At 36.2% G+C, this 72089-nt stretch overlaps 3 protein-coding genes and 2 long non-coding RNA genes across 9 annotated transcripts; all 5 read right to left on the reverse strand.

Annotated features, from left to right (window-relative positions):
* Positions 1–5612: 5612 nt before the first annotated feature.
* On the reverse strand, positions 5613–8804 carry LOC145213442 (uncharacterized). The gene is made up of 7 exons (XR_013856831.1): positions 8611–8804; positions 8425–8547; positions 8017–8176; positions 7270–7391; positions 6767–6925; positions 6121–6243; positions 5613–5803 (listed from the first exon to the last, which is right to left on the reverse strand). It is a non-coding gene; the product is annotated as an uncharacterized LOC145213442 (long non-coding RNA).
* A 4627-nt stretch (positions 8805–13431) lies between these two features.
* LOC145213444 (uncharacterized) lies at positions 13432–14404 on the reverse strand. The gene is made up of 2 exons (XR_013856833.1): positions 14086–14404; positions 13432–13601 (listed from the first exon to the last, which is right to left on the reverse strand). It is a non-coding gene; the product is annotated as an uncharacterized LOC145213444 (long non-coding RNA).
* A 9467-nt stretch (positions 14405–23871) lies between these two features.
* Positions 23872–30501, reverse strand: LOC145213439 (uncharacterized). The gene is made up of 8 exons (XM_080081718.1): positions 30442–30501; positions 29874–30055; positions 29462–29647; positions 28648–28794; positions 27430–27515; positions 25433–25670; positions 24772–24904; positions 23872–24354 (listed from the first exon to the last, which is right to left on the reverse strand). Coding segments are annotated over exons 1-8 (978 nt in total). The 5' UTR covers positions 30444–30501; the 3' UTR covers positions 23872–24350.
* A 3003-nt stretch (positions 30502–33504) lies between these two features.
* On the reverse strand, positions 33505–34614 carry LOC145213441 (uncharacterized). Its single transcript, XM_080081724.1, has 3 exons — positions 34132–34614; positions 33795–33963; positions 33505–33685 (listed from the first exon to the last, which is right to left on the reverse strand). Exons 1-3 carry the CDS (start codon positions 34203–34205, stop codon positions 33533–33535), a joined length of 396 nt encoding a protein of 131 aa, XP_079937850.1. The 5' UTR covers positions 34206–34614; the 3' UTR covers positions 33505–33532.
* A 3117-nt stretch (positions 34615–37731) lies between these two features.
* Positions 37732–51223, reverse strand: LOC145213440 (uncharacterized). Of its 5 annotated transcripts, none has more exons than XM_080081722.1 (9): positions 50258–51223; positions 49391–49578; positions 45261–49319; positions 44771–44987; positions 44087–44197; positions 43903–44012; positions 43302–43628; positions 42805–42943; positions 37732–40399 (listed from the first exon to the last, which is right to left on the reverse strand). In XM_080081722.1, the coding sequence occupies exons 5-8, from the start codon at positions 44107–44109 to the stop codon at positions 42828–42830; spliced, it is 576 nt and encodes a 191-aa protein (XP_079937848.1). In that variant the 5' UTR covers positions 44110–44197; positions 44771–44987; positions 45261–49319; positions 49391–49578; positions 50258–51223; the 3' UTR covers positions 37732–40399; positions 42805–42827. The 5 variants fall into 5 exon arrangements, with proteins under 5 accessions (XP_079937848.1, XP_079937845.1, XP_079937846.1 ...); XM_080081719.1 differs by having other exon boundaries at positions 37732–42514; XM_080081720.1 differs by having other exon boundaries at positions 37732–42514; positions 45261–49334.
* Between the last annotated feature and the right edge of the window lie 20866 nt (positions 51224–72089).

A 72089-nucleotide genomic window follows, 5' to 3' on the forward strand; every position in this document is an offset into this window, starting at 1 on the left:
GCCGGCACATTTGAAAAGGATCATCAAGATGCAACAATAAAACCTCACCCTCGTGGTCCACCAACGACTACCGAGAATTGGTATGTAATTGCAGAAACTATAAAACAAGGTTTCAATTTACCGAAACTGCCTTTAATGAAATACGACGGCGATCCTCTTGACTATCACAAGTTTATGAACGACTTCGATCGTCAGATAAATAAGGCGTATTTGTCTGATGCCGAGAAGCTGGGATATCTCTGTGAATTTTGCACTGAAGATGCTCTGACCAACATTTTGGAATGCAAAAGCATGCCTCCCGAATTAGGATACAGGGAGGCATTGGATATACTCCACAGGAGACATGGAAGATTAGACCTTGTGAGAGCACACATGGACCGATTGACACAACGCCCGCAATTGAAGGATAGCGACTTCAGGGGCTTGCGACAATTTCGTGCACAAGCTGCAGAAAGTTACAAGCTGTTTAGTCAGTGGGATTGTAAATACACGCTTGATCTGCCTCAAAATGTTGAGGCTGTTGTACAGCGCTTGCCGCATACTGCAATCAGACGATTCATCACTAAATCCTCGGAACTTCGTTTGCGAAATCAACCAGTGACCTTTCAAGCGTTGTTGGATCTTTTGGAATTGTTGGTAGAGGACACTCTATCGCCATTGATGAGGTTTATTTCCGACGAGGAATGCAAGTCGCAAGGACAAGTTACCAACAAAGGCAAGTTCCCAGATCGAGTCACAACTACATACTCGGTAGTGTCAGATGAAGAGTCTTTTGTGAATTACGACTCACCAGGACGGACGCCTACATGCCCCGAATGCGGGTCGTCACATTTTTTGTGGAAATGTGAGGCCTTTAGGAGCCGACCAGTAAAAGAACGTTTTGAGCTAGTGCGTCGTAACAAACTGTGCTTCAATTGTTTTCGTCCCGAGCATTGTGCGGACAAATGTTTGTCCAAATATGTATGCCGTGTAGACTCCTGCGGGAAAAGGCATCACACGCTATTGCATTGGGCGCACCCTTCGCGCTTATCTGTACAATCTTCTAGCGATCCAACGGAAGTTGACGGGGCCGGTTTGCCAGGAATATCCGCTGCGACACTGCAGACTCATTCTGTGCGACTTAAGGTCGTGCCAGTTACTGTTTTGGATAGGAATTGTAAACCCCATTTCACGCATGCCTTTCTTGACGACGGATCAGACACGTCATTGTGCTCTGCAGCATTGGCCAAGAAACTAGGGCTAAGCGGTGTGGAAGACAACTTGACAATTACTACCGTAAACGGAACACAAACATTGCGCAGTCGCAAAGTTTCGCTGTCCGTACAAGGCCTGAACGATGGCGCTTGTTTTATGTTGAAAAGTTTAAGGGTCGTCCCCAAGTTACCCAACCTACAAGGCAGCATTCCTACTGTTGATGATATTAAGCGGTATCCGCATATTCGAAATCTCAAATTCTCTGTAATAAACTGTCCAGATGTGGACTTGCTCATAGCAGCCGATGTTTACGAGGCTCACGAGCAACACGAGGCTGTACGTGGCTCTCGTGGCGACCCTGTTGCTATTCGCACTGGTTTGGGCTGGTGTTTGTTCGGCCCCGAAAGAAAACATGACATCAGAAATACGAGTGTAAATTACATACACGCTAACACAAAACTACCTGATCAGTTGGATCAGTTATACAGTATTGACTTTCAAGATAGAGGTTCAAGTGACCTTGGACTTTCACTTAAACACAAACGAGTTCTTTCAAATACAGAAAACAGTGTCACTAGAGTGAACGGACATTACCAGATTTTGCCTTGGAAATTGCCCGTCCCGGTTCTGTCCTATGACAGTAGCTTGGCAAAACGACGCCTGTCACACTTAAAGCGTCGCTTCCACAAGTATAGCGAACCGCTTGGAAAGTACTGGGAAAAGATACAGGATTACTTGAGACAGGGATTTGCTCCAGGAATCCTTTCAGGTAGTTTGAAATGTACAAAACAAACACGGAATATACCACACCACGCGACGGGTGGCAAATTTCGAATTCTTTTCGATTGTTCCGCTTCCTACGATGGAACATTATTAAACGACAAGTTGCTACAAGGGTCTTACCGTACCAAAGGACTTGTCGTAGTGTTTTCGATGATTAGTAAGGTCTCCGACCCGCTTGGATTTATCCAGCCATTTCTGCTTTCTATAAAACAGCTAATGCATAGTCTGTGCAACCAGCAACTGGATTGGGACAACCTACTTTCCGAAAGTGCGATCGAGCATTGGAATCTTTTGACACTGCGTTGTTACAAACCTCCCAACGTAGTCTTCGTTTCAACACACCTGCTCTGTTTTTGCAGTGCTTGCAAGACCGGGTTCGGTGCGGTGTGTTATCTTTGCTTTGTTGATTCAGTCAGGTATATTCTCTATTCATTGATGTTTGGAAAATCTGGTGAGGCCCATGTAAGGCCTGTCGCATTGCCGCATCTGGAAGGCGCTGCGGTAACAGTTGTTAAGATAAAGAGAATGATTGTTCCAGAACTGGACCGTTTCCTTACCCCGGACAAGTTCGCCACTGCTGACGACTACCGGGGAACGCTGCGTACGGTTGGGTGGCTGGCAGATACGTTTGGAAGAGGTAACTTCGCGACTACCTGCCAATTTTATGGGTACGACCAACGAAGAGCTTTGGGGCCGGTGACCTGGTTTGGTCGCGTACAAGATGAACCCCCCCCAGCTGCCTGACCAAAAGGCATTGAGGTGGTGGTGTGCCCTGATAGCGAAGGAGCTGTCAGAAGTGTTCGCGTTCGCACCGCGAGAGCTGTATATACGCGCGATATTCGCAAGCTGTGCTTACTTGAGGCAGCGTACTTTGTTGTGTTTCGTTTCTGTCCTCCTGTTGTTGTGTGTAAATAACTTTGTCTCCACGTTCGTTATTTAGGGGCCGGTATGTAACGGACAGTAACGCTCCCCTATAGCAAAGACTTTTCCCGCCGTTGTAACCCGTGACCTATACGTTCATTGTGACGACATAACTGCCAACTTTATGTGCGTCCTGCTTTCTCGGTTTCTTGTCTCTGCACGTGTAGCCCAGTCATTGTTTCAGCAGTATCTAAGTCTGTGGTGTTGTATTAAACTTTGCTGAGGTGGATAATTTTATGTTATGTAAGGTAATTGTTTGGACTGTTTGTAATTGTGACGTTTTGATTCTATTTAAATAAGGTGGTCAAAAATCCGTTTTAAATCACTGAAAATAAAGTGCATCTGAAACCGGCTATCTTATTCTGCCAGTCAAGAGACTGAAAGGTAGAATTAGCATGAGGCTTGAATTCTACAGTGTTCATACGAATCTTTTCGTTTTCGGGTAGACATTATCGAGTTCGGCTTCCCACAGGTTTCTGATATGCGTCGTTAGTAAATGGATGATGCTCGAGAAAATAGATTCTGTCGTGTCCTAGTGGGAAACATCGTACAGCGCTCTTACAGCTGAAAAGAAATAACAAAATGTCAACGGACTTGAAAGAAATAAGTCAATGAGAGACTTCTATCCACACACATGTAATACAACTGAACCCTAATTTGTGCGCAGTTAGGTGCCGCTAAGAATGCAATAACATGACTTGCAGATTAAATCGCTTGCAATCAAAGTATGCACACATGACGACAATTTGAAAATGTTAGACAAGAGTTAACTGTCATATCTTTACAATAATGTAAACAAAATGAATAGCATCAAAGTATTACTGACAATATCGCTGTACCACTCGTTAGTATGACAATCAACATATTGAACCTAACCTGATTGATTGTGCTTTGTGTTCTGGCTCCATTAGTTTGCACTCAACCATCGAACGATGTGTTTCTCTTTCCTAAGAAGCTCAGGTTGCTAACGCTGCCGATGATTGCTTGAAGCCTTCATAACCTAAACAAATGTCATCTATCAATAAATATTACGTAAAACAATGTTTTGAACATAACAGACAATCATTGTTGTCAGAACACTAGCTATCCCGATGCCACAACACCAAATTTCCTTTTTTTAATTACTCATTTAATTTTCCGCAATTTCCATAATTTTTCCGTATGTTCCGAAATGTCGTAAAACGTACAATTATGTGTGTATAAGTTACTCAAGCAGATGTCATTTATCCCAAACCTCTATCCCTTGACACTTTATAATTCCCCCCAGAATTATTTGCTTACAAAACCCTCGCAATCCCAAATTTCTGCTTAAAGAACTAAGTTTAAAGTAGTAACAAGATCGCCCAGTCTAGTTAAATATACAACTCTGCCCATTAAACCATCGCTTTGGACTATAACTTGGAAACGAGGTACAAGCGTTACGTAAACACGACCCACCCCAAAAAAATAAGATATTTCACAACCCCTGTTTGTCGAGATGGCTTTGTTTCATTAACACCAATTGTCACCATTATCTTTGACTTACTTTTTTATTTTTTTGTTCTGCACCATGTGTATTGCTTGATGTACGGTGTTCATTCGAATCTTTTCGTTTTCGGGTAGACATTATCGAGTTCGGCTTCCCACAGGTTTCAGATATGCGTCGTTAGTAAATGGATGATGTTCGACAAAACACATTCTGTCATGTCCTAGTGGGAAACATCGTACAGCGCTCTTACAGCTGAAAAGAAATAACAAAATGACAGCAGGCTTGAAAGAAATAAGTCAATGAGAGACTTGTATTAACACACATGTAATACAACTGAACCCAAATTTGTGGGCAGTTAGGTGCCGCTAAGAATGCAATAACATGACTTGCAGATTGAATGGTTTGCAACCAAAGTATGCACACACGACGGCAGTTTGAAAATGCTAGACAGGGGTTTACTGTCATACCATTGCAAGAATGTACACAAAATAAATAGCATCAATGTAGTACTGACAATATCGCTGTACCACTCGTCGGTATGGCAATCAACATATTGAACCTAACCTTATTTAATGTGCTTTGTGTTCGGCTCCATAGTTTGCATTCAACCGAAAAATAGTGTGTTTCTCTTTCCTAAGAAGCTCAGCTTGCTAACGCTGCCGATGATTGCTTGAAGCCTTCATAACCTAAACAAATTAAATTGTTAAATAAATGTTCCCTGAAACAATGTTTTGAACATACCAGACAATCATTGTTGTCAGAACACTAGCTATTCCGATGCCACAAGTTTAAATTTACATATTTTATAATTACTCCTTTAATTTTCAGCAATTTAGTACCTTTGTTTCCCTATTTTTCAAACTTCCGCAATTTCGATAAGTTTTCCGTATGTTCCGAAATGTCGTAAAACGTACAATTATGTGTGTATAAGTTACTCAGACAGATGTCATTTATCCCAAACCTCTATCCCTTGACCCTTTTCTAATTCCCCCAGAATTATTTACTTGCAAAACCCCTGCAATCCCAAACTTTTGCTTAAAAAAATAAACTTAAAATAGTAACAAGATCGCCCAGCTAAGTTATATATACAACTCTGCCCATTAAACCATCGCTTTGGCCCATAACTTGGAGACAAGCTGCTTAAGCACGAACCCCCCATAAAACTTAGATATTTCAAATCCCCTGTTTGTCGAGATGGCTTCGTTTCGTTAACACCAATTGTCACCAATATCTTTGACTCACTTTTTTATTTTTCTGTTCTGCACCATGTGTATTCCTTCAAGTGCGGTGTTCATTGGAATCTTTTCGTTTTCGGGTAGACATTATCGAGTTCGGCTTCCCACAGGTTTCTGATTTGCGCCGTTAGTAAATGGATGATGCTCGACATAACAGATTCTGTCGTTTCGTAGTGGGAAACATCGTACAGTGCTCTTACAGCTGAAAAGAAATAACAAAATGTCAACAGGCTTGAAAGTAATAAATCGATGAGAGACTTGTGTCAAAACACATGTATTACAACTGAACCTTAGTTTGTGCGCAATTAGGTGCCGCTAATAGTGTATTATAATAACATGACTTGCAGATTAAATGGTTTGCAATCAAAGTATGCACACACGACGACAGTTTGAAAATGCTAGACAAGAGTTTACTGTCATATCATTACAAGGATGTACACAAAATAAATAGCATCAAAATATTACTGACATTATCGCTGTACCACTCGTTAGTATGGCAATCAACATATTGAACCTAACCTGATTTATTGTGCTTTGTGTTCTGGCTCCATAGTTTGCACTCAACCGACAAATAGTGTGTTTCTCTTTCCTAAGAAGCTCAAGTTGCTAACGCTGCCGATAATTGCTTGAAGCCTTCATAACCTAAACAAATGTCATCTATCAATAAATATTACCTAAAACAATGTTTTTAAAATAACAGACAATCATTTTTGTCAGAACAATAGCTATTCCGATGCCACTAGAGCAAATTTACATGCTTTTTAATTACTCATTTAATTTTCCGCAATTTCGATAATTTTTCCGCATGTTCCGAAATATCTTAAAACGTACAATTATGTGTGTATAAGTTATTCAAGCAGATGTCATTTATCCCAAACCTCTATCCCTTGACACTTTATAATTCCCCCCAGAATTATTTGCTTACAAAACCCTCGCAATCCCAAATTTCTGCTTAAAGAACTAAGTTCAAAGTAGTAACAAGATCGCCCTGTCCGGTTAAATATACAACTCTGCCCATTAAACCATCGCTTTGGACTATAACTTGGAAACGAGGTACAAGCGTTACTTAAACACAACCCACCCCAAAAAAATAAGATATTTCACAACCCCTGTTTGTCGAGATGGCTTTGTTTCGTTAACACCAATTGTCACCATTATCTTTGACCTATTTTTTTGTTCTGCACCATGTGTATTGCTTGATGTACGGTGTTCATTCGAATCTTTTCGTTTTCGGGTAGACATTATCCAGTTCGGCTTCCCACAGGTTTCAGATATGCGTCGTTAGTAAATGGATGATGCTTGACAAACCAGATTCTGTCATGTCCTAGTGGGAAACATCGTACAGCGCTCTTACAGATGAAAAGAAATAACAAACTGACAACAGGCTTGAAAGAAATAAGTCAATGAGAGACTTGTATTAACACACATGTAATACAACTGAACCCTAATTTGTGCGCAGTTAGGTGCCGCTGATAATGTAATAACATGACTTGCAGATAAAATGGTTTGCAACCAAAGTATGCACACACGACGACAGTTTGAAAATGCTAGACAGGGGTCTACTGTCATACCATTACAAGGATGTACACAAAATAAATAGCATCAATGTAGTACTGACAATATCGCTGTACCACTCGTCAGTATGGCAATCAACATTTTGAACCTAACCTGATTTAATGTGCTTTGTATTCGGCTCCATAGTTTGCATTCAACCGACGAATAGTGTGTTTCTCTTTCCTAAGAAGCTCAGCTTGCTAACGCTGCCGATGATTGCTTGAAGCCTTCATCACCTAAATAAATTAAATTGATAAATAAGTTAAATGTTCCCTAAAACAATGTTTTGAACATAACAGACAATCATTGTTGTCAGAACACTAGCTATTCCGATGCCACAAGTTTAAATTTACATGTTTTATAATTACTCATTTAATTTTCCGCAATTTCGTACCTTTGTTTCCCTAAGCAGCTCAGGTTGGGTGTAGATTCACCTGAAACACCCACTAAAAGCCATTTTCTTTTTACTTCATTCCCTAATTCAATCGACTATTTCACAGACTATTTGTTTATGTTGAGGTTTATCACGATTACAGATTCTTGTTTAATCTATCCGACCTGTTTAAAGCTGAAATTTGTAACGAATTCCAACACGAGATTGCCATTTACATTTTTAAGGGGGCCACAGGTCCTACAGCTTTACTTGAAGGGGGCCACAAGGCCAAAAAGTTACCTTTAGGGGGCTGTGCACGGTCCACGGAAGGTTGAGAACCACTGCTTTAGACTATAACTTGGAAAAAATGTACGTGCGTTGCACACGAACCCCATCTCAACCCATAAAAAATATGATGTTTTAAACCTCTGTTTGGCGAGATGCTTTTGTTTCGTTTACGTCAGTTTTCACCTTTATCTTTTACTTACTTTTTTATTTTCCTGTTTGAAGTGTGCTTCCTTTTGTTCGGCATTCATGTAAATCTTTTCATTTTCCAGTTGACATTTCCGAGTTCCACTTCGTATGCGCCACTGGTAAATGAATGATGATCCACAAAGCAGATTCTGTCGTCGTACAGCGTTCTAACTGCTGGAACGAAATGACAAAATAACAACACGCTTTAAAGAAATGAGTCAGTGAAACACGTGCATCAACACGCAAAAAAATCAATTGGGATTGTTTACAAACAAAAGTGTGTACACACGACAGTTTGAAAGTTTAGGACAAGAGTTTACTGTCAAGCCATTGTAAGGACACCCACACAAAATAAATAGCATCAATGTTTTTCTAATAATATCGCTGTACCACTCTTCAGTATGTCAACATTTTCATCATACCTGGTACAATGTGTTTTGCGGTCTGGCTCCAAAGTTTGAATTCAATCGACAAACGGCGTGCTTCTCTTTCATAAGCCGCTCGGTTTGCAAACGCTGATGATGATTGCTTGAAACCTCCATAACCTAAAGAAATGCAATCGATAAATAAATGTTACCCATAACAATGTCTTCAACTCTTCATCATACCCGACAATGTCTTTTAGCTATTCCGATAGCACAAGACCAAATTTACATGTTTTTAATTATTCATCTAATTTTAGTAATTTTGCACTTTTGTTTCCTTAATTTCCATACTTCCGCAATTTTGATAATTTTTCAGCATATTCCTAAATGCATGAAAATTTGAAATTATATGTGTATAAGTCACTCATACCGTTCGCTTACACCACTAACCTTTTTCGCGCACCAAACCTCACCCCATAAAACAAAAGCTATGATGTTTTGAAACCTCTGTATTGCGAGTTGGTTTTGTTTCGTTTGCGTGATTGTCACCTTTGTTTTTAATACTTTTGTATTTTCCTGCTTAGCGCCCAGTGTGCTTCCTTTTGTGCGATGTCCATTTGAATCTTTTCATTTTCAAGTAGAAATTAACGAGTTCGACTTCTCTCAAGTTTCTCATATGCGTCATTGGAAAGTGGATGATGCTCCACAAAACGGTTTCCGTCGTGTTCTCGTGTGAAACATGGTACAGCGTTTTTACAGCTAAAAAGAAGAAATAAATAACAACGAAAAGAAATAAAAGAGTTAATGAAAGACGTGTATCGACACCCACATAATCCAACTAAACCCTATTTTGTGCGCAATTAGGAACCACCATTAGTGTTTCAACAAGACCAGATTACTCGGTTTACAAACAAAAGGATGTAGCCTACACACGACAGTTAAAAATACAAGACAAGAGTTTACTGTCAAACCATTACAAAGACGTACACAAAATTAATAGCATCAATGTATTACTGACAATCAGTGCGGGATTAAGGGTCTGCTGGCCTGTAGGCACATGTTATAAGTGACCCGAAAATCAGGGTTCCCAACTAAAAAAATAGAATTATCAGTGTTGCCAAATCAAAAAAGTGGCCTGGATTTTTGACCGGCCTGTAGGCACGTGCCTACTTTGCCTAATGGTTAATCCGGCACTGCTGACAATATCGCTATTACCACTCAATAGTAGTGCAATGATCATTTTCATCATACGTGAAACAATGTGTTTTGTGGCCTGGCTTCATATTTGGCATTCAATCGACAAACGGCGTGCTTCGCAACTGCTTAGTTTCAAAAGAAGTGTCTCGTTCTGTTTAGCAGCTCGGTGCTTAAAACGTCATTGTGCTCGATAAATAAATGTTACCTAAAACAATGTGTTGAACATAGCAGACAATTATTTTATTCTCAGTAATCCACCAGCTATACCGATATCACAAGACCAAATTTGAACCCCGCCATTTTGTTAATTTTTTCATATGTTACAAAATGTCTAAACGTGCAATATGTGTAGCCTATAAGTCACTCAAGACGGTTCGCTTAAACCTGTCTGTCATTGGTCAAACCTAATGTTGTTCTACGTTCAAAATTGAGGTTGTTTGCAGGCAATTTTTCCTCATATGGAATATTTGACATATATTTTAACAAAATTTAAAAGGTGTCTCGCAAAATGCGTTCTGCTGTAAACGCGCAAAGGGTGCGTCGTGGAGTTAACGGGACAGAAAAGAGTTAGCTCTTGGATCCAACATGGTACCCTGCTGGTTAAAAAAAAACTCTGCAACAGTTTTAAAAATAAAGTTGTTCTGCATTCAAAATTGAGGTTGTTTGAAGCTAATTTTTCCACATGAGAAAATTTTTACATACAAATTGAAAAAGGGACTTACTAAAAGCGTTCTGCTGTAAAAACGCGTAAAGGGTGTGTCGTAAAGTCAACGTGACAAAAAAAGTTCTAGGCTCAACATTGAATCCTTCTAGTAAAAAGCTTACCTCCTGGACAGTTGGTGATCACAACCGTTTTAGCCTAATTTTTGCGTGTTATAACGCTGACAGTTATGATTTCTGCTAATGATCAAAATATGTAAAACAAAAGATCTTACAGTAGGACAATACTCTGCATAGCATTTTTTGGCTAAATTTCATTTTTTTGGGCTAAATTTCATTAAAATGCTCTATACGTTATAATTAAATATTTTCAATTATTGTTTTGGAATTGTGTCTTGCATTAATTTGCAATTTTACATAGTAACTGAAATATCGTGGTAAAGCTTTTGTAATTGGGGGAAATTATTCCGCCAGAATGACACTGGTCATTTTTTCGCAAGTTTGTTTATAAACAGATGATTGATGGCGAAAGGATATATTTTCACAATGGTATAATTAAATTGTTTCGCTTACTATTTTCTGTGATCGAATATTAACTAAATTTTAGGTTTCACTGAGGCATAAAATTAGTTTTTTAAATCACTTTGGCAACAAAAGGTTGCATCATATTTTCATTCTTGTGCCAATGGAACGTTACTTTCATATCATGGTTTGAAAATTGGCAAAATGTTTAAAGCTAAACACTGATATCAGATTTGCCAAACTCATGAAATATTACGTCACATTAGTTAGATTCAGAAATCTTTACAAACAAATTTTCACACATATGTTCGAAACATAGGCGTCGATTTTTTAGCATAGATTTTCTTTTCTGGGGTGGCAAAATTTGGTCAGGTAGTTTCTTACGTAATCAAACCACACTACGATACACGTTAAGGTTTGTAGATGGCATTTCGCGGATATTGGCAGGGTATAAACACGTACATAACTCCGTACTCAATCTTGCTTAACTTGGGCGCAACTAAGAAAGTCATGTCATAAATCGTCCGTCTAGTTGTGTAGTTATGATTTCACAATGCGTAAGTGATGTAATCACAGCAGTGTACTGGTTAGTGGCGAGAAAAGTGTATCTCGTGCTGAGTAGCGTTATTTAACCGAAGTAGTGTGGTTCAGAAGGTAACACAACGCAGAAAACGCAACGTGGCATGTGACACACCAGCAGAGATCTGTAAATTTATCTTACATGTTCAATTTTGCAAAGGTTTTGAATTGGCACGAAAATTTGCGCACATGGATGGCCGCTGCAATTAAATTTTCCGTGCATGGAAATGGAACACTCTATGTAACAATATAATCCCCAACCGCTAATAAACATCCAAAACACATAAAAACGTGAAATTTTGCCATTGTTACGTCTTGTTCAGACTTGCTCTGGAGAAGCAAACTTGACGAAAATCACTGAAGCGAGTAGCGCAAAATGGGTTTTCCCCATGCGTTGTTCAAAAACAACAAGACATTTCATCATTTCACATAGCTTGCTTTGCACATGCTCGAAATATACCGACCATTCGAAAGAGCGCATGTAAATGAAATAAACGCATATCTTTAATGCACGTATATAAATTCGGCCAGGTAATTTCTGGGGTGGCAGCATAGCTATTTTATAATGGCTGCCACCCCAGAGATTTTTAGTGGGGTGGCCGCCACCCCTGCCACCCCGGGAATCGACGCCTATGGTTCGAAACTCTAAATATGGAATTATTGCCCAAGTTCATGCTGCATTTAAAAATAACAGATTTTTGTTGGTACCACTTTGCATGAATTTGTCATTTGAAGCGTGACCGAATTTCCAAACAAAATCGACAAAATTCACAATTAGGGTCTTGACAAATAAAACATTTTGTTAGCCATCAACATGTGTTTTACGGATTCGATTGATCTAATGTTGGAATCAATCTCTACCTGTCTTATCAAGTTAAAACGTAAACACACTTGAAACAAACAAACAACACAAAACAACACTGACCAAGGTAAAAAAAACATTATTCAAGACATGCAACTGATTTTGTGCACAAAACAAAACACACAAACAATTGTCCAGTGCAATATTCACTTGGAAATACCGGTATTGTCCAGTATATCTTCTTTGAGTGGCTGAAACTAAGAATGGAAATGAAAAATATTTTCCATTCTCAGTTATTTAAGAACATGAATAGTGAATGGTGATTGTCTGTTGAACAGGAACTGTTGAAGTGTCCAATAATGTTCAGTTCAAACACATGTCTTCTCTTCGTTCTGCAGAACACAACTTGTATTAACACTATTTTAGCAATATTACTGTCTGTCAAAAACACACAACAGATAGGTTTGAGAAATTTTAATGACTGAAGTTGCAGCTTACAAATGTAACTTGTCCAAACTATTTTATGCATACACTTGCTCATGAAGATTTGTTACCAGGTCAAACATAAACAACACAGTATTATATGCTAGTTGCAAGAAACAAAAAATGTGTACCCTTTAAGCACAATCAAAAATAATTGGAATAATTTCATGGCAAAAAAAAGTTGATTAACTCATTGTCATGAAGACGAATCAGTAAAAAAATTTTTTTATGGCAAAACGCTTTCAAGTTTAAGGTCCTAAGACAAAAACAAGCAGGTCATGTACCTTATCAGTCACAAGTAAAATAATTCATCAGAAATATCAATCGTCTAAAACCACGTCCCAAATCTGTTTCCTATGCTTCTTCAAATAGCTGTGAAAGTCATTATTTGGCCAATTAAGGCAAGATTTTGAATACTAAACGAGTAAACTACTGCAAACAATTGTTTGAAATTTCAGCGCATTAGGGCTTGTATTTCTGGCCTAACACCAAAAAAGATTATTTCGGGATTTAAGGGGTGACGATTACTTCGGGGTTAAAGGGGTAAATCCAATAAAAAATTAGAAAATTATTTAGAATACCTTACATTGCACCAACCAACAGAGCACATAACTCCTAGATGATGTACTTTAGTCAGTACAGCCGTTTTCAAAATTTTACATTTTGGGGGCTTGTGGGTGAACCGCTGGATCATTTGGGGTCAAACTTTAAGAGGATCAGGTTTTAAACAATAGCTAACATCTGTGTAAATTTGAATAAATTTAAAGCACTCTTTCTTGACCAAATGCGTTTGACAAACCAGCGTTAGACAGAAATGAATATTTCGGGGTTTAAGGGGTAAAAATGGGTAAATCCTGTTAAAAGTTAGAAAATTCTTTAGAAAACCTCACATTGCACCAACCAACAGAGCACATAACTCCTAGATCAGTGGTTCCCAAACTTTATCTGCTCGCGTACCATTTTTTGGGTTCATGCAGCGTTCTCGTACCACCTACAATAATTGTCAGAAAACTCCAGAATTCGCAAATAAAAAATGATGGACAAAATGTTTAATGAATAAAAATGTTACTAAACTTTACTAACTAACTTTACCTTAGTAACTTTAGCCTTTAGTAACCAAAGGCTCGTAAATATTAAACAAAAATTAGTCAAACTTTTACCGCCCTGGCTACAGTGCTGCTCTCAACACAACTAGTAGCTTATTACAAAAACTGACTTTAAGGATTTATTACGTCGTAATAACAGATTCATAACGTCATAATACACCTATTTCGTCACAAAGAAAGCCTGCTTTACAGTTCGATGCGTCAATCAATACACCAAGGAATTAGAATTTAGTAGGGATACACCAAGGAAATTTTATATAGTATGAAATTTCACGCTCTACGTAACTTGTGTAAATTAAAATAATTACGATAATCACTAGAAGATCATTTGCGATCGTTTGGTGTGAACTGAAAAAGTTGCTCGTGTACCACCTTGGAGACCTTCGCGTACCACTAGTGGTACGCGTACCATAGTTTGGGAACCACTGTCCTAGATGATGTACTTTAGTCAGTACAGCCGTTTTAAAAAATTTACATTATGGGGGCCTGCGGGTGAACCGCTGGGTCATTCGGGGTCAAACTTCAGGAGGATCAAAATTGGATTAATATGTAACATCTGTCCAAATTTTAATGAATTTGGAGCACTCTTTCTTGACCAAACGCGTTTAACAAACCAGCGTTAGACAGAAAAAAGAAAAAAAATCATAGAAGGGACCCATAATAAAAGGTCCTTCATAGAAGGGGACCCATAATAAAAGTTAACATAATATAACCTTGCATTTAAATACCTCATTAAAAGCTGCTGTGTTGTCTTCTGCAAAAAATAATGTCCAGCAGTTTAGATTTCTGATTGGAATTACAAGTGTCTCATCTGCGGGTCAGCCAATAACTTAAACCAGGGGTGGGGAACCTGCGGACTAAAGGTCGCATGTGGCCTTTTAGGGCACTAAGTGCGGCCTTCGATGTCAGAATACAATTTAGGATGTTGATAATACACACTGCTCCAGGCGCTAAAAACTAGACAGAAACGTTTTTTACCTTTATTCCACATTACTATTTGATTGGTTCTAGGGCAGCGGTTTTGAAACTGGAGCCAAATGTTTGCGTACTGGTACACAAAGCGATATCCGTAGAACTGACAAGAGACCAAGGTTCTACAATCTTACTTGTGTTGCAAAAGAACAATTGATTGCGCATAATCGAATGTTTTAAACTCGTCTGTGATGCCACAAGCTGCTCTTAGATTGATATTGACAAACAAGCGAGTTTCTACGTTAATAAAATCCTGCGTTGTAGTGAGGGTGGAAATGTAGTGACGAATTTTATTTAGCTTGGACCGTAAGTCCAATAGCACATCAACCATTCTGTAAGTCAAAAAGTTTGAATGCCACTGTCCTTGGTCTGAGAAATAGTCTATGTGGCCTGAACGAGTGTCGATAAACCGTTTAACGGCCTTCACAAACAAAAAGGTTCCCCACCCCTGACTTAAACCTAAAAGATAAATAGCAAATTATAATTATAATCAACTCATAGCACTCTATGCATTTGATCCTATATTTGTTTTGTGTACTTTATAGCATAAGATGACAAAATGTGTGTCACAACCCATTGTCAGGCTGTGGGAATAAGAAACAGAACATTAATGTTATTAGCTACACTTAACCATAGATGACAGCATTTATTGCCCATAAAATAACCCAATACATCTATGTCTGTGTCATTTTTGACTCATGAGTTGCAATAAATTCCCATGCACCAAACAATTGTAATTTTGAAATGCTTTCAGTGAATTCTTTAGGTTAAAATAATTGCACAGATTTTGCACGGAATTTCAACTTGACTGCGGCGCAGATTTGCATGACTTAATGAATTTTTGATTTACAAGTGGATTAAATGGTTCATGCAATTTGTATGTAATTCCTGCAAGACTATGACAAAAATAATGACAAAAACCACAACAAATCATCATCAGTTTTGCTATACCTCTTCATTGACTATTAATGAAATTAAGCTTGTTACAACCAAGCAGTTTATTGTTCTACATAAACATAAAGTTTCTCAGAAAATTTACTGGAGTTGTCTTAGGGAGCTGTTCAATATTGCAAGGACAGCATATTTGAATGGAGACAAGAAAAAATCCAAAATTGCACATGCCCCAGATTGGAAATTTTTTTTTTTGCGCGGAGGATATTTTTTTCGTCAAAATAATTGCGCAGATTTTTGCGCGGAATAAAAATGTTCTGCGCAGATTGATAGACTTTTGATTGACAGGTGGATTTAACGATTAGCGCACTTTGCATGTAGCGCTTGCAACACTATCTGACAAAAAGAACACATGATAAACACTACAAAACTTCAGTTTTGCTCTATTGCGCACGCAGCGTTTCGCTAAACTCTACAAATTATCATTTTCATAACGATTCAAACATTTTTGTGCTGTTACATTTCTTTCTTATGAAGTAATTTGAGAATGCAAAACTACCCTAAATTATTATTTGTCACACAGAAAACATTATTTTATGTAACTTGCCTAGCCGGCAGTCACTTTAATGTCATAACTACGTCCTAAAAATACTGATAAATGTACTTTTAAAGACTACGTTAGCGAATTATAAATGTTATTGCAAGTGTGACGATCGGTAAGTTACGATGTGCTTGACTGATTTACGTGGATTATTTGCGGTTTGTGACGACATAGAACTTCATTGTGCAACGTAAATCTAAAATTTTATCGAAAGTTTATTGAAGTTATCTATGGAAGCTGTGCTAAGCTGCGCGGACCACTTTTTTGCGCGGATTACACGTCAAAAGCCTAAATTTGCACGGATTACAAGGGAAAATCCAAAATATTGCGCGGAGGATTTATCCTTTAGGGCAGGGGTGGGGAACCTACTTAGAGTCGCGGGCCGCATGAATTGCACAACATTTTCGGGTGGGCCAAATACTTTTTTTAATTTCAAATTCCATGTAAAATACCCAAAGCACACAAGTGGTTTCACATTTCATCAATACAGATTTGATATCGTCTTTGCTGCTACATGTTCAAATAAAGGCATACAGGTTTATCACTTATTTTGACTAAAAAGTAAGTGTTTGACCATTCTTTCTTGAACACCCTAGCACGATTATCCTGATCTGTCATTTTTTCCGAGAGATATTTGAAATAACAATATAGGGATCCACACTAATAGCTCTAAAATGAATTTAAAACTAACATCACATGGCAAATAATTTGTTACTGAGAGGCAATCGAGTGACTGTTACGTCACAAATAGAGCAAGTGGTTGAATGTGTGGCAATTTTAATAAGTTTGGTGTCACAAAGTGGGAAGATTAGCAATAATGTCGAAGTCGTTTCAACGAAATATTTGTACATAAACATTTCATTGCTTTTTTATGCTGTTGTATACTGTTCTTGAACAAAATTGTGACCGGGGCCACACTAAACAGGCAAGCGGGCCGCATGTGGCCCGCGGGCCGCAGGTTCCCCACCCCTGCTTCAGGCCATTCTTTCCAATCTGGCACATGCCATTTCTAACTAGACACAAATTGGATATATAATTCATCTGTGTGGTACTGTTCCAAGGCTAACAGCTAAAGCAGCAGAAAACTTCTGCACACAGACCTACCTTTCAGATGCTGAATGTTGTTTCAAAGCCTTGAATGAAAAAGAAAAACTGCCTGAGCCTTTTAAGCCCATCACTTCCATCTAGAGTGATATGAGGTAGGTGACAGGCAAAAGAAAAATAGCACCCAGTCTTGTCATAATTTGAGCTGGAGTAGAAGACATGTTTTGGATTTCATTCTCTCTGTTGCAATTCAGATCTTGGCAATGAATTGAATATTAATCCTCTAGAAACCTGACAAAACATAAGGTACAAGTTAAAATTCGTACAAGGCGGGAAAGTTTCTTAGTAAACTGTAAAACTGGGTCATCGAAAGACAACGTTTCGAACTTAAATTAAAACTCAAACTTTTGGACTATTATTTCAAAACCAAGTTACCAAACGATTTTGTCTTTAAGCTTCATAAATCTGCGACAAAACGACCAAAAACAGTCTCAATCAACTTTGAAGATAAAAAATTTCGCCATGTCTGTTTACAAACTGCTGATTAATGACGCATTGTTTATTTTCACAGTTGTTCAATAAATATGTTTTGTGCTCAATAATTTTCGAAAATAAATGCACATTAACGAACTCCTTAACTGTGGGTTCCATCGAGGCGAAAAAGTATAACTTTTAATTCAATTTTGTATCAAAAAGACGCATCCTACTATCGTTCTTGGGCCAAGGAAACGTTACTTCTCTATTTGAGTTTGCATTCGGCAAACGGTCATCGCGCGGTCAATTTCTAATAAAAATAGTTTATTACCAATTGATTGGCCTAAAACAAAACCGGAGATAGCCAGCAATAGCTCAATTTCGGCACTGGAAACTTCTGGAAAAATGTTACGTCATATCTAAACACTGAAATCATATTTGCCAAACTTATGAATTATTGCGTCACGTTAATTAGATTCTATAAACTCTACAAAAAAAGTTTTAACAACTGCGTTCAATTAAAACACGAAATATTATTATTACTCCTAAAATGCAATTTTTGCCCTAGTTCAAGCCACATTTAATAACAAGAGCTTTTTTTAATGGTATCACTTTTCATGACATTGTCATTAATGCGTGACCAAATTTCCACAAAAAGCTTGTAAACAAACATTTTTGACAAATCTCAACGTTTACATGTGAATTTATGGACTCCTTTTGTTCTATGTTCAAATCAATATCTGTCAGCCTTCTCAGGTAACAACGCAAACATAATCAAGAGATACTTTACAAAATGCAAAACAACACGGACCAATCTAGAAGAAAACTTTCTTTACGTCAAAAACATGCAACAGATTTTGAACACAAGCGAAAATATACAAAATAGGATCAACTAAAATAAGACTGGAAGCATGCCTACAACAAAACACATCTTCTATCAAAACTATTTCAGCAACCTTACTGTCTGTGGCGATGGAATGTCAAATATTTTCAAGCAGGCAGGTTTGTGAAATCAAGGGACACACTAATGAACATATACAGCAATTAGGCTACAAATACAAAGTAGAAACAACAATCGGTGCTGAAAGGATAGGGGTTTGTATCACCATAAGTTAGCCTGTTTGAATCAAAACATAAAATGGCAGCTTGAATTTAAGTGTAACATGTCTTATCAAATGTTAACTTCTGGGACCATCACATTAACCCAGAAATGAAAAACAGAAAGACACAATCCCAGTACTATACACATATGTGGCTTAAAGAGTGTAAATTTGTAAAGTATATTTTATGATGGGCTTCAATCAAACAGGTTGCACAAAGAAAATAATCCATTAGTAAATACAAGCTATGACTCAAATGTTGGTATGAATATGTCTTTCTGCTACTTTGCAAGCCTGAAATAAGAATACAAAAAGACATTCAGAAATGAAATCAAAGTTCAAAATGTATATGTGACTTTGCCAAGCATATACTGGTCAAAAATATTTAAGGGTCAGAAAAACACTTGTCCATGAAAATTTGTTACCAGATCAAACATAAACAGCACAGCAATGTGGGCTAGTCATAGCAACAAATTATGTATGCCATTCTAGTCTATCCTCCCTGGTTCCAAACATTTCATGATGACAAAAACTCACTATCATGGTAATTAATCAATTGCAAAAAAGTTAAAACCAAAAACATTGCTTTTTTAATGACCTTATAGACCAAAGTAAATACTAGGGATTGGCCGCGCTGAGCCAGAACCAGAGTACTTGGTACCAAGAACTGTTTATTTTGGTGCTTGGTGCCAGGCCAAGCAGTTGCACAAACTCAACCGAGCATTAAATTTGCATATATATACCAATGTATATAAAACGTGTTCGAAAGCATATCCAAGTTCAAAAATCAATGTTTTATTAAATGTTTATATGGTGGAAAAACGCGTATTTCTGGGGCCTGTGCAGCTTAATACAAGCAGGTGACAAAAGGACCTTGGAAACTCACAAAACTAGTGTGGAATTAAAAATGTTTGTGACAACACAAAGCACCGAGCGGGCTCGCTGAGCACCGAGCATTAAACATGCCAAAGACAAGCCAAAAAGTCAACCAGTAGTATCATGTCTGATTTAAACAGCTGTGTATTAAAAAAGAGCATGCTACTACCAGCTATGTAGTGTATACATTAAAATCACAAAAAATAAAAGTTAACATATAACCTTGCATTTAAATACCTCATTAAAAGCTGCTGTGTTGTCTTCAGCAAAAAATAATGTCCAGCAGTTTAGATTTCTGATTGGAATTACAAGTGTCTCATCTGCAGGTCAGCCAATAACTTAAACCTAAAAGATAAATAGCAAATTATAATCAAATCATAGCACTCTATGCATTTGATCCTATATTTGTTTTGTGTACTTTATAGCATAAGATGACAAAATGTGTGCCACAACCCATTGTCAGGCTGTGGGAATAAAAAACAGAACATGACTGTTATTTACTACACTTAGCCATAGATGACAGCATTTATTGCCTATGAAATAACCCAATACATCTATGTCTGTGTCATTTTTGACTCATGAGTGGCAATAAATTCCCTTGCACCAAACAACTGTAATTTTGAAATGCTTTCAGTGAATTCTTTAGGTTAAAATAATTGCACAGATTTTGCACGGAATTTCAACTTGACTGCGGCGCAGATTTGCATGACTTAATGAATTTTTGATTTACAAGTGGATTAAATGGTTCATGCAATTTGTATGTAACTCCTGCAAGACTATGACAAAAAGAATGACAAAAACACAACGAACTAGAAGTGGCTTTCTGATATACTTCCATTTTATATATTCTATATCCTATTTACCAGTTTACTATACACATCATTTGATCTACACATATGATTGTTTTTGTAAACAAAAACGAATGGGTCCCCACACGCGTGTTTATGCGGGTTTATGGAAAACAAATGTTGCAGTTATTTTTAGATTCTCAACGACAAATTTTTAACTAAGCATTAACTTAACTTACAGGTTTTTGTCCGTATTCCTTTTTCATCATTATTGTCATATAATTACAAAAAATCAGTAAAAAAAGAACGGGGAAAATACTTTCAATTCAATCTCTTGCTTTGACCTTGATATTGTTGTTTAAGGTCAGTTTTTAAACACAAATTTTCCTTGAAAGCCTTAACTGTTGTATTAGACACTTTAATTTGAAAATTCGTTTGCTACAAAGGTAGGTATAGATAACAACTTGTTTTTCATGTAACTTCATTTTGCAAAAACGACCGTTTAATGAACTTTTGACATCGTTTTTAATAGCATGCAGCCCTTAGTGTTCAACAATACCGTTTAGCCTAATTTATACATGATTTAAGTACTGATTCTTGAATTGATTTGTCAAAAATAAAAAAGCTACGTTACAACGAAAAATTCTTTTAAACTGAGTTATAATGCCTACAAGTTTACCGTGGTTATGTGGCGGACAACGAGAATTTAAAGACCATTTATCGCGGCGTTCTAAAAAGTTAAGTTTATTTTTTCATATTTATGTTGATCAACGACGTTTTGCCCGACACAAACAAACCCGAAGCACGTTTATCGAGTTGAAATTACATCTTAGGTGTAAAACCTTCGCCAAAACTGAAAATGTGCGTGATAACTTAATAAAACGACACAGCATTGCTGCACAAAAAAAACAGCTGAGTTCTAATCACCCAAACGACTGTCTCGTAAACGTCTGTCCGGACGTCAAGCTGAGCACTCCCACTCTGCACTCGCCTTAATCGTGAACCAGTGAATTCCTCCCTTGGGACTTATATCTGACTGATACACATATTATGGGTTGTAAAGGTAACTGGCAAAATTTTAAATACTAAAGGAATAGCCTGCTTAAACAAATTTTTAAATATTTCTGCACCATACGGCTTGTATTTCTTAGTGATGGGACGATACCAGGTTTTGAAGCGAGTACCGATACCGAGTACGAGTACCACATGTATAATATATACCTTCGATACCGAGTACCGAGTACGATTACCGAGTACTTAAGTACAGTGTTGTACTTAGTTGTATATCACCTGCTAATTTATCTGCCATGGCCGGCGTACAGGCGTGCACACACACATGCAGAAAAAAATCTCCATAAGATAGCAAAAAAATACGTAACCTGGCAGAACTTTTTCCCAAATTTGTACTGTCCGAAGCATATATTGGCACAAAGTTTCCAGTGTTCTTATAGTGTAAATCGGCCTTCGGTACTCGCTCGTTGGTATCGAAAACTGAGACAAAATATTTCGATACCGAGTACGAGTATCGATACCACTGAAATCGTTCGATACCATCGATACCGAGTACCGAGTACCCGTCCCATCACTAGTATTTCTGGCCTAAAACTAAAACCGATTAGTTCGGGGTTTAAAGGGTGAAAAATGGGTGAATCCGAAAAAAAGATACAAAATTCTTTAAAAAACCTTACATTGCACCAAACAACAAAGCATAAAACTCCAAAATGCTGTACTTTAGTCAGTAACGCCGGTTTAAAAAAATTACGTTTTGGGGGCCTGTGGGTGAACCGCTGAGTCAATCGGGGTCAAACTTCAGGAGGATCAAATTTGGATTATTAACTAACATTGCTGAAAATTTGAACAAATTTGGAGCACTCTTTCTTGACCAAACGCGTTTCACAAACCAGCGTTAGACAGAAAAAAGAAATATCACTGTTACTCACAATATCACTGTTAAAACATTGTGTTTATGCAACTATTACTGATGACCTATACATAAGTTCATGATAAAATGCTAAAATTTATCCTTCCTAATCAAACTAGCTATTATCAAATCAAGTATATATATATATATATATATATATATATATATGTATTGTTTATGCACAAGCAAAACTTATGTTAAATCTACAAAATCAACCTTTGAACCTTGCAACCGTGGTTTTATGTGATAAAAACAAATGTCTTTTAATCGAATATAGTCAAATAATGCCAATATAGAAAATATTCCCAAGCAAAAACAAAATAAGAAAATAATGGCATTTTTTAAAATATTTGCTAAGACAATATTCTTTGGAAATATAAACAGATTGTCAGGTTTGACTCAATTAATAAACAACATAATCTACGCCAGGGGTGGGCAAACTACGGCCTGCGAGCCGCATGCGGCCCAGCAAAGGAGTTCATGCAGCCCCCCAAATGTTAGTAAATTTTAAAGAGAAAGTTGCCGAGCAACGCTGAATAGTATTATAAGCACAGAGTTTTAAAAAATAATAAAAAATACCGAGGGTGCGACTTGCCAATACCTATACCATGTGCCGATACCTATACCATGTGCAGTATCTGTACCCATACCATACTTAGGAACTAAACACAGATACTTTTTACATGCTTTAGCCTGTTGTTTCTGCCACGTAATTATACAAACTGTCACTTGACACAATTTCTTCGTTTGATAAAAGTAAAAGCGATTCATGTTTTCAAGTACAGCCCACTGTGCACTGTTGACGCCAAAACTTTGGTCACTTTGGATCAAGTTTAGGTCATTACAGTATATTGCAAACGAATCGTTAACACCCGCACAACACCTAAAGATGGATACTAAAAGCGGCTCGCATTGTTTAATGTTGGCGCAAGGAATTTATTAGCGAAAAAATGTGCTCGTTTAAATGCTTGGTTATTTTGAAACAATTACAATTGTAGCGTTTTAACCAATGTTTGCCCAATCAAGTTTGTCCAATCAAGAACTTATACACCAAATAGGCTACAAATACAAAGTAGAAATAGCATAAACAGCATTAAATGGTGCTGAAAACATAGTGGTTTATATCAACATGGGTTGGCCTTCCTTGAATCAAAACATACTAATATTGCAACAACACAAAACACTTGACAACATGCTATAAAAAAATACATATCAAACAGTTTGAACTAGTTGGTAAACATACTAATTACATATAGTATGTTTACCAACTTGTTTCAACCCACCTTGGTAAGTGAAAGTGTAAAGTTCAGGTTGCTAGCAGCTGTTTGAAGTTTGTGCGTTTGAAACATGGAAACATGCCATAAATCCAACGAAGGTTTTGTGGATTTGCCAGCTTATCTAAACATAAATTCAACTCTACAGCCTCTCACAGAAAATATGTCATAAATCCAATGAAGGCTTTGTGGATTTGCCAGCTTATCTAAACATAAATTCACTCTACAGCCTCTCACAGAAAATATTTCATAAATCCAATGAAGGTTTTGTGGATTTGCCAGCTTATCTAAACATAAATTCAACTTTACAGCCTCTCACAGAAAATATGTCATAAATCCAATGAAGGTTTTGTGGATTTGCCAGCTTATCTAAACATAAATTCAACTCTACAGCCTCTCACAGAAAATATGTCATAAATCCAATGAAGGTTTTGTGGATTTGCCAGCTTATCTAAACATAAATTCAACTCTACAGCCTCTCACAGAAAATATGTCATAAATCCAATGAAGGTTTTGTGGATTTGCCAGCTTATCTAAACATAAATTCAACTCTACAGCCTCTCACAGAAAATATGTCATAAATCCAATGAAGGTTTTGTGGATTTGCCAGCTTATCTAAACATAAATTCAACTCTACAGCCTCTCACAGAAAATATGTCATAAATCCAATGAAGGTTTTGTGGATTTGCCAGCTTATCTAAACATAAACATTTAGTTACACCTTGACCCGTATTTAACAATCAACAACTAAAGTCTTCTCACAGAAAATGTAATTTGTCAATAATATGCTCTAAATCAGTGGTTATCGACAAGGGCGGAATTAAAAAACTTCAGGGGGAAATTTACTTTTATTTATACATGTGAACATACACTTATAACCTGTAAAGTTGATAAAAGACCCAATTTTAAATTATCTTTGTATGGTTAAGCATCTACTATGTAGTTGATTAGGGAGGAATAAAAATGTTTTGAATTGTTAAGTAAGGAATTCGTTAAAAAAGTTGGGTACCACTGACTTAATGCACTGAGGAGAAAAACTAAGCTTTTACAAATGCTAAACTAAGTTAGTTACCTAAACACATCTAAATTTTCACAGTTACGTTAAGTTATTTACCTGTTCGAACACAACAACACCATTGTAAGGGTCGGACAAACTTTCAGCCGTGCAAATTTCCCAAAAGCTGATCGAGTCGAGCAGACAAGTAGCGGGGATTCACAGACTGAAAGTTGGACAGGATCAAGCGGGTCTGAAGTAAAAATATTGTGCTCAACAAATTTAGCTCTTCCAGCAGTCTTTATTGTAATATGCTGCTGTCTGTTGATACATTATGCCTGGCAGCAACAGTTTGTTTATGAAATATTGTGTTGAACACATGTAGGTGTGGTTTTTCTGTACATAACCTGATAAATTTGTGTCTGTGGGAGTTTTTAATACTTTCAAATTGTTTTAAATCAGCTTTTTCAAGATAGCAGTAGACTTCTCTGGCTATTTGATAAAATTAGTTTGGTGGTTTGAATAAAACATCAGATTACATTTGTGAGGTAAAATGACTGAGATGCCCGGATCTAAATCATATTAAGGATTCGGCCATTGTGAACTAGTTTCCTGTGTGGTTTATGCCTAGTTGTGGCATCTAACGAAATAGGCGAGGCTTGGTTTTTCAGTCTGTTACTCCCAATGAACTGGAGTGCTGTTAGATGGTCATGTATTGGCTTGATGCTTTTACACTAAGTTGGTCATTTACTCTTTTGTTAAAACATCATCTACAACTTACTGGTTGTGACAAAGATTCGTGCAAGAGGTCCGACAGTTTTTCCAGCATGAAATCTTGCAGTGAATTGATATCTCATCCCCGGTAACAAGCTGCTGAGTTGGACGGAAGTAAAACTTCGTGCCAGTTCAACTTTTTTGTCGATGTCTGTCATCACTGAGCTACCAGATTTTTTCACCGAGATTTCCTCTAACTTTGCTGTTAAACTTTCACCATTAGATGGTGCAGGTTGGTAAACAATCTACAAAAAAATTTAAGGTTATCATTTGCTGTTACTGTACCCCTTTTAATGATACATTTTCTGACATGGTCACTGAAGTCATTTTGCTGGGTAAATTGGGGTGTAAAAAAACGGCAAAAACTTTCTAGACTAGAAGGGTGGCTTAGCACATTTTGTCATTGCACATACACTATAACCTATTTTAAAACATTCATATATTTCCTCTGCTTATTTTATATTGGGTCCCACATTATCCACCGTCTTTTATAACCTTAGTCATTTCTGCAGGCAAAAACTCATGGGTCCCCACACATGTCAAGTTGAAAATAATGCATTTTAAGAGATAACCATGTGAAAGTTTGGTGTTGTAAGGTAAAACACAGTGATCAGCACTGGGCTTAAATAATAATACTATGCAACCACAATAATTCAATCAATAGTACTGCAAAATTTGAGCCCAATCCGCCAATCTTTAAAATTTTGACCACTAGAGGAGATTTGAGCAACAGCTGTTAACAGTTCTGATGTCATAGGGCTGTTAACAACCCCCAACTGCCATTGCACAAAAACATCCACCAAGCAACCAACAAACACAAGTAACATACAACTGGTTGCCCTTGTAACACTATTGGGCCACAGAAATCTTTCGTTTGTGGTGTCCAGTAACATACAAATACGTTTTACACTTTGGGGGCTAGTGGGGTAAATGTTGGGCCTACAGGGTTGAACACAACAATCAACACCTCTAAATGGCCTCTTCTTCAAGCTATCCAAATTTCAGCCAATTCAGACACTGTTTAAAAACTCACCCATTTTAAGGGGTTAACAGGGTAAATACTGGGGTTATCAACACAAACAAAGTGAGAAGCACATCTACATAACTATATTTACCATATGTGTAAATTTCATCCAAATCCATTAAACATTTGATGGCAAAACGAGTCGGACAAACATTGGGGGGTAAAAAAAACATTTTAGGGGGCTAGCGGGGTAAGTACTGGGGTTATCAACACAAAAAAAGTGGGATGCACATCTAAATAACTATATCTACCATCTGTGTAAATTTCATCCAAATTCATCAAACATTTGATGGAAAAACGAGTCGGACAAACTTTGGGTGAAAAAAAACATTTTATGGGGCTAGCGGGGTAAATAGTGGGGTTATCAACACAAACAAAGTGGGATGCACATCTACATAACTATATCTATCATCTGTGTAAGTTTGATCTAAATCTATCAAACATTTGATGGAAAAACGAGTCAGACAAACTTTGGGAAGAAAAAAAAAAGAAAGAAAAAAAGAGAAAAAAAACAAACAATTTGAGTAAAATCAATATGTGTCCCCTTCAGGGAAGGGGACCTATAATTAATGTTTGCTAACAATATGTTGTTTGCATGCGTGACAGTGTTAAAGCAATATTGACCACATTAGGTAAATTCCTTATCAACTCTTAAGGAATGCCAAAACTTGATTACTTTTATCCACTCCCAGTTCTAGCTATGTCAATATTAAACGCTTACCGATTTTTTAAACAAATTCCTCACTTAGCAATTCAAAACATTTTCATTCCTCCCTAATAGACTATATTGTAGATGTTAAACCATACAAAACATTTAAAAAAGGGTATTTTATCAACTTTACCAGACATAAGCCTGGAGTGTATATTTACAAACCACATGTAAAAAAAAAAAAATTCTTTCCCTAAAGTTTTTAAATTCCTCCCAGGTTGGGAACCACTAGACTAAGTGTGACATCTTGCAATGAAATAAATTATTTTACCTCAATATTGTCCACAAATGTTGGAATTCTTCCCCAAGCAAGCATCACAGAATCATTAGATGAAGACTTCACTCGGAAACGGCTCACTGCAAAATATTTTGCATTTTAAGTTAACAGCAAATAAACCTACTTCAGTGCTTCTTAACTGGTTCACCCTTCAAAGTTATCTAAGAAGCCCGAAAAATAACAGAAAAATTAATCTATATGATATGATATTATTTGCAATACATTGCAACAAGAAAAACACAGATAGGTTTAGGTGCACTGAAAGCTTCAGTTTAAACAATGCTTTACAACATTGCAACTGTATTTGCAAAACAACTTCCAAACCTTGGATGGATCCTAAAAAACAAACTACAATAAATACACTGACATGTATAGTGGATAAAATATTGCTTAACAGCCAAACCATATAATCATCACTACAATTATGAAGTCTACATGTAGTTTATATAGTAAGTGTTAGCTTGAAGATAGCAGTTTTATTGCAGAACCACACATGGTTTGATGTCGTATTGTAACATGCTTTGTTTATAGTTTAAAACAGTGGTCTAGAAAAGTTTAACACAAAGGTGGGCAACCTTTTTGTGCATGGGCCAAAAAGTAGTGATATTTCGAAGGCGGGCCACACCCATGGTCATGCAACAACATAGGAGTGTCGCTAAACTCCTCATCACTAACAACCATTCCCCAATTAGGTTGGGCCTCGTTCCTTCCAAGGTCACCTGACATTGACCTCCAGAACCCCAATCAGACATCCACTGGAGGGCGGGAGCTGTAAGATATACAAACTTCAGCAACATTCCAGCTTTCAAAAATCGAAAATAAATCTTTATGCAAATGTAATAGGACAAAGACATTTTGCCCTTACATGTAGATCACCTTCAGCAAAAAGCCTTTTCAAAAATCTTAAATAAAACTTTGTGTCATTGTAATAAGGACAGTTCGAAGTAACATGTAGATCAGGATTAACAACACATCAAGTGCATAGTGCAACACACAAACAGACAGAGGCAAAAATCATCGGCATGAAGTTTCAACAAAATGCAAAGTGGCCGTATGGTTGTTGTTTTTAGTCTATGAAAAAGTTGAAACAATCTGCATCAAAATATCTAACAAAACAGTGGAAAGTAACTTTCCCGCCGCAAATGATATGGTCCGAATAAAAGCTTCAACGAAACTTTTGTTCATACATTAAAATTCAGTTTTATAACTTACACTGGGTTGGCACTATACCACTAGATGGAGCGCTTGTGGTTGGTAAGGGTTGAAGTTGCTCACTCCGAGGTGCAATGAGATTAACAGGAAGGAAGCGAGTGTTTGGAGTTTGGGGGAGCGTGATTGTGTTGATGATCGGATCAACAACTGCAGACAAAACACAAAATTAATAAGAACCTGTATATATTGGGGGTTGAGACCACAGAGCATTGTTAGATTAAATAAACTGATTAAACAAGCTCAGACGATATAATGGACAAATTTTGAGAACAAAACATTAAAACCATGTTATTTCCATGTGTTTACATCAACATACTCATTGTAGTACATGTATTTCCGATTTCCTATAGTGGATCTTATAATGACAATAGTGATGAAAACCATAATAAGGATTATGTAGACTACAAAAGTTTGGCTTGGCAGCAGCAGAGCAATGTATGCCTTTTTCTGACAACTAATGAAGCTTCAAATAAAGGGTTTGGCAACCCCTGGCATGCGTAGCAAGGTTGGCACTCAAGGTGATTTTTCATGACAAATCTGTCTGCTGTCTCCTGATGTCAGCTGACACAAACCATTATTACTCAGAAAAACGTTGGCACACAAAGTCATTACCATGTGTAAATATCAAAGGACATAGCGTGGTGTTAACTCGTTCTTACTACGCCCCTATTTTTTGGAGTTTTTATAGTTGTTTGGCCATAGTGATTGAAAACAGCATACAGGATCATGCAGACTACATGATTTCAGATTGACAGCAAAAAAAATGTAGGCCATACTCACACTTTTCTGGCAACTGATAAAACTTTAAACCAACCTTCAAACTGGTCAGTTGCAAATACACTTGTAGTGGTTTGTATAGTTGGCCGATCTGGTGGCAAAATTGGTCTTCTACTGGCGACTGGTTCCACTCGTTCCATGTAACCACTTCCCGAGCCTTCCATGGGATACAGAAGTTGCTTCGGACAATCCTCTGGAAATCTCCACTGGAAGGACAGAGCAACTGGGATAGAAATCATATTTTAACACTATCTACACTTGGGGTAGCAAAGAGTTTTTATGTATATAATGTGAAATATGTTTTTTTCTAATGAGAAATATGTTTTTTCTAATGTGAAATATGTTTCTCAAAATTTGTAAACCACAAAAAAGAGTGTTCACATAATGCATGCTTTGTTATATTTTATGTTGACAGAAGTGTTAATTTAACTTTCAGGTGAAAAACTTACACTTCTCAATGACAGCAAAACTGTATGCTGGCTCTCTGAAGCAGTTCCGTAAAAACCTCGCTTCACTAAACTGGAATCGAATTCCTATTGTCTGCATTCTCTCCTGCCATCCGATTTGTTGGAAGTACATCGTTCGTGATGACAAACTTGATTCAGCAACATTCAAACATGCATTCCATACCCTAGAAGAAGAAAAACATTATCATACAAGTGAGATGCACAAAACACAATTTGCATTACTAGAGATGACTTGCAAAAGTCTTTTATCCTGTAATCTAAAAACAAATTTTTCACATGTTAGGTAAGAAATAAGCTGCTGACCATGACACTTGGTTTACAGCCACAAAATAATGTTTAAACAAATGGCATAGTTGGAATAAATGGGAGAACACTTTCCACCATATTGAAATAATACTTTATTATTGTGAGATAAATAATGTGATGATAACAAGATTGTTGAGCACATTCTCAGATTTTCACTTTTTGTCTTCCAGACAACTATTATACACTTTACTTACATCAAGTCAATCGAGCTTTGTTGGCAGCAGTAGCTTATAATTTTACTTACATCAAGTTCTGTAAGGGGGCAATCTTGGGGAACCCCCATTTTAAGTTGCCAAGCCCCAGTGGGTTGTAGATCGGGGAGTTCAAGTTTTATCTCAGCTCCTATCGCCCAAGTGTTGGTGAACTTTAAGATTGGGGTCATACCTTCAAACAAAAAAAATGTTTATTAGAGCAGTGCATACAACCTTGTTCACTGAAGGGCTGGACATAATCAAACTATTTCAATCACAGGCTACACTGTTCATTGCCAACAGTTCAAAATCCAATGTTCTAAATTGACTGTTCTTCAACATAAATGTTTATTAGCACAATTCATGCAACCTACTTCAATGAACATAATCAAACTAGTTAGATGACAAGCTGCACTATTACACATAAGTAAAACAACAAAGTACAAAGATTAAAACAGTATTTAGGTTGAATAAAATAAACTCATCAACTTACAATGTTCACAGTTGATACCAAAAACATTATCAGGACAAGTGCAAAGATAGTTGAACCCTTCCACACTGTTGCACTGACCGTTGTTCTCACACGGTGATGATGAGCAAGCTGCAATTTAAAAAATAAGATGAATTGTTGACAAAAGGAAACTCCAATAAATTACACTTTCATCACTTGGATGAGTTCAAAGTATCCACACAAAGCTATTTAGAAGACCCATATTAGTTATTTTCTACAGACAATGTTAGGAATAAAAAAAATTTAACCGGTATTTTTTAAGTTTGCACAAATTATACCAAGCTAGGACTCTCTAGCCTTTGAAAAAAATCCATAGCCCAGTAAATTAAAAGGCAACAATTATGTCGTTTACAAGTCAAGCAAGTTATTGGTGATGCTGTGTGGTCAAACAGTTAACAAATACACACATCCAATAACGTACAAATCATACATTCATACAATGTAATGGAAAAAGTCAACTTTATGTTAATCAGTTTACCATTAAGTTGAGAAGCTGTGTTAATTGCAAAAACTTGTAGTGCAATTTCTTGTGGGTCGAGCGCAACCAGAGATTGCCCTGAATTTATGCTTTCTATGTAAAGAATCCCCACTGCTGCCGATTGAAGCGAAGTTGTGAAGAATGTGAGGTTGGTTGCCAACAAAATTTTTCCTGCAAGATAAGAGGCAAAAGTAAAAAATCCAAGTAAACAATAAAGTGATTGTTAGTTGTTAGTTTTATTAACTGACTGCTAGTTGTCTTAAAACCAAAATACTTCTTTAATCAAAACATGTAAACAAAGCCTTAATGGCTTTAATAAAAAACAAATTGCCAGCAATGCACTAAAACATGTTTATTTTATTAAACAGTTTTTAACAACAGAGATTGTCGAAACGTCTGAACGATGTATTCTATATACACCAGTATCTTGGCAGTAATGTTTATGAATAAATTACTTTTCAAGTCTGTATATAGTGTTCCTATGAATGTTTTATTTGAATATATTACGTTCAGTGCCGCAATAAGCGGAAAATTGAGGGGGCAGGCAACGAACTACCAACTTTCCCAAAAACGATTGTATTGTTAAGTGCGTATCATAGATTGGTCGAATGGTCCGATGCGCTTTTCCACTCATAATCTAAAAAAACTGGGATTCGTCCTTGGATTGTACGGCTTCGAATGCCATGAAAAAGTAACACTTGTAAGTCACAAAGTCCATTGTGATAGTATATTGACGTTTTAATCTAAGGCATTGTTTCATAACAAATAAACTCGTTCGACTGGGTGTTTACATGTTAATCTTTCAATCTGTCTACTAAGTTCCAACAAAGATCGTTGTTGCGGTTATTTAGGTTGTTGTATAAATACATCGCAGAAACTTCGTTTTTACCATCGCAATACATACCGATGAAGCGATTTACTGCTGTGCCGGCGCCTTGTCCTGTCATTTGAAAGTAATTCTTAGCTTTGTTGCGAACGAACATGTTTTCGGCGCTGTACGAGAGCCGTTATACGCAATAACGCTGATAGAAAAGGGACCTGGCATGACGACGAAAAAAAAGTGGTTTATTAATGTTATGGATGCAAAAAATCTGGAAATGTGGATAATTAAAGTTTGCTACAGAAATTTTTTATCGAGATGCATTCTCAGTTGCTAAGATGAAACACAAATTGATATAGTTGCAACATGGCAAAATAGTTTGTGAGCAACATTTAATTGTTCAACAAGGAAAACAATCAAATATCACTCATAGAAAAACACAATACACAATTTTTTACAATAGTTTCAGCAACAAGTTACAAAAAATCTTAATAGAAAATATTTTAATACACTCCAATGACATGAGAATATTACTATGCAGCCATTTTTGTGAAACAAAGTACAAACAACATTCAATAGATACACAGTAAACATTTTACTCTCTTACCTATCTCTGTCGTGCAACTTCTTGGGTAATCCGTTCCATACCCAACCATATAACTAACTCCGCTGTCTTTCCCAATAACCTCTCATATATGTTGTTTTACCATGGCCTGGTAGCTTGATGCTTGATTGAGATCTGATGTTTCTTCTGCTGTTAGTGTGCACAAAAATGCTGTGTTCGCTGAAAAAATATATAAGTATATATAATTGATCTATATTTTAGTTATGCTAGTTCATGTTTATTTTGTAAAGCACAAAACAGAACACGACAAATTTTGATGCCCGAAATATATCGGGCTACAAACAAATGCGGTTTTTGCTCAACCAATTTGTAAAACTTTTTTATGCTATTAACCAGATAATTTTGCAAACAAACGGCTTTGGTTGGAATAGCATTTCCACTGTAGAGAAATGGATTATGTAAGTAACTGCATTCATCTGCATTAATAACCCACAACACCCTATGGTGCATGAAAGACAATGCAAAGTAATTTGTCGAAGACCAAAGCACCGTTTTAGAAAACCTGCATTAAAAGAACAGTTGTTCATGCTCTTAAAAGTAATAGACTATTTGAATAAATGATCACTTGTATGAAGTGAGTGGCATTTCAATGTTTTTAACTTCTCTTAAAGCATTGTTTTAAATATAGTGGCATTGGTAACCAAATCACAGGAATGTTAATGAGCCTTTTTTCCAATTACCTCAGTTATTCAATAAAAACAACAGTGACTTTAGCCCACAAATAACATTTTGTTTTTGATTTTTGGCATTGACAGCAGACCATCCGGAGTTTTGGGGGCATTTTGAGCACTCCATGTATCGGAGAAGTTTAGAACAGGAGTGATGTACAAATCGTAATCTCCTGTTAGCTCAGATAATGAAAGCTGAATAAAAGAAACACAAATTTTCAACAAAATCATGATTTAAATATTAAAATGTTTTTGTGCACTATGCAATCTGTTAGCTATTGACATTTAACGTAATAGAACCGACCTGTTCAGCCAATATTTTGTTGTCGTAGATAAATCCTTTATCCGTGTTAATCTTATCAAGACCGAATTCCTGATATTTTGCAACGGCATCACCCAAATAAGATTGCTTATAAGTTGCTTTATGAAGCCAAATCACGGCCAAAACCAGCTCATCGCCATAACCACTTGATCTAAACAAAATATCTTTAAAACTACGCTATCTGTACTTGATACATATACATAATCAGATAAATATTTTTAACACAATAAAACCAATTCCAATATTAGTAAACAACTTGGATTTCGCGCCACAACATGCAGTAATTAGAGAAAACAATTTATACGAACATTAAACTTACGGATAAAAATTTGCTGCTCCTGGTATAGAAAAAACGTCGTATTTTGCCCGATGCGTGTCAAAATTGCGGCGCATGTACTTGGTATTCCTGACTGTCCGTGTTGCCAGTGAATTATACAATACCGATATGTTGGAAATAACTCGAGATGAACTGAATCGGCTTTAACTTAAATTCGCCCAATCCAACCGAATTTGCGAAGTCGTACCAGCACCAAGTTTCTCTACCACGCAAACAGTGGTGCTACAGCCATGGTTGCCAGCTTGCTAATGAATTACTGGCATTAGGACAGGTAATTTATTCCTAAACGTAACTGCCGGAGTACCGGTGTATAATAAAATACATCGTACAGACGTTTCAACAAGCACGGTTGTCATCATCTGTACAGGTTGTTGAAACGTCTGCATAATCTATTCCATTTACACAAATGCTTCGACAGTTATGTAGTGTTCCTAAGGACAAGTATTACTCTTAAAACTGTAAAACTTCCTACTGTTATCTATATTAAATGATACAAAAGAACTTTCTTACTGAGGAACGATTACATCGCAAAATAATTTAGAAAGGCAATTGCACTGTTTTATTGTCCAAATTTTACGAACAACAGTAAGTAAAAAAAAATCAATAAAAGTAAAACAAACAAACAAATGGGACAAAAAAGTTCCGCTCATCCGATAATCCAAGGTATTCTGAAAGTTCGCAAAAACATCAAGGTTCTGAGGGTTGATCTTGGTTTAAAAGCCATTGCACCGCGTCAAGGTGTCAACCCACGCAATGGGTTTCGTCTAAGGCAGTAGAGAAACCCTCGTTCGGTGCAGAACTACAACCGAAAAGAGGAAAAACAGACTGGCGCACGAAAAGCGCAAGCTGAAAACATGGTAATAAAAAGCGATAATGTCAATAACAGATAATAACATACCCCTAAATTTGCGGCTGACCGCCCAAAACTAACGTTAATAACAAATGTTCAAGTTATAAAACACAAACTGTACGAACTTATATTATTGTTACGAAAGTTATGAATGAGTAATATGTAATATGTAAACATGCTTAAAAACATACGCTAATACAGCTACAAAAATACAGGCTATTTGCTTACCATTAAAATTAATTCCATATATTATTACGGTGACAAACTATATTTACAAATCTACAAACAATTATACTTAATATTAACGATGGCAGTCCATAGGGTAGATTACAAAACCTCAAGTAAATATTACGTAACGTGTTATAGGCGCATATGGGATTCCCCTACTATGACGTAACATGTTGGGGGCCCCATATGGGATTTCCCCTACTATGACGTAACGCGTTGGGGGGCGCATGGGAATTCCCCCACAATGACGTAACATGTTAGGGGCTTGGGGACAAATAAGGGAATTCCCCTACTATGACGTAACATGTTGGGAACGTAATGAAACCATGAACGCAAAAATTTGTTTAATTTTTTACATTTTGAAACTAATCTTTAACCCAGAACCTTGTTCAAAAAATCCGTACAAATAATATAAAGGGCCGTGCACACCCTCGATATTATATAATGCGGCGAAAAAAATATAAAATATAAAAAACGAAAGAATAAAAAAATGTAAATAAAAATATAACATAAACGAACAAAAATAAAGAGAAAATAAAAGAGAAGTAAATAAAAATAAAACAAATGCAAAAAAAAATAAAACAAATGCAAAACAAAACAAGGTTCCGCGGTCAACACACCAAAACCACCGGACGACGTGGTCGCACTGTCGGTGTGTCTAAGAAGAAGTAAACAATGACCTTCTTTCACTGAAAAATTGCTGCAATTTTATAAATTATGCGGCAGATTATTTCGCAGATTTATTGAGATTTTAGCTATTATAGAAATGTTTGAACATGTTTGTAACTTGTAGCTGAGAAAATATGTATTACTTATTGATTCTAAGATCGGGGTACAGGGGTTATTAATTTGTAAACCACAGTTTAGGGTCAAATAAGTATTATTTATGTAAGGATTGTCAGATAGGTAACGAAACAATTAAAACAGGCTCATTGCTAACAACCGTTCAAGATATTATGCGTCTTATCAATTATCGGGGGACAAAATGGTTGAATGGCAAACTCAGCAGGTTGGGATTATTCATTTGTATCAGATAATGCGGGTGTTGCAGGATGGTTAACCAAGCGCATTAAAATAAACGTCAGAAAAGTGGTCAATATGACGGTTAAGTGAATAATAATCATCTACATGTGATACATGTAAATGTCACCAAACTGGTCAGGTATGATTAAGTTAACATGTTGGGATTATTTTGACATCAGTTATTTTAGGCAGGTCGTTGGTTTAGTTATATAGTTCAGTAAAACACTTAAGGTCTTCATTATTACGCGATTTAAGATAAAATAAAATTTAGTTTCATGTAGTGCAGTTAATAATTAATACGAGAGTAATATATAGGATCGAATATTGCGAGTTTTTAAGTTGGATATTGTTCAACGTTAAGCTAGAGGTTTGGTAAACTAACCGAGTAAAATTAAGTTTTAAGATATCTAACACAGCTAGCCTAACCATATTTATATCTATCTATTCAAACTAAGCTAGCTTACAAAATTCATATAGCGAGTCTGTCATGCATTTTCGTCGTCCAAATATAAAAAAGCAAAACCCAGTTACGGGAAATGCAAGAAAATAAATTATTAATTGATTACAAATCTATTGACGGAGTTAGTAAAATTAAATATGTAGTTATTATGATTTGGTTGGACGACCTGGGTGAATCACACGACAGACTTCTAACAAAACTTATCAGGAGGAAAGTTGCTTGTTCATTGGAGATGTGGAATTTGGTGGTATCGCAGAGAAGGAGGTTGGATTCCTGTTAAGAAATAAACTATTTGTTGTTGTTTGCTAAGAATATTTGCTACTACCACCAAGATGCCTTTGTGTATAAGAATTTACAAACACATTTCACAAAATATGAATGGAATAAAATTTATGTAAAGCGTGGGATTATTAAACATTCATTTAAACAGTTGCAGACAAATCAACAATATTTAAAACACATCAATAAAATGTTTAAAACTGCGATACAAAGTACTTTTAACTTAAGAGTTGGTTGCCAAAACGTTATTCAAACTATTTATTATCATTTAAACAGTTACCTCGTTCCCTTAATAATTTTGTTGTGTCGCTGGTTTGTCCAGTCCTCTTACTTTCAGGAATCCAACCGCTCCATGGATCCGATCATCGTCGCTTCTTATCCCGTCGTCTCCACTCAGCTGAAGACAAATCAACAATGCTTAAAACACATTAATAAAATGTTTAACTGTGATATAAAGTGACATAACCTTCGGTAGTTGCTAAAAAGTTATTTAAACAAATAATAACAGTTACCTCGTTCCTGTCATGATATTGTTGTGTCGCTGGTTTGCCGAGTCATCTTACTTTCAGAATCCAACCGCTCCATGGATCCGATCATCGTCGCTTCGTTATCCTGTCGTCTCCACTCCGCTGCAGATAAATCAACGATGCTTATACACACATCGTGCAACAAACATGGCGAGTGTCATACGGGTTTTGAAGTCGTACTGCTCCGACGTGTGACGTCATCGAATAGTGACCGCGTTCTGGTTCTCACTGGTGCTTCGGTTCCATTGGATCATGTTGCAATTCCCATTAGATGACATCATCAATGGTTGTGTCACATGCGTGAAAACAAAATAAAACTTATTACTAAATATTTTGATTTTATCGCGATACAAACAAACAAACAAATAGTTTATGCGCGTAAAAACCCAGAACCTTGTTTGGTAAAATCCGCAAAAACAATATAGAGAGTCTGGCCAAACCCTCTATATTGTATAGTGCGGCGAAAAAAATACAATAGAAATAAAAAGAATAAAAGTGAAGTGAAGTAAAGTAAATAAAAATAGTAAACCAAGGTTCTGGGTTGGTCCCTAAACTTTAAACCGTGTTTTTATAACAACAAAATCCAGCAACAACGACGAACCTGTATAGCTTGGCTTCCTCCATCCGCTTCCAGCAACACGTGCTTTTAACGCAGCAAATCAGCTGTTTGACTTTTATATCAACCTCAGCGCCCCTGCAAGTCAGCTTTGGAGTCCCCAATTCTGCGCGCAAATTGCCTGCTTAATGTCACGTGTTTTGACCGACCAATCATCGCCTCGGAAAAAGATCCTTCAAACACCTGTAGTCCCAATCTTTCTGCCTGTGGAGTTTTCGGGCAACGATTAGTTAATCACTTTACCGCGCGTTTTTACCGAACATTCACCTCCTCAGGGACGAAACAACTCTTGGTTTACAAACAGTGGAAAGAGGTGACAACATAATCAAACACTGACTTGTGTCAGGTGATGTCACATAAACATAATTAGGACGGACTTGATTAAAATAAACATGTAACAGTCAGACACCGCATCAATATATTCAGGTCGTTCTTGTGTTCCATCGGAAAAAAATCGACTTAAAACCGTTATTAGGTTAAATCCAATTTGCTGGACAGGGTGGAACACAGGAATAGAATACATGAGAAACTTTGGCCCGCCACCTCATTTTTGTTAAGAAGCCCTCGAACTAAGCATTAAACATTTAATTTTCAGTTACTACGTCACCTTCACCAAATCTTCACGCCTTGGCTCAAAGTGTAGAGAAACACCTTTACACAGGTGACCCACTGATAAGGAGGGAGACTACATAGATCCACGGAACATTGTCACTAGCAGCAATTTGCATGAACAATCTCGTCGTTTTCAACCAGCTGCGTTTTCAACTAGCTGCGTTTTCAACTACATATAAAAGCAACAACAGTTTCAACTGGCTGCCTAACTATCGTTCGCATTGTTATCTCATTTGAAACTGCGTCTTCTTGTTTACAACCTTTTTGCGAAATCAACTACTCAGCTCGGAAACAAAGTGTCAAATACATTTGCAACATTTCACCATGAACAACACAAACACGTCTGCAAAGACGAAGTAGGTTATGTAGAAACAGTGGATGGAATTTATTAAGTCTCCCAAAACCGGTTGCACGAAAAACGAAACATGTTACTTATACATGGTCAGCATGAAGCGGGTTTGCAAGCGAGCTTCGTACATTCAAGCGTGCTGATGTTTTAAAATACACGAGAAAATATCTTGTAGCTGGGTTGGTTATGGATGACTGCACAAAGCTTGTTTAAAACCCGCTTTAACACAACACTGCATCAAACTGCGAAATAATTTTATGAACTTATACACGAAGGCACTGGGAGGTAGAAAAGCCAGATTTATTAATATGGCAAAATCTTGAAAAGGAAACATACCGACACTAGACGGAGCACTTTATGAGTTGACTGGATGAGAGGTGTGTAAATATTTTATTTGGCAACAAAAGTAACTTTTCCTTTAATAATTTTGACTTTTCTAAGTAGTGTTGTTTTGATATTTTGGATTTGACCTCAACCCGGGTTCAAGAAAATTTCTTCTTTTACAAATAAATCAGTAGTAGGAAAAAATGTAAACAAAAATATGCAAACAACAACTGTGCTTTGTTCACCGCCACCGAAGAAAAATGCTGCAAGTTGAAATAAATAACAAGGACTGAAAAAAAATTGCATAAATAAAGTTTTCAAACAACAAAAATATAGAATTCATAATTACAGAGAAACAAATTGAACGAAATAACTTCACAGCAATGATATTATCACGAGGTAGATGGATGTAGCTTGGTTCAAGTCAATTCTTAATTCCCAATTTATTGCATACCACAGTGATAAATTAACTAGTTTTAACTATTTGAGATTGTTGCAAGTTTAAATGTCATCACCATTAGTGTTAATATTTCAAAATGTGAAACTTTTAGACAGGGTTCAATTTTTTCCCCAGACACATTTTGTCGAAATTGATTTTGGTCAATACTAAGTTGAATTTACCAACACTTCTTGTGAATAACTCAAGCGATTTTCCCAACTAATAACAAACTAAAGTTTTGGAATTCAGTATGTAACAAAACAGAATTTGCAATTATTTGGAATCGTCCTATCACAGGAAAGTGTTTGTGCAAACTCCTTTTGTGACATCACACAGTGTCGCGCGACAATATTTTTCCACCATCAACCTGGGTATGGACGATATCAACCAAGCGATCAGAGTATTCTCGTAACAGGGAAACCACCGGTGAATTGTCACTGAGATTGTCCATTGAAATATGATTTGAATCGGTGACAATATTGAGGTCAGTAATGTTTTAGTCAACTTTTTAACACCGCGGTCATTACAATTTCCACAAAATTCCTACAAATAACATCAAAATATTGCAATTATTAAATTTGTACCGGCACCGGTCCGCGTCAACGTTTCGGCCGGTCCGCCAAATATATTACAATTTTATATCTCATTTGCAAAATGCAAGATGTTGAAGGCAGAGAAATCGTGTGGAAGTCAACGCTCTACTTCGCCTTGCAGAAACTTCATTAGAACCGCGTTTAACACGCATGATATCAAACAGACAGCAGTAAACTTCCCATTTAATTGAATTTTTCATACTTTTTTGAACTGCATATTTTTATATTTTTGATGACATTTTGGGTTAATTTTGAAAGTCCACCGGTCCGCAAAATTATTTTTGAAAGTTTACCGGTCCGCAAACTTAAAAGGTTGAGAACCACTGGCTTAATGAGTGTAAATTTGTAAAGTATATTTTATGACGGGCTTCAATTAAACAGCTTTAAAAACCTAAAGTGAAGAAAAAGGTGCCAAAACCAGGGGTTCCAGTACTTTGCCATGACACAAAACACTTGCTGTAAAAACTTGCATACCCGACACATTAAACCATCAATGCTCTGGTGGATAATATTGAAAATACCGTATAAAAGTGTGTGTGGGGGGGAGGGGGGACAAAGAAAACTAGAAGGGTGGCTTCTAGCACATATTGCCCTTGCACATACACTATGATCTATTTTAAAACATAAATATATTTCCTATGCTTATTTTGTATTGGGTCCCATATTAGCCATCGTCTTTTATAACCTTGGTTGTTTCTGCAAGCAAAAACTCATGGGTCCCCACACATGCAAAGTTATAGATAATGCATTTCAATAGATAACAATGAGTAAGTTTGGTATTGTGAAGACAAACACAGTGATTGGTACTGTGCATATTTAAATATGCTATATGGAGTAAAAACTATTTAAATTAAAAAACTCATTTTAGGGGGCTAGTAGGATAACTAATGGAGGTTCAACACACACAAACTTAAAAGTAGGAAACCACAAAGACTCAATCAATAGTACTGCAAAATTTCAGTCCAATCTTCCAACGTTTAAAATTTCAACCACTAGAGGTGTTTTGAGCCACAACTGTTAATGTTTCTGACGTCAAAGGGCTGTTAACAACCCCCGAACTGCAATGGCGCAATAACGATAATTGGCATACTTTACAAGCTATCCAAATTTTAGCCAATTCTGACATTGTTTACAAACTCACCCCTTTTAGGGGGTAAATACTAGGGTTATCCGGACAAACAAAGTGGGATGCACATCTACATAACTATATCTACCATCTGTATAAGTTTCAGCCACATCCATCAAGCATTTGATAGAAAAACAAGTCGGACAAACTTCGGGGGAAAATACCCATTTTAGGGGGCTAGCGGGGTAAATACTGGGGTTATCAACAAAAACAAAGTGGGATGCACATCTACATAACTACATCTACCATCTGTGTAAATTTCAGCCACATCCATCAAACATTTGATAGAAAAACGAGTCGGATAAACTTCGGGGGAAAATACCCATTTTAGGGGGCTAGCGGGGTAAATACTGGGGTTATCAACAAAAAACAAAGTGGGATGCACATCTACATAACTACATCTACCATCTGCATAAGTTTCAGCCACATCCATCAAGCATTTGATGGCAAAACGAGTCAGACAAACTTCGGGGGGGGGGAACATTTTAGGGGGCTAGCGGGGTAAATACTGGGGTTATCAACAAAAACAAAGTGGGATGCACATCTACATAACTACATCTACCATATGTGTAAATTTCAGCCAAATCCATCAAACATTTGATGGAAAAACGAGTCGGACAAACTTCGGGGAAAAAATACTCATTTTAGGGGGCTAGCGGGGTAAATACTGGGGTTATCAACAAAAACAAAGTGGGATGCACATCTACATAACCATATCTACCATCTGTGTAAATTTCAGCCAAATCCATCAAACATTTGATAGAAAAACGAGTCGGACAAACTTTGGGAAGAAAAAAAAAACAAGAAAAAACACACAAACATTTTGAGTAAAATTAATATGTGTCCCCTTCAGGGAAGGGGGCCCATAATAGTCCATCAGTAAATCCAAGCTATGACTCAAATGTTGGTATGTATGTGTCCTTCTGCTACTTTGCAAGCCTGAAATAAGAATACAAAAAGTCATTTGTAAATGAAATCAAAGTTCAAAATGTATATGTGGCTTTGCCAAGCACATACTGGTCAAAAATATTTAGCCCCAAGGGTCAGCCTACACTTGCCTAAGAAAATTGGTTTCCAGGCCAAACATAAACAGCTTAGCAATGTGACTTAGTTGTTTTTAGAAACTGACAATGCCTATTACTTAGGTAAAATATATATGTCTAATAAAACGGTGGATGACTTGTTTTCAGTCGGTCACATATTTGTAAAGTTAAATCCCAACATCCCACCTTTTCTTTGTGTAATTTATCTCCTATTTCCCCAGTTCAGGTAAAGGTTTGTTGCTTAATAACCCTGACTCATCGTTGGACAACTGCTTAGTCACCCACTTTGACAGCAATGACTCATCAGTATTTTGTTGCTCAGCATCTGAAAAAGCAATTGTAAGTTCTTAAAGAGCCAAACAAAATAAATAAAAACCAGCAAAATGCAAAAAATGTTGACACTTCATAATATAAAAAAAGTGTATTCTGAATGTCAATAAATATGATAATAGTAACATATCAAACCAGGCAAAACAGTGGTCATTCTGTTTAAATCAAGGAACAAAAATCAAGATACAAAAAAAGATTATAAGTTTAAATATGTGATAAAATAAAATTATTTCAGAAAACATAAATAATATCTTTCTTAATGCAGGATATTTTCTGGGATCATTACCAAAGCAACTCTAAAAACACCTCAACTAATGGACAAATCATTTGAAAACCGCAGCAACAGACATTACCTGGATTGTTGTGAAACGTCAAAGTTGAAGGATCGTAAAACTCATCACTGAACGGGATGTCAACATTACCAGGAAGCACAGAATCATCGATTATTTCCAGTGTGAATTCGTCGTTTGTATCAAAATACGAGGTTTTATTCAAATCTGGACTTCCAGGCATGGAGGTGGCACCTTTCTGGGTTTGTTTGAGCTCTTCTGCCACCCGATGGCTGATTGTCCAGACAAATATGCAACAGTCGACAGATGCGGAGATTAAGTGAGAGTTGTGGTCGAAAGTGAGGGCAACCGCTACCTCTGAATGCCGGCTGATCATGCAAACACAATCTCCTGCGAGACAAACAAAAGATTCTTGTTAAAAATTTTAATTGGAAAAACAGTTGCAAATACATTAAAGCAATTTAAAAACTGATGCAGAAAAAATGCAAACTTGTAAAAGGCCAGTATTGTGAAATTCCTACCATGAGTAAATTTGCTAGACACACATTTAGTCATTTGACATGAATAAAACATGTTTGATTGAATTTAAGTGGAAATACTTATTAATACTGCATAACTGTAAATTGCTTTTCAATTTTCTCAACAAATGCAAACCAACACTGACCTGTGGTGTACGGGAGGACATAGATGTTTTTATCAACACACGAGGTTGCAACAAGCGTTTTGCACCAAAGATGGCATATTCGGTTAAATTGCAGCTGCACGCAACAAGCACTGAATCATCGATGAATAAAATCCACAGTTAGAATGGCTGGGTTTAAAATTTTGTGGGTTTACCGTTTACTTACTCAACAATGGCCATGTCAGCCATCGAGTGTTTTTCAACATAATGTTGTTCTCGACTGATGTCAGTTGTAGTAGTAGAGAGACATGTCTGTTCCACAGCTCATTAGTCAAAACTGCAATTACAAATCTGATTTAGACCAAGAATTGTCAGCATCAAGATTAAACAATTATGCTCTCTGTTAAACAACATAATGAGACTAAAACACAAAAATCACAAAAGTGGTACAAAAACAAATGAAGCTGAAAACTGGACAGTTTCACTGTGACTGATATATATATATATATATGTATAATTAAGAACGCTTAGGCAAAGTAAAAAGCAATGTACAAAAGAAGGTTCGGAAAAAAGTCAGATTTTCAAATGTTATATATTTGGTTCAAAGGCAAATCACTTAAACGTGTGTGTTTCATTTTCCAAATTTACCCTTGCTAACTTGTATGATTTAAATTCCAGCATTTTAATGCAGTTTATTGTAGTTTGTGTAAATGATACTAGTGCATTGAATTTACATTTTATGTCAACTGGATCGAAATAGCCACACCAGTGACAGTTTACCTCGGGAAACATTGTTGTCCAGATCACAATAAAAAATTATAAAAGACTTGGATTAGATATTCTAGAATTGAAACAACTATTCTAGAATACCTAGTTATACTAGTTTCAACTTCCCTACATGACAGTTTACCTCATGATCTCGGTTTGCAAACTTCACGGCAGTGACGGCAGCAGAATGATCAGCTATCGTGTTGGACGGAATATAATCATCAGTGAACATGTGAACACATCGATCTCTACTCGCGCTTGCAAGCATCGAACCACAGTGAGAATAATCCATGCTTAATATATCCCCGTCGTGTGACGAAATAAATGATATCCTCTTAAACGTCATAAGGTCGTACACACTAAAAACAAATGATTGGTTGTCATAAAAAACACAAAACTACTTAGTCTTAAGGATTACAAAAGAACAAATCAAAAATAACAACTTAAAACCAAATTCCAAATTTACTGTGGCTTGGAAAAACAAGCTAAAATAGGTGCAGCCTAGAAACCAGCGATGAAATTACTGATGCATATTTATGATAAAGAGTGTTTAAATTGTATGCAGAATTCCCTAAAGTGCCCAGGCATAAAGATGACTACAAATTGAATTAGGAAGTATGTTGAATACATACTGCTGGATACTCCCACTCCTGTCACCAACCGCATGTGTTTCACTCCTGTCGCCAACCGCATGTACACCATGCAAAACAACACTGACCGATCTAGAAGAAAACTTTATTCACGCCAAAAACATGCAACAGAATTTTGAACACAAACGAAAACATACAAAATAGGATCGACTAAAATAAGACATTTCATTCACTGAAAGCATGCCGTCTACAAAACACGCCTTCTATTAAAACTATTTCAGCAACCTTACTGTCTGAAGCGATGCAATGTCAAATATTTTCAAGCAGGCAGGTTTGTGAAATAGGACACACATGAACAAATACAGCAATTAGACTACAACTAGAAGGGTGGCTTAGCACATATTGCCCTTGCACATACACTATGATCTATTTTAAAACATAAATATATTTCCTATGCTTATTTTGTATTGGGTCCCATATTAGCCATCGTCTTTTATAACCTTGGTTGTTTCTGCAGGCAAAAACTCATGGGTCCCCACACATGCAAAGTTGAAAATAATGCAATTCAATAGATAACAATTAAAAAAAAAACTGACCCATTTTAGGGGGCTAGTAGGTTAACTAATGGGGTCCGACACACAAACTAAAAAAATAGGAAACCTCAATGACTCAATCAATAGTACTGCAAAATTTCAGCCCAAACCGCCAATGTTAAAAATTTCGACCACTAGAGGTGTTTTGAGCAACAACCATTAATGTTTCTTACGTCATAGGGCAACAACCCCCGAACTGCAATGGCGCAAAAACGTCCACCAAGCAACCCACAAAGTCACAAATGAGTAACTTACAACTGGCTGCCCTTGTAATAATGAGTAACTTACAACTGGTTGCCCTTGTAATACTATTGTGCCACAGAAATCTTTTGTTTGTGGTGCCCAGTAACATACAAATACGTTTTACACTTTGGGGGCCTATGGGGTAAATGTTAGGGCTACAGGGTTGAACACAACAATTGACACCTATAAATGGCATACAAACTATACCAATTTTAGCCAATTCTGACATTGTTTACAAATTCACCCCTTTTAGGGGGCTAGCAGGGTAAATACTAGGGTTATCAACAAAAACAAAGTGGTATGCACATCTACATAACTACATCTACCATCTGTATAAGTTTCAGCCACATCCATCAACCATTTGATGGCAAAACGAGTCGGACAAACTTCAGGGAAAATACCCATTTTAGGGGGCTAGCGGGGTAAATACTGGGGTTATCAACAAAAACAAAGTGGTATGCACATCTACATAACTACATCTACCATCTGTGTAAATTTCAGCCAAATCCATCAAACATTTGATGGAAAAACGAGTCGGACAAACTTCGGGGGAAAAATACCCATTTTAGGGGGCTAGCGGGGTAAATACTGGGGTTATCAACAAAAACAAAGTGGGATGCACATTTACATAACTACATCTACCATCTGTATAAGTTTCAGCCACATCCATCAACCATTTGATGGCAAAACGAGTCGGACAAACTTCAGGGAAAATACCCATTTTAGGGGGCTAGCGGGGTAAATACTGGGGTTATCAACAAAAACAAAGTGGTATGCACATCTACATAACTACATCTACCATCTGTGTAAATTTCAGCCAAATCCATCAAACATTTGATGGAAAAACGAGTCAGACAAACTTCGGGGAAAAAATACCCCTTTTAGGGGGCTAGCGGGGTAAATACTACAGTTATTCGGACAAACAAAGTGGGATGCACATCTACATAACTACATCTACCATCTGTTTAAGTTTCAGCCACATGCATCAACCATTTGATGGCAAAACGAGTCGGACAAACTTCGGGGGAAAATACCCATTTTAGGGGGCTAGCGGGGTAAATACTGGGGTTATCAACAAAAACAAAGTGGTATGCACATCTACATAACTACATCTACCATCTGTGTAAATTTCAGCCAAATCCATCAGACATTTGATCGAAAAATGAGTCGGACAAACTTCGGGGAAAAATACCTATTTTAGGGGGCTAGCGGGGTAAATACTGGGGTTATCAACAAAAACAAAGTGGTATGCACATCTACGTAACTACATCTACCATCTGTGTAAATTTCAGCCAAATCCATCAAACATTTGATGGAAAAACGAGTCAGACAAACTTCGGGGAAAAAATACCCCTTTTAGGGGGCTAGCGGGGTAAATACTTCAGTTATTCGGACAAACAAAGTGGGATGCACATCTACATAACTACATCTACCATCTGTTTAAGTTTCAGCCACATGCATCAACCATTTGATGGCAAAACGAGTCGGACAAACTTCGGGGGAAAATACCCATTTTAGGGGGCTAGCGGGGTAAATACTGGGGTTATCAACAAAAACAAAGTGGTATGCACATCTACATAACTACATCTACCATCTGTGTAAATTTCAGCCAAATCCATCAGACATTTGATCGAAAAATGAGTCGGACAAACTTCGGGGAAAAATACCCATTTTAGGGGGCTAGCGGGGTAAATACTGGGGTTATCAACAAAAACAAAGTGGTATGCACATCTACATAACTATATCTACCATCTGTGTAAATTTCAGCCAAATCCATCAAACATTTGATGGCAAAACGAGTCGGACAAACTTTGGGGAAAAAATACCCATTTTAGGGGGCTAGCGGGGTAAATACTGGGGGTATCAACAAAAACAAAATGGGGTGCACATCTACATAACTATATCTACCATCTGTGTAAATTTCAGCCAAATCCATCAAGGATTTGATGGAAAAACGAGTCGGACAAACTTTGGGTAGAAGAAAAAAAAAGAAAAAAAACAAAAACATTTTGAGTAAAATCAATGTGTGTCCCCTTCAGGGAAGGGGACCCATAAATACATAGTAGAAACAACTTAAACAATTGGTGCAGAAAACATAGGGTTCTATATCTACATAAGTTAGCCTGTTTGAATCAAAACATAAAAATAACAGCTTGAATTTAAATGTAACATGTCTTATCAAATGTTAACTTCTGAGACCAACACAATACACCAAAAATGAAAAACGGAAAGACACAATCCCAGTACTATAGGCACACATGGCTTAAAGAGTGTAAATTTGTAAAGTAGATTTTATGACGGGCTTCCAGTACTTTGCCATAACACAAAACACTTGCTGTAAAAAATCGCATACCCGACACATTAAACCATCAATGCTCTGGTGGATAATCTTGAAAATACCGTAAAAACCTAAATACCTTATAAAAGTGTGTGTGTGGGGGAATACAAAAAGACATTTAGAAATGAAATCAAAGTTCAAAATGTATATGTGGCTTTGCCAAGCATATACTGGTCAAAAATATTTAGCGGCAAGGGTCAGCCTACACTTGGCTAAGAAAATTGGTTTCCAGGCCGAACATAAACAGCTTAGCAATGTGACTTAGTTACAAGCAACAAATTATGTATGCCATTCTAGTCTATCACCCTGGTTTCAAACATTTCATAATGACAAAAAACTCACTATCATGGTAATGGATCATTTGCAAAAATATTCAAACCTAAAACCATTGCTTTTTTAATGTCCTCATAGACCAGGGATGGCGAACCACTGACCAGTCACGAAGTGACCCGTCACGTGAATTTCAGTGACCCACTTGTAGTTTTTTTAGTGACCCAAATTTAAATATTCATGCGAATCCTTGTTTTCACACATGAATTTGGTAAAATCAAGTGCCAGGAATCGTATTAGCTCGGATATGACTGCTGCGTGTATTAAGCTGAAAACTATCTAGGATTGTAAGACTTGCAGAGAAGATGCAGCAACATGCTTCTCATTGACATGTAATAAAATAAGTGACCCACTTTGTTTTCTTTCCGAATTATAATCTCATGTATGACCCATTCAACTGAAAAGGTTCTCCATCCCTGTTATAGACCAAAGTAAATACTAGGGAATGGCCGCACTGAGCCAGAACCAGAGTACTTGCTACCGAGAACTGCATATTTTGGTGCTTGGTGCTCGGCCGAGCAGTTGCACAAACTCACCCGAGCATTAAATTTGCATATATATGCCCATGCATACAAAACTAGTGTTCGAAAGGGTATCCTAAAACAAAAATCACTATAAAGGATTAGAATACAAACAAAACATGTAGGTGTCATTTACAGTATAGTTACCTTGCATAGCTGTTCGAAATTGCAAGAACAACATTTTTGTGTGCATACGCTGGTGGATACTTCTAAACATGCAGCAAAAGCACTGTATGTTGTCGCCTATAGGAGTTTATTGCAATGATTCCTTCCACCGCCTGCATCCAGCAAAGACAACAGCTCACATGGAAAGCGAATTGAACTTATGTGGCCACCTGCAACATATACAAAGAGTAGTAGATAAAGCAAACAAAAAATGTTTAGCGAGAAAATGTGTTATGGTACTATTCGTCAAAGATCCACCAAGGACCCTCTAAAATATTTGAGGACACTGGTTGAAGAACCTACATGTGCCAAGAAACACTCAACTAATGATTTTTACCATGAATAAATTAATCTGCCTTACAATGCATGGTATGTACCTACAGCCCCATCGTCTAACTGTGTCAAAAACTATTATATACATACACATTTTTGCTTGCTACTGAGGCTTTTACTGATACCGGGCTCTCTGTCATCAAAAAGTCAACCAGCAGTATCATGTCTCATTCGAAGAGCTTTATAGTGGAGAAGAGTATGCTACTCCAAACCATGTAGCATATATATACATTAAAAAAAAGTCTTGTACTGCATTTGGCACACACCTTTTTTCCCGGTACAATGTTTAAATTGTTTTTACAAGTTTGGTAACATTCCCAAGTGATAGGACGTATATTACAATTTTTGACTGGTTTACTGTGGACTTAAAAAGGATCACAACACTTCTTCTGCAAGGAAGGGTGCTGACCAATGTAATTGTACTTGTGGAAATACATGCGTTCTCCAAACAACATTCATTACCCTTATCAGCAGCAACTCGCTCTTTATCTGTTAGAGAGTCAATTGGTAAAATACCTTGTTTTTGTGTTGGATATGTCTTTTTGTGGCATTCAGTATCCAGTGAGACACCTACACTACACTTTTGCATCTTAACAACTTTTAATCACAAAATAGGGCACATAAAATATAGATAATAGAAGCAGTATCACAAAAATATCTGAAAAATGAACCTGTTTTTTATTATGACCCTGCTTCAAACAAATTACAAAAGGCAAGCACAAAATGAAGAACAAGTAAGGTACTCAACAAGAGCTTTCATTTGAGCTATTACTCAACTTTCTAGCTAGTGCGCTCTTCAAGATATGAGCTTTTAAAGTTGTCGTTACACATGAATGCACATTCGCATACCCCCAAACTGAACCCCCTGTTTTTTAAAAACATGAAAAAACTGTAATGAGGTGATTGAGATGCTGAATGTTGTTTCAAAGTCTTGGATTAGAAAGAAAAACTGCCTCAGCCTTTCAAGCCCATAAGCTCCATCTTGGCCCGACAGTGATATGAGGTAGGTGACAGGCAAAAGAAAAATAGAACCCAATCATGTCATAATTTGGGCTGGAGTAGAAGACATGTTTTGGATATCATTTTCTCGTTGCAATTTAGATCTTTGGATTGCGTTTATTATTAATCCTCTAGAAATATAACACAACATAAGGTACACGGTAAATTCGTAAATAAAATCGCATAAGGCCCAAAACCTTCTTAGCAAACTGTAAAACAGGGTCATCGGCAACGACGTTTCCAACTTAAATTGAAACTCAAAACTTTCAGAATATAATTCCAAAACCGAGTTACCAAACGATTTTGTCTTTAATCTTCATAATTTTGCGACAAAACGACCAAAAACAGTCTCAATCAACTTTGAAGATAAAAATTTTCGCCACGTCTGTTTACAAACAGCTGATTGATGACGCAATGTTTATTTTCACAGTTGTTCAATAAATATGTTTCGCGCTCAACATTTTTCGAAAATAAATGCATATTAACGAACTCCTTAACTGTGGGTTCCATCGAGGCGAAAAAGTTTAACTTGTAAATCACTTTTGCAGCAAAAAGACGCACTACTATCGTTCTTAGGCCAATGAAACGGCACTTCTTTATTTGAGTTTGCATTCGGCAAAACGTCATCACGCGATCAATTTTTTCAAAAAAGAATTTATTACCCATTTATTGGCACAAAACAAAATCGGACATAGCAAGCAGTAGCTCAATTTCGGCACTGGAAACTTCTGAAAAATTTTTACGTCATAACTAAACACTGAAATCATATTTGCCAAACTCATGAATTATTGCGTCACGTTAATTAGATTCAGAAAACTTCACTAATAAAGTTTTTCAACAACTGCGGAAAATTAAAACACAAAATATTATTCTAACTCCAAAAGTGCAATTTTTCCCCAAATTCATGCCGCAATTGATAACAAAGTATTTTTTATGGTATCACTTTTCATGACATGGTCGTTAGTCCGTGACCAAATTTCCACAAAAAGCTTGTAAACAAACATTTTTGACAAATCTCAACGGTTACATGTGATTTTATGGATTCCTTTGATTCTATGTTTAAATCAATCTCTATCTGCCATCTCAAGAAACAACGCAAACATAATCAAGAGATACTTTACAAAATGCAAAACAACACTGATCAATCTAGAAGAAAACTTTATTCACGCCAAAAACATGCAACAGATTTTGAACACAGGCGAAAACGTACAAAATAGTATCGACTAAAAAATGACATTTCATTTACTGGAAGCATGCCTTCTACAAAACACACCTTCTATTAAAACTATTTCAGCAACCTTACTGTCTGAAGCGATGCAATGTCAAATATTTTCAAGCAGGCAGGTTTGTGAAATCAAGGGACACACAAATGAACATATACAGCAATTAGACTACAAATACAAAGTAGAAACAACAATTGGTGCTGAAAGGATAGGGGTTTGTATCCACATAAGTAAGCCTGTTTGAAACAAAACATAAAAATAACAGCTTGAATTTAAATGTAACATGTCTTATCAAATGTTAACTTCTGAGACCAACACATTAACCCAGAAATGAAAAACAGAAAGACACAATCCCAGTACTATACACACATGTGGCTTAAAGAGTATAAATTTGCAAAGTATGTTTTGTGACGGGTTTCAATTACACAGCTTTAAAAACTTACAGCGAAGAAAAAGATGCGGGACCCCTGGGTTTAGCATATGTATCCTTCGGCTACTTTGCACGCCTGTAATAAGAATACAAAAAGACATTTAGAAGTGAAATCAAAGAACTTTAAAATGCACATGTGGCTTTACCAAGCTTATAGTTCTCAACAATATTTTGTGGCAAGTGTCAGCTACACTTGACCATGAAAATTTGTTTCCGGGCCAAACATAAACAGCACAGCAATGCAGGCTCACCCCTGGTAAAAAAGATTTCATGATGACAAAAAACTCACTATCATGGTAATTAATCATTTGCAAATCAGTTGATACCTAAAACCAATAGAGCAAAACCAAATACCGTATAAATGTAGGGGTGCATTCACGAAGAAAAGAATCTGTCAGTAAATCCAAGCTATGATTCAAATGTCTGCATGTATGTGTCCTTTGGCTACTTTGCACACCTGTAATAAGAATACAAATAGACATTTAGAAGTGAAATCAAAGTTTAAAATGCACATGTGGCTTTATCAAGCTTATAGTTCTCAAGAATATTTTGGGGCAAGTGTCAGCTACACTTGACCATGAAAATTTGTTTCCGGGCCAAACATAAACAGCACAGCAATGCAGGCTAGTTATAAACAACAAAATTATATATGTCATTCTAGTCTATCACCCCTGGTGAAAAAGATTTTAAGATGACAAAAAACTCACTACCATGGTAATTGATCATTTGCAAAAAAGTTTATACCTAAAACCATTGCTTTTTTAATGTTCTTATAGAGCAAAACCAAATACCGTATAAATGTAGGGGTGCATTCACGAAGAAAAGAATCTGTCAGTAAATCCAAGCTATGATTCAAATGTCTGTATGTATGTGTCCTTTGGCGACTTTGCACGCCTGTAATAAGAATACAAAAAGACTTTTAGAAGTGAAATCAAAGTTTAAAATGCACATGTGGCTTTACCAAGCTTATAGTTCTCAAGAATATTTTGTGGCAAGTGTCAGCTACACTTGACCATGAAAATTTGTTTCCGGGCCAAACATAAACAGCACAGCAATGCAGGCTAGTTATAAACAACAAAATTATGTATGCCATTCTAGTCTATCACCCCTGGTGAAAAAGATTTTATGATGACAAAAAACTCACTACCATGGTAATTGATCATTTGCAAAAAAGTTGATACCTAAAACCATTGCTTTTTTATTGTCCTTATAGAGCAAAACCAAATACCTTATAAATGTAGGGGTGCATTCACGAAGAAAAGAATCTGTCAGTAAATCCAAGCTATGATTCAAATGTCTGTATGTATGTGTCCTTTGGCGACGTTGCACGCCTGTAATAAGAATACAAAAAGACATTTAGAAGTGAAATCAAAGAACTTTAAAATGCACATGTGGCTTTACCAAGCTTACAGTTCTCAAGAATATTTTGTGGCAAGTGTCAGCTACACTTGACCATGAAAATTTGTTTCCGGGCCAAACATAAACAGCACAGCAATGCAGGCTAGTTATAAACAACAAAATTATGTATGCCATTCTAGTCTATCACCCCTGGTGAAAAAGATTTTATGATGACAAAAAAATCACTACCATGGTAATTGATCATTTGTAAAAAAGTTTATACCTAAAACCATTGCTTTTTTAATGTCCTTATAGAGCAAAAGCAAATACCGTATAAATGTAGGGGTGCATTCACGAAGAAAAGAATCTGTCAGTAAATCCAAGCTATGATTCAAATGTCTGTATGTATGTGTCCTTTGGCGACTTTGCACGCCTGTAATAAGAATACAAAAAGACATTTAGAAGTGAAATCAAAGAACTTTAAAATGCACATGTGGCTTTACCAAGCTTATAGTTCTCAAGAATATTTTGTGGCAAGTGTCAGCTACACTTGACCATGAAAATTTGTTTCCGGGCCAAACATAAACAGCACAGCAATGCAGGCTAGTTATAAACAACAAAATTATGTATGCCATTCTAGTCTATCACCCCTGGTGAAAAAGATTTCATGATGACAAAAAAATCACTACCATGGTAATTGATCATTTGTAAAAAAGTTTATACCTAAAACCATTGCTTTTTAATGTCCTTATAGAGCAAAACCAAATACCGTATAAATGTAGGGGTGCATTCACGAAGAAAAGAATCTGTCAGTAAATCCAAGCTATGATTCAAATGTCTGCATGTATGTGTCCTTTGGCTACTTTGCACACCTGTAATAAGAATACAAATAGACATTTAGAAGTGAAATCAAAGTTTAAAATGCACATGTGGCTTTATCAAGCTTATAGTTCTCAAGAATATTTTGGGGCAAGTGTCAGCTACACTTGACCATGAAAATTTGTTTCCGGGCCAAACATAAACAGCACAGCAATGCAGGCTAGTTATAAACAACAAAATTATATATGTCATTCTAGTCTATCACCCCTGGTGAAAAAGATTTTAAGATGACAAAAAACTCACTACCATGGTAATTGATCATTTGCAAAAAAGTTGATACCTAAAACCATTGCTTTTTTATTGTCCTTATAGAGCAAAACCAAATACCTTATAAATGTAGGGGTGCATTCATGAAGAAAAGAATCTGTCAGTAAATCCAAGCTATGATTCAAATGTCTGTATGTATGTGTCCTTTGGCGACGTTGCACGCCTGTAATAAGAATACAAAAAGACATTTAGAAGTGAAATCAAAGAACTTTAAAATGCACATGTGGCTTTACCAAGCTTACAGTTCTCAAGAATATTTTGTGGCAAGTGTCAGCTACACTTGACCATGAAAATTTGTTTCCGGGCCAAACATAAACAGCACAGCAATGCAGGCTAGTTATAAACAACAAAATTATGTATGCCATTCTAGTCTATCACCCCTGGTGAAAAAGATTTTATGATGACAAAAAAATCACTACCATGGTAATTGATCATTTGTAAAAAAGTTTATACCTAAAACCATTGCTTTTTTAATGACCTTATAGAGCAAAACCAAATACCGTATAAATGTAGGGGTGCATTCACGAAGAAAAGAATCTGTCAGTAAATCCAAGCTATGATTCAAATGTCTGTATGTATGTGTCCTTTGGCGACTTTGCACGCCTGTAATAAGAATACAAAAAGACATTTAGAAGTGAAATCAAAGAACTTTAAAATGCACATGTGGCTTTACCAAGCTTATAGTTCTCAAGAATATTTTGTGGCAAGTGTCAGCTACACTTGACCATGAAAATTTGTTTCCGGGCCAAACATAAACAGCACAGCAATGCAGGCTAGTTATAAACAACAAAATTATGTATGCCATTCTAGTCTATCACCCCTGGTGAAAAAGATTTCATGATGACAAAAAAATCACTACCATGGTAATTGATCATTTGTAAAAAAGTTTATACCTAAAACCATTGCTTTTTAATGTCCTTATAGAGCAAAACCAAATACCGTATAAATGTAGGGGTGCATTCACGAAGAAAAGAATCTGTCAGTAAATCCAAGCTATGATTCAAATATCTGTATGTATGTGTCCTTTGGCGACTTTGCACGCCTGTAATTAGAATACAAAAAGACATTTAGAAGTGAAATCAAAGAACTTTAAAATGCACATGTGGCTTTACCAAGCTTATAGTTCTCAACAATATTTTGTGGCAAGTGTCAGCTACACTTGACCATGAAAATTTGTTTCCGGGCCAAACATAAACAGCACAGCAATGCAGGCTAGTTATAAACAACAAATTATGTATGCCATTCTAGTCTATCACCCCTGGTGAAAAAGATTTTATGATGACAAAAAACTCACTACCATGGTAATTGATCATTTGCAAAAAAGTTTATACCTAAAACCATTGCTTTTTTAATGTCCTTATAGAGCAAAACCAAATACCGTATAAATGTAGGGTGCATTCATGAAGAAAAGAATCTGTCAGTAAATCCAAGCTATGATTCAAATGTCTGTATGTATGTGTCCTTTGGCGACTTTGCACGCCTGTAATAAGAATACAAAAAGACTTTTAGAAGTGAAATCAAAGTTTAAAATGCACATGTGGCTTTACCAAGCTTATAGTTCTCAAGAATATTTTGTGGCAAGTGTCAGCTACACTTGACCATGAAAATTTGTTTCCGGGCCAAACATAAACAGCACAGCAATGCAGGCTAGTTATAAACAACAAATTATGTATGCCATTCTAGTCTATCACCCCTGGTGAAAAAGATTTTATGATGACAAAAAACTCACTACCATGGTAATTGATCATTTGCAAAAAAGTTTATACCTAAAACCATTGCTTTTTTAATGTCCTTATAGAGCAAAACCAAATACCGTATAAATGTAGGGGTGCATTCATGAAGAAAAGAATCTGTCAGTAAATCCAAGCTATGATTCAAATGTCTGTATGTATGTGTCCTTTGGCGACTTTGCACGCCTGTAATAAGAATACAAAAAGACTTTTAGAAGTGAAATCAAAGAACTTTAAAATGCACATGTGGCTTTACCAAGCTTATAGTTCTCAAGAATATTTTGTGGCAAGTGTCAGCTACACTTGACCATGAAAATTTGTTTCCGGGCCAAACATAAACAGCACAGCAATGCAGGCTAGTTATAAACAACAAAATTATGTATGCCATTCTAGTCTATCACCCCTGGTGAAAAAGATTTTATGATGACAAAAAACTCACTACCATGGTAATTGATCATTTGCAAAAAAGTTTATACCTAAAACCATTGCTTTTTTAATGTCCTTATAGAGCAAAACCAAATACCGTATAAATGTAGGGGTGCATTCACGAAGAAAAGAATCTGTCAGTAAATCCAAGCTATGATTCAAATGTCTGTATGTATGTGTCCTTTGGCGACTTTGCACGCCTGTAATAAGAATACAAAAAGACATTTAGAAGTGAAATCAAAGAACTTTAAAATGCACATGTGGCTTTACCAAGCTTATAGTTCTCAAGAATATTTTGTGGCAAGTGTCAGCTACACTTGACCATGAAAATTTGTTTCCGGGCCAAACATAAACAGCACAGCAATGCAGGCTAGTTATAAACAACAAAATTATGTATGCCATTCTCGTCTATCACCCCTGGTGAAGAAGATTTCATGATGACAAAAAACTCACTATCATGGTAATTGATCATTTGCAAAAAAGTTTCTACCTAAAACCAGTGCTTTTTTAATGTCCTTATAGAGCAAAACCAAATACCGTATAAATGTAGGGGTGCATTCATGAAGAAAAGAATCTGTCAGTAAATCCAAGCTATGATTCAAATGTCTGTATGTATGTGTCCTTTGGCGACTTTGCACGCCTGTAATAAGAATACAAAAAGACTTTTAGAAGTGAAATCAAAGAACTTTAAAATGCACATGTGGCTTTACCAAGCTTATAATTCTCAAGAATATTTTGTGGCAAGTGTCAGCTACACTTGACCATGAAAATTTGTTTCCGGGCCAAACATAAACAGCACAGCAATGCAGGCTAGTTATAAACAACAAAATTATGTATGCCATTCTAGTCTATCAACCCTGGTGAAAAAGATTTTATGATGACAAAAAAATCACTACCATGGTAATTGATCATTTGTAAAAAAGTTTATACCTAAAACCATTGCTTTTTTAATGTCCTTATAGAGCAAAACCAAATACCGTATAAATGTAGGGGTGCATTCACGAAGAAAAGAATCTGTCAGTAAATCCAAGCTATGATTCAAATGTCTGTATGTATGTGTCCTTTGGCGACTTTGCACGCCTGTAATAAGAATACAAAAAGACTTTTAGAAGTGAAATCAAAGTTTAAAATGCACATGTGGCTTTACCAAGCTTATAGTTCTCAAGAATATTTTGTGGCAAGTGTCAGCTACACTTGACCATGAAAATTTGTTTCCGGGCCAAACATAAACAGCACAGCAATGCAGGCTAGTTATAAACAACAAATTATGTATGCCATTCTAGTCTATCACCCCTGGTGAAAAAGATTTTATGATGACAAAAAACTCACTACCATGGTAATTGATCATTTGCAAAAAAGTTTATACCTAAAACCATTGCTTTTTTAATGTCCTTATAGAGCAAAACCAAATACCGTATAAATGTAGGGGTGCATTCATGAAGAAAAGAATCTGTCAGTAAATCCAAGCTATGATTCAAATGTCTGTATGTATGTGTCCTTTGGCGACTTTGCACGCCTGTAATAAGAATACAAAAAGACTTTTAGAAGTGAAATCAAAGTTTAAAATGCACATGTGGCTTTACCAAGCTTATAGTTCTCAAGAATATTTTGTGGCAAGTGTCAGCTACACTTGACCATGAAAATTTGTTTCCGGGCCAAACATAAACAGCACAGCAATGCAGGCTAGTTATAAACAACAAAATTATGTATGCCATTCTAGTCTATCACCCCTGGTGAAAAAGATTTTATGATGACAAAAAACTCACTACCATGGTAATTGATCATTTGCAAAAAAGTTTATACCTAAAACCATTGCTTTTTTAATGTCCTTATAGAGCAAAACCAAATACCGTATAAATGTAGGGGTGCATTCACGAAGAAAAGAATCTGTCAGTAAATCCAAGCTATGATTCAAATGTCTGTATGTATGTGTCCTTTGGCGACTTTGCACGCCTGTAATAAGAATACAAAAAGACATTTAGAAGTGAAATCAAAGAACTTTAAAATGCACATGTGGCTTTACCAAGCTTATAGTTCTCAAGAATATTTTGTGGCAAGTGTCAGCTACACTTGACCATGAAAATTTGTTTCCGGGCCAAACATAAACAGCACAGCAATGCAGGCTAGTTATAAACAACAAAATTATGTATGCCATTCTCGTCTATCACCCCTGGTGAAGAAGATTTCATGATGACAAAAAACTCACTATCATGGTAATTGATCATTTGCAAAAAAGTTTCTACCTAAAACCAGTGCTTTTTTAATGTCCTTATAGAGCAAAACCAAATACCGTATAAATGTAGGGGTGCATTCATGAAGAAAAGAATCTGTCAGTAAATCCAAGCTATGATTCAAATGTCTGTATGTATGTGTCCTTTGGCGACTTTGCACGCCTGTAATAAGAATACAAAAAGACTTTTAGAAGTGAAATCAAAGAACTTTAAAATGCACATGTGGCTTTACCAAGCTTATAATTCTCAAGAATATTTTGTGGCAAGTGTCAGCTACACTTGACCATGAAAATTTGTTTCCGGGCCAAACATAAACAGCACAGCAATGCAGGCTAGTTATAAACAACAAAATTATGTATGCCATTCTAGTCTATCAACCCTGGTGAAAAAGATTTTATGATGACAAAAAAATCACTACCATGGTAATTGATCATTTGTAAAAAAGTTTATACCTAAAACCAGTGCTTTTTTAATGTCCTTATAGAGCAAAACCAAATACCGTATAAATGTAGGGGTGCATTCACGAAGAAAAGAATCTGTCAGTAAATCCAAGCTATGATTCAAATGTCTGTATGTATGTGTCCTTTGGCGACTTTGCACGCCTGTAATAAGAATACAAAAAGACATTTAGAAGTGAAATCAAAGAACTTTAAAATGCACATGTGGCTTTACCAAGCTTATAGTTCTCAACAATATTTTGTGGCAAGTGTCAGCTACACTTGACCATGAAAATTTGTTTCCGGGCCAAACATAAACAGCACAGCAATGCAGGCTAGTTATAAACAACAAAATTATGTATGCCATTCTAGTCTATCACCCCTGGTGAAAAAGATTTCATGATGACAAAAAACTCACTATCAATGTAATTGATCATTTGCAAAAAAGTTGATACCTAAAACCATTGCTTTTTGATGTCCTCATAGAGCAAAACCAAATACCGTATAAATGTAGGGGTGCATTCACGAAGAAAAGAATCTGTCAGTAAATCCAAGCTATGATTCAAATGTCTGTATGTATGTGTCCTTTGGCGACTTTGCACGCCTGTAATAAGAATACAAAAAGACTTTTAGAAGTGAAATCAAAGTTTAAAATGCACATGTGGCTTTACCAAGCTTATAGTTCTCAAGAATATTTTGTGGCAAGTGTCAGCTACACTTGACCATGAAAATTTGTTTCCGGGCCAAACATAAACAGCACAGCAATGCAGGATAGTTATAAACAACAAAATTATGTATGCCATTCTAGTCTATCACCCCTGGTGAAAAAGATTTTATGATGACAAAAAAATCACTACCATGGTAATTGATCATTTGTTAAAAAATTTACCTAAAACCATTGCTTTTTTAATGTCCTTATAGAGCAAAACCAAATACCGTATAAATGTAGGGGTGCATTCACGAAGAAAAGAATCTGTCAGTAAATCCAAGCTATGATTCAAATGTCTGTATGTATGTGTCCTTTGGCGACTTTGCACGCCTGTAATAAGAATACAAAAAGACATTTAGAAGTGAAATCAAAGAACTTTAAAATGCACATGTGGCTTTACCAAGCTTATAGTTCTCAAGAATATTTTGTGGCAAGTGTCAGCTACACTTGACCATGAAAATTTGTTTCCGGGCCAAACATAAACAGCACAGCAATGCAGGCTAGTTATAAACAACAAAATTATGTATGCCATTCTAGTCTATCACCCCTGGTGAAAAAGATTTCATGATGACAAAAAACTCACTACCATGGTAATTGATCATTTGCAAAAAAGTTTATACCTAAAACCATTGCTTTTTTAATGTCCTTACAGAGCAAAACCAAATACCGTATAAATGTAGGGGTGCATTCACGAAGAAAAGAATCTGTCAGTAAATCCAAGCTATGATTCAAATGTCTGTATGTATGTGTCCTTTGGCGACTTTGCACGCCTGTAATAAGAATACAAAAAGACATTTAGAAGTGAAATCAAAGTTTAAAATGCACATGTCGCTTTACCAAGCTTATAGATCTTAAGAATATTTTGTGGCAAGTGTCAGCTACACTTGACCATGAAAATTTGCTTCCGGGCCAAACATAAACAGCACAGCAATGCAGGCTAGTTATAAAAAACAAAATTATGTATGCCATTCTAGTCTATCACCCCCGGTGAAAAAGATTTCATGATGACAAAAAACTCACTATCATGGTAATTGATCATTTGCAAAAAAGTTTATACCTAAAACCATTGCTTTTTTAATGTCCTTATAGAGCAAAACCAAATACCGTATAAATGTAGGGGTGCATTCACGAAGAAAAGAATCTGTCAGTAAATCCAAGCTATGATTCAAATGTCTGTATGTACGTGTCCTTTGGCTACTTTGCACACCTGTAATAAGAATACAAACAGACATTTAGAAGTGAAATCAAAGTTTAAAATGCACAGGTGGCTTTACCAAGCATATAGTTCTCAAGAATATTGTGAGGCAAGTGTCAGCTACAATTGACCATGAAAATTTGTTTCCGGGCCAAACATAAACAGCACAGCAATGCAGGATAGTTATAGGCAACAAATTATGTACACCATTCTAGTCCAATGCTCTTCAACCGGTGTGCAAGATGCACCAAAACATGCATGGGGTGCACCAGTACGAAAAGGTATACAAGGGTGCATCACAAACTTTTAATGAACCATTAATATTTGACTTACAAGATATTAGAAAAAAGATGTAGGTTTCAACTCATGTACAACACCAAGGTAAACTTTTTCCATGGTTTATACCTGTGTCCAGTTTGATAGTGTCTGTGTTACATTCGGGTGATGTTTGGATATCGAGTGATGATTTTTTCGCCAATGTTTCATAGAAAATTTGCGAACATATGCTTGGAGTTATTTGACAAAATGATATGCATAACAATTTTTCATATCGCTTTTTATCTCAGTTTACCTTTTAAGTAAACAGGGTGCATGAGTTCGTCACAACAACTTCAAGGGTTCACCACACCAAAAAAGATTGAAGAGCACTGTTCTAGTCTATCACCCCTGGTGAAAAACATTTCATGATGACAAAAAACTCACTATCATGGTAATTGATCATTTGTAAAAAAGTTTATACCTAAAACCATTGTTTTTTTAATGTCCTTATAGAGCAAAACCAAATACCGTAGAAAAGTAGGTGTGAAATCACGAAGAAAAGAATCTGTCAGTAAATCCAAGCTATGATTCAAATGTCTGTATGTATGTGTCCTTTGGCGACTTTGCACGCCTGTAAAGAGAATACAAAAAGACAATTAGAAGTGAAATCAAAGTTTTTTCTTAGTAAACTGAAAAACTGAGTCATCGGCAGACAATGTTTCCAAGTTAAATTGAAACTCAAACTTTAAGAATATTATTCCAAAAACGAGTTACCAAACGATTTTGTCTTTGATCTTCATAATTTTGCGACAAAACGACCAAAAACAGTCTCAACTTTTAAGATCAAAATTTTCGCCACGTCTGTTTACAAACAGCTGATCGCTGATGACGCAATGTTTATTTTCACAGTTGTTCAATAAATATGTTTCGCGCTCAATATTTTTCGAAAATAAATGCATATTAACGAACTCCTGAACTTGCTATTCCATCGAGGCGTAAAAGTTTAACTTGCAAATCACTTTTGCAGCAAAAAGACGCACTACTATCGTTCTTAGGCCAATGAAACGGTACTTCTTTATTTGAGTTTGCATTCGGCAAAACGTCATCACGCGATCAATTTTTTCAAAAAAAAGAATTTACTACCCATTTATTGGCACAAAACAAAATCGGACATAGCAAGCAGTAGCTCAATTTCGGCACTGGAAACTTCTGGAAAAATGTTACGTCATAACTAAACACTGAAATCATATTTGCCAAACTCATGAATTATTGCGTCACGTTAATTAGATTCAGAAAACTTCACTAATAAAGTGTTTAAACAATTTCGGCAAATTAAAACACAAAATATTATTCTAACTCCAAAAGTGCAATTTTTCCCCAAATTCATGCCGCTATTGATAACAAAGTATTTTTTTATGGTATCACTTTTCATCACATGATCATTAGTGCGTGACCAAATTTCCACAAAAAGCTTGTAAACAAACATTTTTGACAAATCTCAACGGCTACATGTGATTTTATGGACTCCTTTTATTCTATGTTTAAATCAATCTCTATCTGCCTTCTCAAGAAACAACGCAAACATAATCAAGAGATACTTTACAAAATGCAAAACAACACTGATCAATCTAGAAGAAAACTTTATTCACGCCAAAAACATGCAACAGATTTTGAACACAGGCGAAAACATACAAAATAGTATCGACTAAAAAATGACATTTCATTTACTGGAAGCATGCCTTCTACAAAACACACCTTCTATTAAAACTATTTCAGCAACCTTACTGTCTGAAGCGATGCAATGTCAAATGTTTTCAAGCAGGCAGGTTTGTAAAATCAAGGGACACACTAATGAACATATACAGCAATTAGGCTACAAATACAAAGTAGAAACAACAATTGGTGCTGAAAGGATAGGGGTTTGTATCCACATAAGTTAGCCTGTTTGAATCAAAACATAAAAATAACGGCTGGAATTTGAATGTAAGATGTCTTATCAAATGTTACCTTCTGAGACCAACACATTAACCCAGAAATGAAAAACGGAAAGACACAATCCCAGTACTATACTCACATGTGGCTTAAAGAGTGCAAATCTGAAAGTATGTTTTTTGACGGGTTTCAATTACACAGCTTTAAAAACTTACAGCGAAGAAAAAGATGCGGAACCCATGGGTTTAGCATATGTATCCTTCGGCTACTTTGCACACCTGTAATAAGAATACAAAAAGACATTTAGAAGTGAAATCAAAGAACTTTAAAATGCACATGTGGCTTTACCAAGCTTATAGTTCTCAAGAATATTTTGTGGCAAGTGTCAGCTACACTTGACCATGAAAATTTGTTTCCGGGCCAAACATAAACAGCACAGCAATGCAGGCTAGTTATAAACAACAAAATTATGTATGCCATTCTAGTCTATCACCCCTGGTGAAAAAGATTTTATGATGACAAAAAACTCACTACCATGGTAATTGATCATTTGTAAAAAAGTTTATACCTAAAACCATTGCTTTTTTAATGTCCTTATAGAGCAAAACCAAATACCGTATAAATGTAGGGGTGCATTCACGAAGAAAAGAATCTGTCAGTAAATCCAAGCTATGATTCAAATGTCTGTATGTATGTGTCCTTTGGCGACTTTGCACGCCTGTAATAAGAATACAAAAAGACATTTAGAAGTGAAATCAAAGAACTTTAAAATGCACATGTGGCTTTACCAAGCTTATAGTTCTCAAGAATATTTTGTGGCAAGTGTCAGCTACACTTGACCATGAAAATTTGTTTCCGGGCCAAACATAAACAGCACAGCAATGCAGGCTAGTTATAAACAACAAATTATGTATGCCATTCTAGTCTATCACCCCTGGTGAAGAAGATTTCATGATGACAAAAAACTCACTATCATGGTAATTGATCATTTGCAAAAAAGTTGATACCTAAAACCATTGCTTTTTAATGTCCTTATAGAGCAAAACCAAATACCGTATAAATGTAGGGGTGCATTCACGAAGAAAAGAATCTGTCAGTAAATCCAAGCTATGATTCAAATGTCTGTATGTATGTGTCCTTTGGCGACTTTGCACGCCTGTAATAAGAATACAAAAAGACATTTAGAAGTGAAATCAAAGAACTTTAAAATGCACATGTGGCTTTACCAAGCTTATAGTTCTCAAGAATATTTTGTGGCAAGTGTCAGCTACACTTGACCATGAAAATTTGTTTCCGGGCCAAACATAAACAGCACAGCAATGCAGGCTAGTTATAAACAACAAAATTATGTATGCCATTCTAGTCTATCACCCCTGGTGAAAAAGATTTTATGATGACAAAAAAATCACTATCATGGTAATTGATCATTTGTAAAAAAGTTTATACCTAAAACCATTGCTTTTTTAATGTCCTTATAGAGCAAAACCAAATACCGTATAAATGTAGGGGTGCATTCACGAAGAAAAGAATCTGTCAGTAAATCCAAGCTATGATTCAAATGTCTGTATGTATGTGTCCTTTGGTGACTTTGCACGCCTGTAATAAGAATACAAAAAGACATTTAGAAGTGAAATCAAATAACTTTAAAATGCACATGTGGCTTTACCAAGCTTATAGTTCTCAAGAATATTTTGTGGCAAGTGTCAGCTACACTTGACCATGAAAATTTGTTTCCGGGCCAAACATAAACAGCACAGCAATGCAGGCTAGTTATAAACAACAAATTATGTATGCCATTCTAGTCTATCACCCCTGGTGAAAAAGATTTTATGATGACAAAAAACTCACTACCATGGTAATTGATCATTTGCAAAAAAGTTTATACCTAAAACCATTGCTTTTTTAATGTCCTTATAGAGCAAAACCAAATACCGTATAAATGTAGGGGTGCATTCATGAAGAAAAGAATCTGTCAGTAAATCCAAGCTATGATTCAAATGTCTGTATGTATGTGTCCTTTGGCGACTTTGTACGCCTGTAATAAGAATACAAAAAGACTTTTAGAAGTGAAATCAAAGTTTAAAATGCACATGTGGCTTTACCAAGCTTATAGTTCTCAAAAATATTTTGTGGCAAGTGTCAGCTACACTTGACCATGAAAATTTGTTTCCGGGCCAAACATAAACAGCACAGCAATGCAGGCTAGTTATAAACAACAAATTATGTATGCCATTCTAGTCTATCACCCCTGGTGAAAAAGATTTTATGATGACAAAAAAATCACTACCATGGTAATTGATCATTTGCAAAAAAGTTTATACCTAAAACCATTGCTTTTTTAATGTCCTTATAGAGCAAAACCAAATACCGTATAAATGTAGGGGTGCATTCATGAAGAAAAGAATCTGTCAGTAAATCCAAGCTATGATTCAAATGTCTGTATGTATGTGTCCTTTGGCGACTTTGCACGCCTGTAATAAGAATACAAAAAGACTTTTAGAAGTGAAATCAAAGTTAAAAATGCACATGTGGCTTTACCAAGCTTATAGTTCTCAAGAATATTTTGTGGCAAGTGTCAGCTACACTTGACCATGAAAATTTGTTTCCGGGCCAAACATAAACAGCACAGCAATGCAGGATAGTTATAAACAACAAAATTATGTATGCCATTCTAGTCTATCACCCCTGGTGAAAAAGATTTTATGATGACAAAAAAATCACTACCATGGTAATTGATCATTTGTTAAAAAGTTTATACCTAAAACCATTGCTTTTTTAATGTCCTTATAGAGCAAAACCAAATACCGTATAAATGTAGGGGTGCATTCATGAAGAAAAGAATCTGTCAGTAAATCCAAGCTATGATTCAAATGTCTGTATGTATGTGTCCTTTGGCGACTTTGCACGCCTGTAATAAGAATACAAAAAGACTTTTAGAAGTGAAATCAAAGAACTTTAAAATGCACATGTGGCTTTACCAAGCTTATAATTCTCAAGAATATTTTGTGGCAAGTGTCAGCTACACTTGACCATGAAAATTTGTTTCCGGGCCAAACATAAACAGCACAGCAATGCAGGCTAGTTATAAACAACAAAATTATGTATGCCATTCTAGTCTATCACCCCTGGTGAAAAAGATTTTATGATGACAAAAAAATCACTACCATGGTAATTGATCATTTGCAAAAAAGTTTATACCTAAAACCATTGCTTTTTTAATGTCCTTATAGAGCAAAACCAAATACCGTATCAATGTAGGGGTGCATTCACGAAGAAAAGAATCTGTCAGTAAATCCAAGCTATGATTCAAATGTCTGTATGTATGTGTCCTTTGGCGACTTTGCACGCCTGTAATAAGAATACAAAAAGACATTTAGAAGTGAAATCAAAGTTTAAAATGCACATGTGGCTTTACCAAGCTTATAGTTCTCAAGAATATTTTGTGGCAAGTGTCAGCTACACTTGACCATGAAAATTTGTTTCCGGGCCAAACATAAACAGCACAGCAATGCAGGCTAGTTATAAACAACAAAATTATGTATGGCATTCTAGTCTATCACCCCTGGTGAAAAAGATTTTATGATGACAAAAAACTCACTACCATGGTAATTGATCATTTGCAAAAAGTTGATACCTAAAACCATTGCTTTTTTAATGTCCTTATAGAGCAAAACCAAATACCGTATAAATGTAGGGGTGCATTCATGAAGAAAAGAATCTGTCAGTAAATCCAAGCTATGATTCAAATGTCTGTATGTATGTGTCCTTTGGCGACTTTGCACGCCTGTAATAAGAATACAAAAAGACATTTAGAAGTGAAATCAAAGTTTAAAATGCACATGTCGCTTTACCAAGCTTATAGATCTTAAGAATATTTTGTGGCAAGTGTCAGCTACACTTGACCATGAAAATTTGCTTCCGGGCCAAACATAAGTTATAAAAAACAAAATTATGTATGCCATTCTAGTCTATCACCCCCGGTGAAAAAGATTTCATGATGACAAAAAACTCACTATCATGGTAATTGATCATTTGCAAAAAAGTTGATACCTAAAACCATTGCTTTTTTAATGTCCTTATAGAGCAAAACCAAATACCGTATATATGTAGGGGTGCATTCACGAAGAAAAGAATCTGTCAGTAAATCCAAGCTATGATTCAAATGTCTGTATGTATGTGTCCTTTGGCTACTTTGCACACCTGTAATAAGAATACAAACAGACATTTAGAAGTGAAATCAAAGTTTAAAATGCACAGGTGGCTTTACCAAGCATATAGTTCTCAAGAATATTGTGAGGCAAGTGTCAGCTACAATTGACCATGAAAATTTGTTTCCGGGCCAAACATAAACAGCACAGCAATGCAGGATAGTTATAGGCAACAAATTATGTACACCATTCTAGTCCAATGCTCTTCAACCGGTGTGCAAGATGCACCAAAACATGCATGGGGTGCACCAGTACGAAAAGGTATACAAGGGTGCATCACAAACTTTTAATGAACCATTAATATTTGACTTACAAGATATTAGAAAAAAGATGTAGGTTTCAACTCATGTACAACACCAAGGTAAACTTTTTCCATGGTTTATACCTGTGTCCAGTTTGATAGTGTCTGTGTTACATTCGGGTGATGTTTGGATATCGAGTGATGATTTTTTCGCCAATGTTTCATAGAAAATTTGCGAACATATGCTTGGAGTTATTTGACAAAATGATATGCATAACAATTTTTCATATCGCTTTTTATCTCAGTTTACCTTTTAAGTAAACAGGGTGCATGAGTTCGTCACAACAACTTCAAGGGTTCACCACACCAAAAAAGATTGAAGAGCACTGTTCTAGTCTATCACCCCTGGTGAAAAACATTTCATGATGACAAAAAACTCACTATCATGGTAATTGATCATTTGTAAAAAAGTTGATACCTAAAACCATTGCTTTTTTAATGTCCTTATAGAGCAAAACCAAATACCGTAGAAAAGTAGGTGTGAAATCACGAAGAAAAGAATCTGTCAGTAAATCCAAGCTATGATTCAAATGTCTGTATGTATGTGTCCTTTGGCGACTTTGCACGCCTGTAAAGAGAATACAAAAAGACAATTAGAAGTGAAATCAAAGTTTTTTCTTAGTAAACTGAAAAACTGAGTCATCGGCAGACAATGTTTCCAAGTTAAATTGAAACTCAAACTTTAAGAATATTATTCCAAAAACGAGTTACCAAACGATTTTGTCTTTGATCTTCATAATTTTGCGACAAAACGACCAAAAACAGTCTCAACTTTTAAGATCAAAATTTTCGCCACGTCTGTTTACAAACAGCTGATCGCTGATGACGCAATGTTTATTTTCACAGTTGTTCAATAAATATGTTTCGCGCTCAATATTTTTCGAAAATAAATGCATATTAACGAACTCCTGAACTTGCTATTCCATCGAGGCGTAAAAGTTTAACTTGCAAATCACTTTTGCAGCAAAAAGACGCACTACTATCGTTCTTAGGCCAATGAAACGGTACTTCTTTATTTGAGTTTGCATTCGGCAAAACGTCATCACGCGATCAATTTTTTCAAAAAAAAGAATTTACTACCCATTTATTGGCACAAAACAAAATCGGACATAGCAAGCAGTAGCTCAATTTCGGCACTGGAAACTTCTGGAAAAATGTTACGTCATAACTAAACACTGAAATCATATTTGCCAAACTCATGAATTATTGCGTCACGTTAATTAGATTCAGAAAACTTCACTAATAAAGTGTTTAAACAATTTCGGCAAATTAAAACACAAAATATTATTCTAACTCCAAAAGTGCAATTTTTTCCCCAAATTCATGCCGCAATTGATAACAAAGTATTTTTTTATGGTATCACTTTTCATCACATGGTCATTAGTGCGTGACCAAATTTCCACAAAAAGCTTGTAAACAAACATTTTTGACAAATCTCAACGGCTACATGTGATTTTATGGACTCCTTTTATTCTATGTTTAAATCAATCTCTATCTGCCTTCTCAAGAAACAACGCAAACATAATCAAGAGATACTTTACAAAATGCAAAACAACACTGATCAATCTAGAAGAAAACTTTATTCACGCCAAAAACATGCAACAGATTTTGAACACAGGCGAAAACATACAAAATAGTATCGACTAAAAAATGACATTTCATTTACTGGAAGCATGCCTTCTACAAAACACACCTTCTATTAAAACTATTTCAGCAACCTTACTGTCTGAAGCGATGCAATGTCAAATGTTTTCAAGCAGGCAGGTTTGTAAAATCAAGGGACACACTAATGAACATATACAGCAATTAGGCTACAAATACAAAGTAGAAACAACAATTGGTGCTGAAAGGATAGGGGTTTGTATCCACATAAGTTAGCCTGTTTGAATCAAAACATAAAAATAACGGCTGGAATTTCAATGTAAGATGTCTTATCAAATGTTACCTTCTGAGACCAACACATTAACCCAGAAATGAAAAACGGAAAGACACAATCCCAGTACTATACTCACATGTGGCTTAAAGAGTGCAAATCTGAAAGTATGTTTTTTGACGGGTTTCAATTACACAGCTTTAAAAACTTACAGCGAAGAAAAAGATGCGGAACCCATGGGTTTAGCATATGTATCCTTCGGCTACTTTGCACACCTGTAATAAGAATACAAAAAGACATTTAGAAGTGAAATCAAAGAACTTTAAAATGCACATGTGGCTTTACCAAGCTTATAGTTCTCAAGAATATTTTGTGGCAAGTGTCAGCTACACTTGACCATGAAAATTTGTTTCCGGGCCAAACATAAACAGCACAGCAATGCAGGCTAGTTATAAACAACAAATTATGTATGCCATTCTAGTCTATCACCCCTGGTGAAGAAGATTTTATGATGACAAAAAAATCACTATCATGGTAATTGATCATTTGTAAAAAAGTTTATACCTAAAACCATTGCTTTTTTAATGTCCTTATAGAGCAAAACCAAATACCGTATAAATGTAGGGGTGCATTCACGAAGAAAAGAATCTGTCAGTAAATCCAAGCTATGATTCAAATGTCTGTATGTATGTGTCCTTTGGCGACTTTGCACGCCTGTAATAAGAATACAAAAAGACATTTAGAAGTGAAATCAAAGAACTTTAAAATGCACATGTGGCTTTACCAAGCTTATAGTTCTCAACAATATTTTGTGGCAAGTGTCAGCTACACTTGACCATGAAAATTTGTTTCCGGGCCAAACATAAACAGCACAGCAATGCAGGCTAGTTATAAACAACAAATTATGTATGCCATTCTAGTCTATCACCCCTGGTGAAGAAGATTTCATGATGACAAAAAACTCACTATCATGGTAATTGATCATTTGCAAAAAAGTTGATACCTAAAACCATTGCTTTTTAATGTCCTTATAGAGCAAAACCAAATACCGTATCAATGTAGGGGTGCATTCACGAAGAAAAGAATCTGTCAGTAAATCCAAGCTATGATTCAAATGTCTGTATGTATGTGTCCTTTGGCGACTTTGCACGCCTGTAATAAGAATACAAAAAGACATTTAGAAGTGAAATCAAAGAACTTTAAAATGCACATGTGGCTTTACCAAGCTTATAGTTCTCAACAATATTTTGTGGCAAGTGTCAGCTACACTTGACCATGAAAATTTGTTTCCGGGCCAAACATAAACAGCACAGCAATGCAGGCTAGTTATAAACAACAAATTATGTATGCCATTCTAGTCTATCACCCCTGGTGAAGAAGATTTCATGATGACAAAAAACTCACTATCATGGTAATTGATCATTTGCAAAAAAGTTGATACCTAAAACCATTGCTTTTTAATGTCCTTATAGAGCAAAACCAAATACCGTATCAATGTAGGGGTGCATTCACGAAGAAAAGAATCTGTCAGTAAATCCAAGCTATGATTCAAATGTCTGTATGTATGTGTCCTTTGGCGACTTTGCACGCCTGTAATAAGAATACAAAAAGACATTTAGAAGTGAAATCAAAGAACTTTAAAATGCACATGTGGCTTTACCAAGCTTATAGTTCTCAAGAATATTTTGTGGCAAGTGTCAGCTACACTTGACCATGAAAATTTGTTTCCGGGCCAAACATAAACAGCACAGCAATGCAGGCTAGTTATAAACAACAAATTATGTATGCCATTCTAGTCTATCACCCCTGGTGAAAAAGATTTTATGATGACAAAAAAATCACTATCATGGTAATTGATCATTTGTAAAAAAGTTTATACCTCAAACCATTGCTTTTTTAATGTCCTTATAGA

The sequence above is a fragment of the Phallusia mammillata genome, chromosome 2, assembly GCF_965637545.1.
Source record: "Phallusia mammillata chromosome 2, kaPhaMamm4.hap1.1, whole genome shotgun sequence".
In the NCBI taxonomy this organism is placed as follows: Eukaryota; Metazoa; Chordata; class Ascidiacea; order Phlebobranchia; family Ascidiidae; genus Phallusia; species Phallusia mammillata.

Excerpts from the sequence above, each read along its gene's own strand:
- LOC145213439 (XM_080081718.1), bottom strand. Across the intron at positions 29,648-29,873 it reads TTTTGCTGTCATTGAGAAGT|TTGCTCTGTCCTTCCAGTGG; the intron begins GTAAGTTTTTCA and ends TTTCTATCCCAG. Across the intron at positions 28,795-29,461 it reads TGCAACTGACCAGTTTGAAG|TTGTTGATCCGATCATCAAC; the intron begins GTTGGTTTAAAG and ends TTTTGTCTGCAG.
- LOC145213441 (XM_080081724.1), bottom strand. The coding sequence starts at position 34,205 with ATGCGCCGCAATTTTGACACGCATCGGGCAAAATACGACGTTTTTTCT. Across the intron at positions 33,964-34,131 it reads GGAGCAGCAAATTTTTATCC|ATCAAGTGGTTATGGCGATG; the intron begins GTAAGTTTAATG and ends TATTTTGTTTAG. Across the intron at positions 33,686-33,794 it reads ACAAAATATTGGCTGAACAG|CTTTCATTATCTGAGCTAAC; the intron begins GTCGGTTCTATT and ends TCTTTTATTCAG.
- LOC145213440 (XM_080081721.1), bottom strand. The coding sequence starts at position 44,109 with ATGGCTGACATGGCCATTGTTGA. Across the intron at positions 43,629-43,902 it reads TGTCCTCCCGTACACCACAG|GAGATTGTGTTTGCATGATC; the intron begins GTCAGTGTTGGT and ends TTTGTCTCGCAG. Across the intron at positions 42,944-43,301 it reads GACGTTTCACAACAATCCAG|ATGCTGAGCAACAAAATACT; the intron begins GTAATGTCTGTT and ends TTGCTTTTTCAG.